Genomic DNA, 72089 nt, shown 5'->3' with positions numbered 1-72089 from the left:
TTAACTTTCCCTTTTTTTAATTATACTTTAAGTTCTAGGGTACATGTGCATAAATTGCAGGTTTGTTACATATGTATACTTGTGCCATGTTGGTGTGCTGCACCCATCAACTCGTCAGCACCCATCAATTCGTCATTTATATCAGGTGTAACTCCCAATGCAATCCCTCCCCCCTCCCCCTCCCCATGATAGGCCCCGATGTGTGATGTTCCCCTTCCCGAGTCCAAGTGATGTCATTGTTCAGTTCCCACCTATGAGTGAGAACATGCGGTGTTTGGTTTTCTGTTCTTGTGATAGTTTGCTAAGAATAATGGTTTCCAGCTGCATCCATGTCCCTACAAAGGGAGCAAACTCATCCTTTTTTAAACTTTCCCTTTAAGGAGAATAAATATCAGTGATTTGAAGCTGGCCAATAGATGATGGAGGTAGAACTGACAGATAATGATGACAACGTAATACAAATTACTGAACTTTTTAACCTTCATTCTTTGGTCTTTTGTCAGTCCCAGAAAATTGAGGCAACTTAGCAGGACCAATAAGAACAGTAAGGTTTCGTTCTCATTGTTGAATTCAGATTTTGGGTTTGGTATTTGCAAGGTCTTAAAGCATACAGAAGCAAGGTGAAACATCACCAGTCATCTAGTGGTTTACATTTAGTATACAGCTGACCCTTGAACAACGTGGGTGTGAACTATACGGGTCTACTAACATGCAGATTTTTTTCAACCAAAGGTGGATCAAAAATACAGTATTTAGGCCGGGTGCGGTGGCTCACGCCTGTAATCCGAGCACTTTGGGAGGCCGAGGGGGGTAGATCAAGAAGTCAGGAGATTGAGACCATCCTGGCTAACTTGGTGAAACCCCGTCTCTACTAAAAATACAAACAAATTAGCTGGTGTGGCAGCGTGCACCTGTAGTCCCAGCTACTTGGGAGGCTCAGGCAGGAGAATGGCGTGAACCCAGGATGCGGAGCTTGCAGTGAGCCGAGATCATGCCACTGCACTCCAGCCTGGGTGACAGAGCGAGACTCCATCTCAAAAAAAAAAAAAAAAATATATATATATATATATATATATATATATATATACACACATACATATATATATATATACGTATATATATATATGTATATATATGTACATATATATATGTGTATATTATATATGTATGTGTGTATATATATATATATGTATATATATATATAGTATTCATAGGATGTGTAACCTGAGGATATGGAGGCTGGATTTCTTGTTTATATGTGTGATCTGCAGGGCTGATTGTGGGACTTGAGTGTGCTTGGATTTCGGTATATGTGGGGTCCTGGAACCAATCCCACTCATGCACCAAGGGACAACTGTATACAGCCCACATATTCAGATCATTTCAGTTTTGGCTTTCTGATTTGGTGCTTGGGCATGGTAATGAGGGGAGTGGTTTAGAGGAAATACTATGGCATATGAATGAACCATATCTCCTAAAATGAGTTTTCCCCCATATTAGGGATAAGCAGCTGTCTGGAAGGAAATCTGTAGGAGAGAAATAGGAACCAATATTCTCTATTTTCTTTTTCACATAATTCTGTTTAAGACACAAATCCTTGATTTAGGCCAAAGCAGTTCAACTAAAATAGAATTGATCTTGCTTAGTGTTAAGTGTTTATTGCATATATGTCCTTCAAGTGATACTGTAGTTTGAATAAACCCACTAAGAGTTTGCCCTCTTAGTCTTTTGGAAAGAAAAGAGACTATCAGTAGAAGATAAGTTAAAAGCATCCAGAAATGAAAATGTTATGTTTTCTCAAAAGTAAATGCTTTTTCAGGGCAAGGCCCCTGATGCAGGTTCATCTTCCTTAAGCATAGTTCTAGTTACTTTCCTGATTTCAAGCCTCCAGTGACCCCACTGAGTTATTCAAATTGTATTATTATTTTTTAGAATGAAGACTCCTTTGTTTAAACAACAATTATTGTAGAATCTGATAAATGCAGAGTGTACAGGGAAAAACCTGTAACTATTGTAGCAAAATGTTGACTCCAAGTGTCCCCACATTTTAAGAATTGTGTCAGAATTCATCCTAGGAGCAGGAATGTGCTTCTGTTTGGGAAAACAATAGGTTATGCAAAGACATGAAGGGAAGGCATGAGGACAAAGAGGATCATAATAAAGTAAAAGGATGCTTTCCTGCCTTGGTTTGATGGGTTCCCAAGGTGTTAGTTAATTGATGCTTCAGCTTGGACTGGTGGCAGATGTGATGTGGGGCAGGCCGAGGCCTGGGGATGGGCTTGAATCTGGAATCTGGAATCTGGCGCATTAGTATTGATTTTGAGTTTTGTTTTCCTCTTCTGCATTATCATTCCCTTAGGACAGCCTCAGATTTCAGTAAAGCTGATTAGCTTAACAGTCTAAAGCCTGTTTAGTGTATCAGCCACCTTGGGGAATGCAGGAGCAGACAGCTCATGGAGGAGCAGAGATTTATCCAGGGGTGATCAGAGTGAAACGGGGGCAACCCTTTGGATTTAGAGGAGAGAAGAATCAACTCAGACATGTTAGTCCTCCCAGAGAATCCCCAGAAATATTTGGCAAGTAACTAGATTTTCTGCTCCTAAGATAGAAGTTTGGCCTATTTTATTTGGATATTAGGGAAAGGGCAAGCTTTAGGCTAGAAGATTTGGAAGCACTCAGATTCTAAATTAAATGGATAAAGGTAAAGATGCTCTAGGATTCTTAATTTTCCTGAAGAGGTTCTCAGAGCCCACAGAATATTAAGTATTGTCCTTGATACATGGCAGATAATCAATAAAGAATGGCTGAATGAATGATTAAATAAACGAATGGTCAATAACCAATAACACAGGGTCTCTAGCTTAAAAGATGGCCACGGAAAGAGGTTTTGTCAGAGTTAAAGTACCTGCAAAAATGAAAAATATCCACCACTGTGCCATAGATAAATTGTTTGGGTAGAAACGAAAATTATGATTTTTTTCTAGATAATAGCAAAATAATCATCTTATTTCATGGTTTATGAAAAAAAATCAAGCTGGTGACATTTACTAGAAAAGGATCAATTGAAAATCTGGATAGCTTTCTTTATCCAGTGTAACCAGAATTTTAACAAATTTATATTACCATCCAGTTTTGAATTAGCGAAGAAATGAGTTGTCTACATCAGTCTGTGTAGCTGAATAAATAAAATTTGCCAATTTTACAAGAACATAGTCCTTTTGTACACATCATCTATTAAATCCTCATGGTTTAAAAAAAGTATGTATGTATGTATGCGGTGTGTGTTTATTATAGGAGCAGAAGAGAGGGAGAGACATATACAGCGTTGAAGACAGAATTGTAAGGGCGAATTAGAGCTCCTCTTTTCCATTTTGGGACAAGTGAAAGAAAGTCTTTTTAGAACTAAAATTCATAAACTTTGATTGTTTTTGAAAGGAAAATAATAAATAAACAGTGAGTCCTGAAGGATGTAAGATAGGCAGTGCCAGCTCGGATGCCTCCCGTGTGACACTGCTCAGCATAGAGGCCATAATAACCGAGTTGGGTTGACCAAGGGATTTGGGCAATGTCCATTTTCTCCATGATATGAACTCAAGAAAGAAGAAGAAAAGAACTGGTTCTCCAATTGTGTCTTTATCAGGACTCTAAATACAGATTGAGCTTCCCAAATCTGAAAATCCAAAATTGGAAATGCCCTAAAATCTGATGCTTTTTGAACGCTGACATGGTGCTCAAAGGAAATGCTCACTGGAGCATTTTGGATTTCAGATTTTCAGATTTGGATGTTTCGTTGGTAAGTATAATGCACATATCCCAAAGTCTGAAAAAATCTGGCATCCAAAACATGTCTGGTTCCAAGCATTTTGCATAAGGGATACTCGACTTGTGTCCTTTTCTCCAGATCTAAGGTTTAAAAAATCATTTAATTCATGATTTGTGGGCAACCTACTAATATGCCAAACATTGTGCTGGGAGTGTGGATAAGATATAACAGTAAACAGAGAGTAGTCCCTGCCTTTATGGAGTATACACTAGAGGCACACAGTAGGCCAATATGAAACTGTAAGCCATGCTATGTGCTATGAAAGAAAGGAGGTGATGCTCCAGGTGTGCTGTGGGCAGAAGTTGGCTGGGATGAGGTGTGGACAAAGACTGATAGTCAGGAAAGTCTTTTCCAAAGATTTGACAGCTGACCTGAGATCTTAAGGATGACTGCCTTTACTTTAAGGAATTTATTACCTCTTAATAGCTTCCCAGCAATCTTCATGGTTAAATGCCCCTTTATGGATGGAAACATGGAGTACATATAAGGTAAGTGATTGAATTAAGATCAAGCAAGTAAATGGTTTCTTTGTTATGAAAACCTGTCTCTTGGTTTGGTCTGGTTAATCTCACTAGAGAAAGCAGTCTTCTTCAATAAGTAAAAACAGCCTGGTTTCATTACAACTCCAGGTGGACGTCTCCAGGGATGTTGTACTTGTAAGCCTACATCAGAATGCTGCCCAGGAAGACAGAAGTCAATTTTCATATAAACAGCATTGAATTTATAAGATGAGGATGAATTTCTTTTTAAAGATGATTTTCTGGTAGAGCATATAGTCAAGATGGTACAAGGTTATTTTCACATATCATTTGAGTAGCTCCGACTGTTTTTAAACGCCACGCTGACTTTTTTTTCTTTTTCCAGAGCCCCTCTATGATTGAGTAAAGCCAGACTGACAGCAGCTATAATGACTCTGAAATCTTTATTATTCCTTTCCACTGTTTTCATTCTCCTCGTGTGTGTCACTCTCATTTCGCACTGAGATATTTTAATGAGTTTCTGGAATGATTGTTTTCTACTCCTCTTAATATCCCTGCTCAGGTCACTAAATTAGAGGAAAGCATTTTAGCAAATGGGAACAAAAACAAAAAGTATCATTAGCAGGAGGCCTGCTGAAGTCACAGCTATTAGGAATGTGAAATGTCTCTTGACTCGACGTATGGAAAAGATGCTGGCAGATGGAAGGGTTGATTACTAGACACTGGCTTCAAAGGAGACAGGGCAGCTTATAAGATCCATTTTTCAGTGGTGGTAAAACATATTTTTTTTTCTCCTATTGCATTCTGCAATGACTAAATTCCATCTCTTGGAATTTGTTAGGTGGGATAAACAGTTGCACGGATCTTAATTTTCTAACCTTTTTGTGGGATTTCATCATCAGTAGACTAGCAATCTGGCTACTAGAAACAAAATGTCAGAGTTTTCACTTTTAAAACACAGGACAAACAAACTGCAAGTACTCAAGACTTGCTATGTTTTTAAATGTTTTCCCATTTCTCTTTACCTGTGGCCACTCATATGGCATCTGAATTTCTTCCCATCCAAGGAGTTAATTTAGATGAAAACTCTAATCTTTTTTTAAGCGCAATACATCAATCTGAAAAAGTATGTATTATTACAAAAAGATACGGAATTCTAGTTTTTAGGTACCTTTTCCATCCATCTCTATGATAGGAAGTTGGTTCTGGAGCAGAAAGATTGTTCTCATTGTGCAAATCACTGATGGGAATTAGAGAAGTAGCTCTTGTTCTTAAATTCATTCTCTGTGGGACTAGTAAGCATATTGGCACACCAAATGAATTTCCTTGGTGGCTCATAGCTAACCACTATATCTTATGCATGGTAGGTATTCAATAGATATTTTTAAAAATCAAATTAAATTGTTTGGGCCAGTCTACTAAACAAAACTGTGGATCAAGCGTGTTTGAAAGTAGAAGAGTTCCTCTATTTGCATATCTCTGACAGTGGAACCAAATGACTTCTTTCCCCACTTAAGAAATGTCACAATTGATTGATGATAGAAAAGGCAGAGCCTCAATGATACCTGCAAATTTACAAGTAGATAACTACCCACTCACTGCATAAAATGAACTCTGTTTAAGTTATATGGATAGCTTCGGTTTATGTCCACATGTCTGTATGGAAAGGCCTGTTCTGAATGCCTGATAATTGTATGTGTAAGAACTGGTTGTTTTGTTTATATGAATGTGGTTTTTGCCAAAAATGTCATAACAAGCATTGACAAGTGAAGATGCTTAGAAAGAAGTAATTACAAATGGTAAACATTAGGTCAATATTTTAAAGAAATATCATTGGATGTCAATACAGAAGAATTAAGGCATTTGAGAAAAATCTTATGTTAATTCTGAAGATCTATGTGTCCACACACAGCAACAGACCAATGAGTTAGTTACCAGGACTTCTGGTTCTGGACTAAGTTATTCCTTGGTCCCTTCTATTTGATAGCATTTTTTTTTTTTTTAATTTAGAACAAATATTATCAACAAGAATGCAGTCTTCAAAGTCTAGGGGATCTTTTCATAATTCTGGCTAGGAAATATTTTTATAATGTGACTTCATTGTAGTAACACATTTATCTTCCCCCTCTGACTAAATCCTTGAGGGCAGGAACTCTGTCTATTCCCTTGGTTTCTGTATCCTCAGAGTCTAGCACAGTATATTTGGTGACATTAAAAATAATTGTGCATACCTCTTAATGCTATTGTATCATTAATTCTAGATTGCTCTGTACCAAATAGAATGTTTGCCTTTAAATGAAATTGTTTGCTACATTTTATGATGTGATTTTATTATATTCATGTCCAACTCTTAAATATATAGTATTTTAGCTTTTAAAGTAGAAGTCAAAGGGAAATAAGGTAAAAACCCTTGCTGAAACGCTGGTTCTGTGCCTGAAATATATCAAGGTTGAGTTAAGTGATGGGGCTTCTATAAGGGAGGTACATTTTCATTTGAATCATTGGCAATACGGCTTGTCTTCAGGTCAGCAGCTTGAAGACCTATCTCTTAAATGGTGATGCATTCTTAAAAATATTATTTTCTCAAGTATATTCAAGTGGGAATCTAATAACTTTAGTTCTTATGTCATCATGTTAATACTGAGTGACCCAGGATAAGAATGTCATGGTGTTTTAGTTTCCCTGTCTTTTAAAGAACATTAGTAGTGTCTGTACTTATGATTTAGAACACAGGTGCCAACAGTTGTGCCTAGGTTGATAAGCCTGAATCACATGCACCAATAATCGAAAGGTCAGCTTCGTTGAATGTTTCATTCAACGAAGCTGCGGAAAATTAATTCATCCTTCAAATATTTCTGAAGCAGCAGTTAGGAACCAAGTAAACTCTATGAAATGAAGGAGGGGAATAGACAGATGGCAGCTCTGTGCTCCTGGACCAGGGCTCTTATGTAAGACCCAGTGAAGTGGGATTCGGTCCCGGGATGGCCAGACCGTGCTCTGAGGAAGCAGGAAATTGGAAGCATCTGGTTGAGGTGATGAATATGTGGGGAGGAGAAAATAGAAGCTTCTGGATGGCAGATTTTGAAGCACAGGTGCTACCAAATACATTATCACCCAAACCTGAAAATTCAAAGCTAAGTATGTATAGAGCTTTGGTACTTGACATATGGTGTTTCAAATATAAAAATTATAGACCATCTGTCAAGTCTAGTGGAGCTTATCTCTGAAAGGATCACTGAAGACTGGAGAGTCTGCTACATTTTCACACCTAGAAGTGACTAGACAATCAATACATATTAATTGAGTAGTCATTATGGATACAGGTCTAGTTGCTGTAGAGAGTTATAGAAATGTAGAAAATATGGTCTTGTCCTTCAAAACCTGAGGTAAGACAAAAGCAGAGGGGCAGATGATGACCTACATGCATGGCTTTGGCTTACTCTAAGTCTTAAGCTTCAATTTTAGGTCCATCATTATAATTACTCTTGTGCATTCACCACAAATCCCTTGCTTTTCTCTGGCTTCTTTTTACTTGGTGTTGGCAAAGCCACAACCCTGGATAAATAGAATCTATTTGCCTTTCCAAGCCTGCACTCATGCAACTGAATAGCTCTAGATAAAACACACACTCATGCTGTCTTATCTCACCTTAAACTCATGGCCATAAACCTCAAGTGGATTCTTGATGTGGCTAGTTCACTGTGCTATTCATCTTGTCTCCCTCCTCTGCTCACCTAGAAGACTCTTTCCCATCTTCTCCACTTTGCTTCCGTGTTCTCGTTCTCATATGATAAACTTCTATTTCACTGAGCAGACTGAAGCAATCAGACAAGAATTTATACAAGCTCACATCCCATTTACCTCCCTACACCTGCATCCACACCCTGTGCATTCTTGCCTGTTCCCGTATAAAGCAACTTTGCTTCTGTGTAAAGTTAGGTGTTCCACTTGTTCACAAGATCTCATTTCTTTTTGCCTACTCAAGAATATTGCTCTAGCAATTCTTCATTCTCTTCTTTAGGCATCACTCTCTCCTCTCTTTACTAGACTATTTCCACCAGCATTTAAACATGCTGTTATTTTAAAATCATAAAATATTCTCTTGACTCCACTTCCTCCATCAGTTGGTGTATTTGTTTGCTCTCTTTTGTAGCAAAATTTATGGCTTCCAATCTTTTTCTTTCCATTAATTCTTAAACGACGCTAACCAGGCTTCCATTTCCATAAACTCCATCAAAACTGCCCTCAGTAAGGCCAATGACCTATATTTTGCCAATTTTACTTGTCAGTCTTCTGGCTTCTTCCCATTAGCAGCATTTTGTCCCTCTCTCTTCCTTGATACATCTCAAGTTACTCTTGGCAAGTCCTGGCTTGACTCTTAGCCCCCCTGGCTGCTCCTTCTCAGTCTCCTCTGTTGCTATCTTCTCTTCTCTCCAGCCTCTTGATGTTGGAGAGTCCTAGAGCTCAGACCTTGGTCCTCTTCTTTGCTTACACACTCGCTTGGTGATTTCATTCAGATCCTTAGCTTTAAATAAGGTCTATATGCTGATGACACTTAAATTTGCACCCCTATCTCAGAACTCTTTCTTAAATTCTATACTTACCTAACTACCTACTCAGTGTTTCTACTTTGAGGTCTAATAAACATCTCAAAACTCAGTTTGTGTGAAATCAGACTCTTGAGTTTTATGCGATGATTCCTTCTACTTACTACACCTGTAGCCTTCCCAATCTTAGTTGATGGCAAGTTGATTCTTCTAGTCAGTGTTGCAGTCATCTTGGATTTTCTCTCTCTCACATCCTACATTCAATCCATCAGAAAATCTTCAAATTATATCCAGAATCCAAGTTTTTTTTTTTTTTTTTTTTTTTTTTTTTTTTTAACCAATCCACTGTAATCACTGTCATTTGAGCCTTCATCATCTCTCACCTGGGTTACTGTAATGGCTTCCTAAATAATCTCTCTTCTACTTTTTCCTGTTCTCCTACAAACTGTTTTTAACCCAGCAGCAGAGTGATCTTATTAAATGCACGTCAGTTCATGACAACTCCTCTCTTTAAAACTCCACCTCATTCAGAGCAAAAGCCAAAGTCATAACATCCAACAGGATCTGGCCCCTGTCATCTCTTAGCCTTCTTTCTTACTAGTCTTCCACTGTATTGCTCTCCTGAGACACACTGGCAACCTGCTGTCCTTCAAACTTGCCCTTTTCTCTCCCGTTAACAGGTTCTGCCTGGAATACTCTTCTGCCAGACATCTACTTGATTCAGCCGCACACCTCTTCCAAGTCTTGGCTCGTATCTAACTTTCTCAACAATTCTAGCCTGACCACTCTCCTTAATACTACAAACTGCACTGACTCCTGTACTCCAGATGCCACTCACTCTATTGGATTCTTCCTTTTTTTTTTTTTTTTTTTGAGAAGAGTTTTGCTCTTGTCACCGAGACTGGAGTATAGTGGCCCGATCTCGGCTCACTGCAACCACTGCCTTCCAGTTTCAATTGATTCTTCTGCTTCAGCCTCCTGAGTAGTGGGGATTACAACCCCCCACCACCATGACCAGCTAATTTTTGTATTTTTAGTAGTGACAGGATTTCAACATGTTGGCCAGGCTGGAGTTGAACTCTTGACCTCTGGTGATCTGCCTGCCTCGGCCTCCCAAAGTACTGAGATTACAGGCATGAGCCACTGCTCCCGGCCGATTCTTCCTTTTTTGATAATACATATCAACTTCTTGCAAATGATATATTTAACTCATTTATCAGGTTTATTGTTTATTGTGTGTCCTCTCCCTCATCTCCAATGAAATTCCATAAGGGAAGAGATTTTTGATGTATCCCAAGCTCCTAGAAATCTGCCTGGATGCATCGTAATAGTGTGAGTTCAATAAATGCTGAACAAACAAATGAAGAGTGGTAGCTCTGAGGTCATCATATACGTTAAAGTGTATCCAAGTGCTTCTTTGCTTCTTTTCTGCCTTTTATGCACCTTTCAAAATGACACAGCCATAAATTCCAGATGGTTGTTGAGGTAGAAAATTATAGGCCTCCCATTTCAGATGTAAAAATGTAAATAGTGTCTATTTTTAAAAATAAAGTATTCAATCTCCTTGGCCTTTACACGTTTTGTTTTGAGTCTAGCAAATTATCTTGCCTGAAACCTTTGGAACTATAGAACTTCACCACGCACAGTTCCAGTCAAGACAGGGACTGTGCAAATGCAAGTGCAAAGGGTCATTTGTAAGAAACATTTTGGGTAAAGTTGGAGATTGAAAACATTTACAGGAATAAAATTCTATTGTGGATTTGGTAATTCTGAACATACACTTGAAGGCTTTCTGTAAAAAAAATCCTTTGAGACAGCTGGACATTAAATTTTAGTGTATTACCTACAGAATGTAGACTTCAGTTCCTGAAAGCTCTTCGTACTAATTGGTGATCATGGATGAGAGTATCCATCCAAATTATTCATTGTAACTTTGGAAAATATATTATTGCACATTTCTTTAGAAGATACAGGGACTTACTGCTTTCTCCTTTGTGCATAAAAGTAAACAAAGTGATGACTCTTATGTAGTAGAAATTTGTTTTTGACAAGTATAGGAATGTAGAAAATAAACTACAAACTCATTTTCTGTCTTTAGGTAAGATTAGTCCTTGATAGAGGAATTCTGTTAAAACGACAACAACAAAAAAACTCAGGATAGTGGGTACTGGGAGACCCAGGTTCTACTCCTAACCCAGCTTTTATTTTGAGTTGTACTCTTTAGTGTAATAAGTCAGTTTAGCCCTTTGGGTCTGAGACAGTTTCTTTTTCTTTAATATTCTTTGAATTTATAATTTATGTCTCAGCTGTGTTTATGTTGTTTTGAAAAAAAGAAATCCAATTCTGATTAATTAACCTGTACAGCCAAGGGGATATTTCTTTTGACTGAATGTCAGTTATTATATTCAAGAAACTTTTCTTTATTGAGTGAAAAACAATGTCAGGTTCTATCTTAAAACTTCCTTTGTTTATCTTTCAGGAAACTTTTGTGGGTGCATTTTGTCTGATTAAAGATGTGAATCGCATGGCTGTTATTCTTATCCTCAGCAACCTGAAGACAACTGATTTGTGTTGTTGACTTTGGAATCAACCACATGAATAATGTGGGTCCTCTGTTCCTTAGACATCAGTCACGTCTCTATCAATAAACTGGAGACACTGGCTTAAAAATTGAATATCTGAAATCCTTTTGTGAAGAAGCCTCATATTTCCTTTTGTATATCAAACTGTTAACTCTTGTCTGTTATCTCTGTGGGAGCAAAGACCCCATTTTCACCAATGTGTGCTCCAAAACCGGCACCATACTGAGTATTCAAAGCATATTTATTGACTGAATAATCACATGAATAACAATGAAAGAATGAGTTATTTGTTTCATAGCATGGAGAGTGATTTAAGCCATGGGCAGTTGTGGAACTGGAAACATAAAACACTCTAAGGAAAAAACATACCAATATGACAAGTGTTCAATTTATTTCAAAGACAGGGTCTCAGCTGTAAGCAAAGGAAAAAGACAATCAACTTACTGGACAGGGACAGAGCAAGAGCAGTTCCAGGCAACCTTGGCTGAGTCATTGTCCTAGACATCCATAATTTTACCTTGATTTGGGCAGAATACTTGAGATTCATTTCATAACAGAAATCTCTCTCTCTACCTCTCTCTCTCTTTTTCTCTGGTCATTTTTCTCTTTTGTGGTTGAAATTTTCATTTGTATTTTCATATACTCTGGCATATTCATACTTGCAGATTTATATTTGTATTTTGTTCTTCAATTTTCATTTTCTTACAGATGATTTTCATAAACTTCAGTTTTTTTCATTACATCTAAACAAATTACATCTGAACTAGTTTTTCCAGCCTAACTCATCTCTTGGAGAATTACCAAAAACATCTTTGAAGGCTTTATGTGTCTTTGGTATTTCTTCCGTGTTTTGCTAGTGGATGGAACATAGAAAGGAGTCAATGACCCCTTGTAGAATTAGTACATTTCAGCATTTTGGGTTGGTCCTAGCTTCAAAAGAACTTTCAATGATAACATGTGTATTTCAGAGCCATTCATTTAAAGTGTTCTTTGAAAAATGTTTTGTAAATAGTTTTTGTAGAAAATTAGAAAAAGGAATATGTAATATTCTGTTCAGTTTTTTAAACAACTCTAATTGATGGTGCTGCTAAGCTTCAGAAACCTAAAAGATTTCTTTTAGCTATATTAGTTTTATTATAATTCAGGTGATTTTATTGCTATTTATATTACTTTTCTTATTATATTTGTGTAAGAAAGTAGAGAAAATTACTTTTATTTCATGGTTATGAGTACGAAATATTTTCCATAATACTTTTCCAAGCTTTTACTTTTGAATGTTAAATCTAACATTCCCTATCTGAACATATTTTCATAAGTATTATTTCTGATTGTAGTATATTTTTATGGCTATTTAAAAGCATAGTTTATTAAACCTGTGTGTTTTTAATGAAATTTTGCAACAAATGAAATACTTCATTTGTTTTCCAATGTTTTTATTCTGAAAAACTTTAAATATATCCAAAGGAAGAAGGATAATAATCAATATAAATTCATCATCCAGACTGAGAAATTGTGTGGACAGGGTTTTCTACTTTTAAAATTTTATCCCTTTATTTACTTGCCTAAGTTTCTTTTCTTTTCTTTTTTCTTTTTTTTTCTGATAGAGAGTCTCACTCTGTTGCCCAGGCTGGAGTGCAGTGGTGTGATCTCGGCTCACTGCAACCTCCGCCTCTTGGGTTCAAGCTATTCTCCTGCCTCAGCCTTCTGGGTAGCTGGGACTACTAGTGCACGCCACCAGGCCCAGCTAATTTTTGTGTTTTTGGTAGAGATGGAGTTTCACCATTTTGACTAGAATGGTCTTGATCTCCTGACCTCATGATCCACCCGCCTTGGCCTCCCAAAGTGCTGGGATTATAGGCATGAGCCACCGCGCCTGGCCTACTTTGCCTAAATATTTTAAAGCTTATTCTAGAAATTGTGTCATTTACTTCTACATACAGCTTTAAAGAATATAGGTATACTATTACATAACCCCAATGTCATTATCAGACCCAATAGATTAACAGTAATTATTTGATACCATCTAATACCATGCCTTCAATCAAAGCTTTCTGGATTCCTCCAAAAATGTCTCTTTATAGTTCATTGGTGTCAGAGTGCCTACCAGGAAACTTGTTATGATAGCAGAACTGAAGGAAGGTTAGCACTATCTGAGCACCGAGAACAAAGAGGAGAGTAGTAAGACTGGAAAAGAAGGCAAGAGTCAAGCCATGTATGGACTTGAAGTTCACAGTAAGGACATTTATCCTAAGAACCAAGGGAAGCTATGATTTTCAGAGATTATACTGGTTTTGTTTAAAGAATGAATTGAAAAGGTGAGGGTTAGTCGAAATTAATTAGTTCCCAATAGTTAAAAGTGAGAGTTGCCTACGTAGAATTTTTTTTTCTTTTTTCTTTTTTTTTTTTTTAAACGGGGTCTCGGTCTGTCACCCAGGCTATAATGCTGTCACGCGATCTCGGCTCACTGCAACCTCCACCTTCCCCTCACCTTCAAGGGATTCTCCTGCCTCAGCCTCCAGAGTAGCTGGGATTACAAGTGCGTGCCACCACACCCAGGTAATCTGTGTATTTTTAGTAGAGATAGGGTTTCATCATGTTGAGTAGGCTGGTCTCAAACTCCTGGCCTCAAGTGATCTGCCTGCACTTGGACATTTTCATTGCTTATAGAACTCTCTGTTTACATTTAAAAAAAAGCACTTTAGAGATGTCATTCCATTGTCTTCTGATGTGCATGCCTTTTTATGAGTTATCTATTGTCATTTTTATCTTTATTCTACATTTTTTTCCTCTGTATGCTTTAAACAGTTTTTATTTAGCACTAGTTTTAAGTAATTTATGAAGAGCCTTTGTGTTGCTTGCTTTACTCCTTTTCCTTTAGATTTATCAGGCTTCTTAGATCTGTGAATTACAGTTTTCATAAAATTTGGAAATAAAATGTAGTTACTCTTTATTCATATATATTTTTTTCTGCTCCTCACCCCTTTTCTGGAACTCTAATCACATGCTAGACTGTTTAGTCTCACAGCTCACGAAACATTTTATTTTTTAGCTTTTCTCTCTCCGTGTTTCATTTTGGGTTTGTTTTTGGCCTTACCTTGAAGTTCACTGATTTTTCTTTTGCAGTGTTTAATCTGCAGTTAATTCCATCTGATATATTTTTTATTTAAGTTATTGTGTTTTTCATCTCTAGAGGTTTCATCTGGGCCTTTTGGTACCTTCCATTTATCTGTTTGTCATTTTTTTTTACATTGTTGACGTCTTTTTAAGATTTATAATAGCTATTTTAAAGTCCTTACTAATTCCACCCTCTGTTTTATTTCTGGACCTATTTCTAAAAATTGATTTCTACCTGTGGTTTGGGTTATATTTTCCTGCTCCCTTACATGCCTGGAAATTTTGATCAGATGCTAGAGATTGTGAATTTTACGTTTTTGGGTTGTAGGTTTTGTCATTTTTTTTTTTTTAAGAGTGATGGATTTCTTTCTGGTGTCCAGTGAAGTCACTCACAGATAAGTTTGATCCTTTAAAGGCTTGCTTTTAAGCTTTGTTAAAGCAGCTCCAGAGCAATCTCTATTCTGGGATTAATTTAGCCCAACAACTAAGGCATAATCCTTCCTAGACCTCTATCCAGTGCCCCATGTGTTACACTTTGGTTGGTAGGACCACAGAGCATTCTTATCCTGTGTGAATTCTACAGTTGTCCTATCAACTGCTTTCTGGTGCCTCTTCTGCAACCTCAGTAGTTTTCTTCCCATGTGCTCACTGATCTATACTCAACCAGAGACTCGAAGGAACTCCTCTTCAGATATCCAGAGTTCTCTCTCTTTCAGTTCTTCCTCCTCTGCCACTCTGTGTTCTGAAAATTCCTGCCACTGTGGTCTGCCTATATTCTGATCTCTGTGTTCTTAAATGAATGAGATGGCAGGTCTCTGTTTGGGTTCCTCTCCCTGAGCTGTGGCCTCAGCCTCCAGACAATTCCCTAGCCTTGGGCATTGTGGGGTTTACTTCTTTCAGTAATCAGGGTCCTGGTCTTCCTGTTGTCCAATGTCCAGAACATTGTTTTACGTATTTTTTTCTGATTTGTTTATGGCTGGAGGGCAATTGCTGTCACAATTTATCTTTCAAGGTAGGAGCAGAACATACTGTACGCATATGTCTATGAATAAGGCAGACTCTTTTTCCTTGAGGAATTAAAAGCTGGGAGACAAGTTTCTATTATGGAAAAGAAAGTCATATTTGTTGTAATCAGTGCTTTGTGGAAAGTAACTTTGGATAAATTCCATTTGTATTTTACTTGTGATTGTTTGTATACAATTGATTGATTATGTGGAGAATCCTAGATTTAGGTGCCACTACAATGGTGGAACGAGGTTGCCCTGGTGTTGAAAGTAATACGGCGGTTGATGGGGGACAGTATTGTATTAAGGCTGCTGGGTGATGTACAGGGAAGGTAGAGCTTGGTTCTGCATGCATGGACCACAGGACTCAGTCTGCCTAATTATTGATTCAGACCCTCCACCTCTTTTGTTTGTTTGTTTTTACTTTAGGCTCTGTTTTTCTCTTTTTCCCTACTCCCTGCTTGCCTCCCTCATCTTGTGGTTTATGCAGAAGTAAGTCATGCTTGTTGTCTGTTCCTTTTATTGCTTGATAAAGGATGTTTGGGTCTTCAGATTTTAGGTGATAAGCTTATAATTATTAGTATGAAAATGTAATTGAGGCAATGAAGTGGATTGAAAGAGCATTGAGATTAACCACAAAATCAGGATTCATTCACTGAAGAAATAATTATGGAGTAGCCTTGCTGTATCTGGCCATATTCTAGGTGCTGAGATACAACAGAGAACCAGACAGACAAAATGCCTACTACTAAGGATCCTACCTTCTAGCATAGGGTGAAAGACTCTAAAGAAGTAAGCAAATAGGCCAGGCATGGTGGCTCATGCCTATAATCTGAGCACTTTGGGAGACCAAGACAGGCGGATCACGAGGTCAAGAGATTGAGACCATCCTTGCCAACACGGCGAAACCCCTATTCTACTAAAAAACAGTACAAAAATTAGCTGGGCTTGGTGGCATGTGCCTGTAGTCCCAGCTACTCGAGTGGCTGAGGCAGGAGAATTGCTTGAACCTGGGAGGTGGAGGTTGTAGTGAGCCAAGATTGCACCACTGCACTCCAGCCTGGTGACAGAGTGAGACTCCATCTCAAAAAAAAAAAAAAAAAAAAAAGGTCAACAAATAAATACATAATATTATCTTGGATCAGTACTATAAAGGAAATAACAATAGGATAGACAGTGACTACAGTGACTATCATCACAGTGACCAATTCAGATTGGGTGGTCTGGGAATTAAAAAAAATAGCATAAGATATATTTTGAATAAGCATCATTCGTGAAGTAATTACAATTAAGATTTTTGTCAGCTGCTATATTTAAAAAATTGTATTTTGTGATTGTAATCCTTCCTTGATTCTGGATAGGATCTTGGGAAGATTGAATTACTTTTCTGCTCTCTATTAGGTAATATCACATAGTCTCAATTCTGTAACTAGAATATTTACTCCTAGCTATTAAACTGGCCTTAAGTAGTTATTCAAACCCATCCTCAAATATTTAGTTTTCTCTTTCTGCATGGCAGGCCTTTGGAGAAGTGACATAGTGGTGGTGGTGTTTAGTTTTCGCTCTCTTTCTAAAGAGAAAGATGAATAAAGATTTATCTCCTTCAGCATACATAGTTACTGTTTTGCTCTTAGCCTGGGTCAAAAAAGGTGAGAGTGGAGTAATAAGAATGGATAAAGATATGGGGCTGGTTGGGCACGGTGGCTCACGCCTGTAATCCCAGCACCTTGGGAGGCTGAGGCGGGTGGATCACCTGAGGTCAGGAGTTCAAGACCAGCCTGACCAACATGGTGAAACCCCATCTCTACTAAAAATACAAAAATTGGCTAGGCATGGTGGTGGGACCTATAATCCCAGGTACTCAGGGGTGCTGAGGCAGGAGAATCACTTGAGCCTGGGAGGCAGAGGTTGCAGTGAGCTGAGATTGTGCCATTGCACTCCAGCCTGGGAAAAAAGAATGAAACTCAAAAAAAAAAAAAAAAAAAAAAAAAAAAAAAAAAAAAAAAAGATATAGGGCAGGTCCTTCTGGGCTGCCTGGCTTTTTGTTTGTTGGTGCTGATAGATCCTTAAAGCTCATGTACAGTGAAATAAAATTCAGCCTTAAATAAAGAAGAAAATCCTGCCATATACGATAACATGGATGAACCCGGAAGACGTTAGGCTAAGCAAAATAAGAAAGTCATAGAAAGACAAATACTGCATGATTACATTTATATGTGGGATCAAAAATTGTAAAATTTACAGAATCAAAGAGGAGAATGGTGGTTTCCAGGATCAGTGGATATAGAGTTTCAGTTAGGCAAGATAAATAAGCTATTAGAGATCAACTATACAACGTTGTACTTATAGTCAACAATAATATGTTGTACACTTAAAAATTTATTTAGAGGGTAGATGTCATGGTAAGTGTCCTTACTGCAATAAACATAGAAGAAAACAAAAGCTGGCCATCTTCTGTGTGCTGTTACGGCCCTTCACAGCCTCCTTGCTGAGCTCTTCTGACCCCAGCTCTGAGTGATGCACATTTACCTTTGGCTGAAGCTCTCTGCCCCTCATGTGCTGACTCTCTCTGCTGCATGGTCCGTTTTAGTCCATGGGTATCTTTTACCCAGTGTACTCTGAGAAAGTGAGGTAAAGCTAACTCAATAGCTCAGTTCTGGCTTTGCTATCAAACGACTTAGTATAGTTTTAGATTTCCCAAATAGGAATCAGCCCCGTCCTCTATGCACCTACCTAAGGACTATATATGAAAATCTCCCAGTAGACCTGAGACCAATGGTAAAGGGGTACTTCTGCATTTCCCAATAGGGATGAATGAGATTCACAGCACAACTTTCACCAAAGAGAATCTCCTGGCAAACTTTTTTTTCAAAATCTTCTTTTGATTATTGTTTTTAAAGCGGGTAGGATATTAAAGAGTTGTGCAAGTTTTTCTCAAGGCTTCTTAAAATACTGGTATTTTCATCTGACATCTTACTTGGAATTTCATATTTTCATCTTGTTATCTCAGTCAAAACCCTAATCATCATCTTATTATAATAGTTAATGGTCATTGAATGCTCACAATGACTCAGTGTTCTATGTGCTTTACATACATGAACTCATATAAGTCGAAGAATTTTTAATGCCATTAATTACTCTTAGTACTCTGATTTCACAGACGAGGGAAGTGAGGCACAAGATTAAATGACTTGTCCAAGAATGCTCAGCTGGGAAATGGCAAGGCTAGCATTCAAACCCAGGGAGACTGGCTGCACCGTTCATGGTATACATGATCTCTCAAGCTGGGAATTCCTATTCACCACACTCCTATTGAGCTGCGACCAGAATGGCCAGTAAAATGCCAGCAATGCAACCATCAGGGGACAGAATGTTCTAGGTAGCAAGCTCGTATTGCTTTTCCTCCTACAGTTCTGTAGCCTATTCCCTTTTTGTTTCTACCATTATTGGTGCTTAATCCTCTCACCTGATATTTCTGGTCTTCCTGTAGTAGCCATTCAACTACTGTCATCCGTCACTTAGGACAAGAATCTGTGTAAAAAGCCCGAGACAACTTCTGGGTGATAAAATCAATCTCCAGATAACTGATTACAGCTTTCTCCTAAAGGAAGGAAAGGAAGTCAACACATTTAGATTTGTTGAACTTTGGCAATTCATTATAGAGAAAGTATAAATGTATATTTCAAGTTGGTTTTGCTTTTCATACTTGATCTAGCTTCTGATTGTATTTTGAAATAAATTTATTTTTATTTAAAAAGGAAGCAAAAACCCCAATATCTGGGTCTATGATACCTAAATAAGCCAAATTATTCACCAGTGGTTGTCAACTGGGGTTCGTAGGGGACATCCAGATATGTCTGAGGGCTTTTAGATGTCACTATATCTGAAAGAAATACTAGCATTTAGTTAGTGGGGCCAGGGATGCTTAATGTCCTGAAATGTGCCGTCCCACACAGTAAAAAATTATTCTACCTCATTGGTCTCTTGGAGAATATCACTATAGAGGCAGCTGAGGACAAAGGCCAAGGTGGGCTCTCTCACCTGTGCAGAACTAATCCTTTATTTCCTTGCCTTATCAGTAATAAAACACCAATCATCCATCTATTTGGAAACAATTGATATCTTGACAGCTGGAATAAATAAATGACTTGCTTTAAAAAAATAGCCAATTCTTCCTTTCCACGTCAATTGGAAGTGAATCGTTCACGTTCACATACAGTCATGGTTTTGTCAAAGGAGATCTCAGGAGTGGAGGTGAAGGGTGCTCTTCCTAATACTGTGGGTCTGGGACAGGGAGCATGAAGTTATGCCGTAAACGATGTGACTCTGCTTCTGCAGTCCCCCCTGGTGTTTGCAGCAGGATGAAGAGCTAAACACAAGTGGTTTTTAGGAGCATTTTGGACCAGAACCCTCCCATTTGCCTTCGGGGACACCACATTTTTGGTAAACAAGGAAGAACTAGCTTTTTATTTTAAATGTGGGCTGTCTCGAGTGAAAAGATAATTTTATTGATGTGGGTTTGCAAGGATAAAAAGCTTATTTTTTTCTGCCTGTCTCTGATATTGAATGTTGTTCTAGAAAAAAATAACATTAGCTTATGATTTAAGGTTTGTTTATCACACAATCTTGTATATATTGGCAGCAACTTAATAACTTTATATTTAATCTTACTAATATTCTTCCCTTCTGTCTTCTAAAATGGCACTGCAACTTCATATAATAGATAATGGCTTGTCACCTTTGATTTCCACTTAATCTGAGGAAAAGGTTTTCTGATAATGTTTGAAAGGCCAGTAAATATAACTTTAGTCAACACATTATCACTAAAGCTCACTACAAGCTAATGTTTACCCATTTTTATAAACTTTTGAAGAACAGCTTCTCGTCACCCCCATAGTGCCAAATATTATCTGTCTACATTCTGTTCATCTTAGAACAGTTTTTTCTCTGTGTCGATTTCTTGTCATGCTAAGTAATTATTGTGTAGACCTCTTATTTTCACATGTAAATCATCTTCCTTTAGCTCTGATGAATTTTAATTATCTCCTAAAACTTCCCCTTGGCTTCAGTTTCTCAAAGAGATCAATAGAAGATAATTTGAATTCTTTACATAATTGACAATGCCTCATTTCTCTTAGAGATGAGCTGACTTGACATTAGACCTAAGTCCTATCTATTTGACATGCACAAGATGAATGAAAATCATTTAGTCTGTATTATTCTCAAAGCCACCTCATTGTTTCTATGTTAAAAAATAGGATGAAGGATCTGTGATGAAAAATAAAGATGAAATATTTTGGCTCTTACAGATATGACTCTGCCCATGCAGCTCTTGAGGTGGTATCATAAGGGGAGTGAGTATTGGCTTGAGCTATGTAGGAACTTTAATAGAGGGTGTTAGTGAGGAAATTAGGATGGCCCTGAAAAGGAAGCCAATCTGCATACTACTGTGGTCAGAAGGATAGAGGTGCTCAGGCTGGTTGAGCAATAATTGCTTGTAAGAGGACTGACCCTGTAAGGCAGGACGCAGTTGGGAGACGATACAAAAAAATGGTCAGTGTCAGGAGATCATCTACTTGCTCCCATCTATGGAGGTGGTAGAGTGAGAGGTATGGAGAGCAGGATTATTTTTTTAAGGGGAAAATGGCCAAGAGGAGCTGAGCAGGGCAGAGGAGCTTTCAGTTACTTGTGGTTTAGGTCCTGGGACAGAGAAATCAGTACTGGAGTGTTAGGGTAGGGAGTTAATGTGGGAGCCTTGCTTTTAGATTCAAATCAACAGAGTATAGGGGAAAAATTTTTGTGCCCTACTCAGGGCAACATAGGTACGAGTATGTTCCATGTGTGGTAGTTAAAGAAGCATCAGGGCTCCAAGCCCCACCTACTAAATCTCAAAGCTTATGAAAAGTTTGCATTAATTTTTTCTTTCTGATGAAAAACACACACATAGCTTTTTAAGGCAACTTAGAAAAGATAACAAAGAATAATGAGAAAACAAAATTGCCCATAACCTTACACCAAAGAATAGCTTCTTTTAACAACGTGTTATACTACCTGCCCATTTGTTTGTCGATTAGTCCCTTAATTTATCTTTAGCACTTGGGATTAGACAGGACCTCTTAAGCTATTTCAAGTTGATAATTTCCCTATGTCATTATATGTTCTCAAAAAGCAGGTTTAAAGTGTTTGTTAATACTTCACGATAGAGCCACAAATCGATTTATCTCTTCAATGTTAAACACTATTCATTCATTCAATTAATGTTTGTTGGATGTCTACTTTGCATCAGTCACTGTTTTGGATGCTGAAGATACTTCAGTGACCAAGGAAAATTCTCAGCCTTCACAGAGCTCACAGCCTAGTTACTTTACATTCCAATTGCTTCTATTTGTATATATTTTTTTGCCATTATAAATAATGCTGGACACACATAATCCTTGTACAGCAATCTTTGACTCTATGTCTGATTATTTCTTTAGGCTATAATTATTTCAATAATATTTTTAACTTTTATCCAACTTTTACTATAAATACTTCAAAATACAAAAATGTTAAATGAATAACATTAAATACATATATACTTATATACAAACACATACATGTATAGGTGTAAATTCACACACATTTGAAAATAAATTGCCAACTTGTGCACTTCATCTCAAAATACTTCTGCATGTTATCTTCTAAAAACGCAAAGTTTTTCTTATATAACCACAATATCATTATCCGCTAAAATAATTAATCATTATGAAATATGAATTAACATCCTGTCCATATTCATTTTTTCCCAATTTCTCCAAAGTTTCTTTTATAACTTAAAACCAATAGAATCCAAACAAGGTGATGTGTTGCAATTTGTTGTTATATCTATTTCAGTTTTTTATCTCTGTCTTTCCCCCTTTCTTAACCTCATCTCCCTGCCCACCCCTCATAGAAATAGTTGTAGATTTACATGCACTTGGGTGATATAATAAAGAAAGATCTGTATACACTTTGCCCAGTTTCCCTCAATTGGAATGTTTTGCAAAACCATAGTGTAATATCACAACTGGGTTGTTCACATTGATATAATCAGCTTGTAAAAGAAATACTTATTCAGATTTGCTCAGGTTGGTATATGTGTGCGAATTAACTTCTGTATACTTTTTATTATTTGTGTAGGTTCGTATTTCCACCACTACAGTCAACATACTGAATAGTCCAACACCATACGATCTCTCTATTTTTTTTTTTTTTTTGAGACGGAGTCTCGCTGTGTCGCCCAGGCTGGAGTGCAGTGGCACGATCTCAGCTCACTGCAAGCTCCGCCTCCCGGGTTCACGCCATTCTCCCGCCTCAGCCTCCGAGTAGCTGGGACTACAGGTGCATGCCACCACACCTGGCTAGTTTTTTTTGTATTTTTAGTAGAGACGGGGTTTCACCATGTTAGCCAGGATGGTCTCCATATCCTGACCTCCTGTTCCACCCGCCTCGGCCTCCCAAAGTGCTGGGATTGATAACCACAACCGCATCCCTATTGTTTCCTATCCCTACCCCATGCCTGATCCCTGGCAACCACTAATCTGTCCATGATTTATGAAATTTTGTCATCTCAACAATGGAATATAATGTAACCATACAGAGTGTTCTGAAATTTTGTCATTGTCATCTCAAAAATGGTATACAGGGTAGCCATACAGAATGTCATCTTTTGGGATTGTTTTTGTTTTTAACTCAGCATAATTTTCTGCAGAGCCTTCCAAGTGGTTACATTAATTGATAATTTGTTCCTTTTTATGGCTGAATTGCATTCCATGGTATGTATGCACTAGAATTTGTTTAACCATTCACTTGGTGAACAGACATCTGGACTAATTACAGTTTTTGGTTTTACAAACAAAGCTACTATGAACATTTGTGTGCAAGCTTTTGTGTGAACATACGTTTTCATTTCTCTGGGATAAATGCCCAAGGGTGTAATTGTTAGGTTCTATGATAGGTGCATGTTTAGTTTCTTTCAGAAATTGCTAAACTGTTTTCCAAAGTGGCTGTATTCCTGCCAGCAATGTGTGAGTGATCCAGTTTCTCTGCATACTCCCCAACATTTGGTATTGTTAACTATTTTTCATTTTAGCCATTTTGATAGGTGTGCTGTTGATATGGCTTGGATTTGTGTCTCCACCCAAATCTCATGTCAAATTGTAATCCCCAGTGTTGGAGGAGGGGCCTGGTGGGAAGCGATTGGATCATGGGGAAAGATTTTCCCCTTGCTATTCTTGTGATGGTGGGTTCTCATGAGGTCTGGTTGTTTAAAAGTGTGTAACACCTTCCTCTGCTCTCTCTTCCTCCTGCTCTTGCCATGTAAGACAGCCCGCTTCCCATTCACCTTCTGCCATGACTATGAGTTTCCTGAGGCCTCCCCAGCCTTGTGTCCTGTACAGCCTCTGGAACAATGAGACAATTAAATCTCTTTCTTTGTAAATTACCCAGTCTTAAGTATTTCTTTATAACAGTATGAGGATGGACTAATATAGTAGTAATAGTTGATTGTGCTTTTAATTTGCGTTTTCCTGATGGCTCATGATGTTAAGGATCATTTTGTTTGCTTGCCATCTGTATATTCTTTTCAATAAAATGTCTGTTCGTGTCTTTTGCCTATTTTCTAATAGATTGTTTTTTACTGTTACATTTTGAGCTTCTTTGTATATTCTAGATACTAGTCCTTTGTCACATACATGTTTTTCAAATATATTCTACCACCCTGTAGCTTTTTTTTTTTTTTTTTTTTAATCTTCTTCACCTGGGATTTCACAAATAAATTTTTTATATTTTAATGCAGTCCAACTTGTTAAGTTTCCATGTTATGCTTTTGGTGTTGAGTCTAATAACACTTTGCTTTGTCTTACATCTGGAATATATTCTGCTTTTTTTCCCCAAAAGTTTTATAGATTTTACATTTGAGTTAATGACCTATTCTAAATTACTTTTTGCATAAGGTTTGAAGTTTAGGTCAAGGTTAATCTTTTTTTTTGGCCTATGTTCAATTGCTCAAGCCGCATTTGTTGAAAAGGCTATCCTTCTTTCATTGAATTGCTTTTGCACTTTTATTAAAAATCTGTTAGGCATATTTGTGTGAGTCTTTTCTACCTTTTTCTCTTCTGATCCATTGGTCTATGTGTCTATCCCTCCACCAATACCACATAGTTTTCATTACTGTAGCTATGTATTATGTCTTGAAATTAAGTAGAGTGATGCCCCCCGTTTTATTCTTTTTTTGTTAAATTCATTTTTAGCTATTCTGGGACCTGTACCTTTCCACATGAATTTTAGAATAAGCTTTATGCCTTTCCATATGAATTTTAAAATAAGCTTATCTATGTCTACAAGATACCTTGCTGGAATTTTGATAGAAATTGCATTAAAGCAATTTTGGAGGAGCTGGCATTATTACTGTGTTGAGTGTTCCAATCCATGAACATTATATGTCTCTCCATTTATTCAGATTTTCTTCAATTTCTTTCATTAGTATTTTGTAACTTTCAGCATTCAGATCATTTTTTTTTGTTAGGTATATGCTTAAGTATTTTCTTTGGAATAATGGTGAATGATATTACGCTCCAAATTTCAGTTTCTGCATATTCATTGTCAGTATATAGAAATGTGATTGACTTTTGTGTGTTGATTTTGTATCCTATGGTCTTCCTGAACTCACTTATTCTAAGATTTTTTAAATAGATTCCTTAGAATAATATTTAATCACATTATTTGCAAATAGAGATAAATTTTATTTCTTCCTTTGCAATCTGTATAGTTTCTGCAGCATCTTTTAATCTAGTCTAGTTTACTACTTTTTCTCCTAAAAAGGGGAATATTTTTGAGGATATCAGTACAATCGTCTTGTAGGACATGCCAACTGGGTTTGTTTATTGTTTCCCTGCAGTGTCATTTAGCTCGGTCCTTCAATTCTGTTTTTCTTGTAAACTGGACCATTACATCTAGAGGCTTGAGTAGATTTAGGTTAAATATTTTTGGGAAAATATTTCTTAAGTTACTCTGTGTACCTCATGCTGTATGACAATAGGAGACTTTATAACATCAAGTTGTCTCATTATTGTGAAGCTAAGTCTGATTGTTTGGATAAAGTGTAGACTGATAAATCTTTCCTGTGTCAAGATACATGATTATTTTACTTAGCAATTTCTGGCGTAGTTCTTTGGCACTGTGAGGATAGCCTATTCCCCAGTGATCCTTTCTGTTATGGTTTAGAATGCATTGATAATCTTTGCCTGAATCAACCATTTTATTAAGCTTTGTAAAATGGTGAGTTTTAGTTCTTTTATTCCTTCTTAATTTATGAACTGACATTCTTTTGTGGTGGTCTATCTTATCAACTAGAATGGAACTATATTTTTCCCTCTAAAGTCAGGGTTAATGCTTAGTTCTTTTTTATTATAAATTTTCAGGACCGTGGTATAATCATCACCTCCATAGTTCAAACTATTCATTTCTTCTTTCCTTTCTTCTTCCTTCATTCCCTTTCTTCCTTTCTTGCAGTTTTCCTCCCTTCCTTCTTCCCTCCCTCTCTCTTTTTCTTGCTTTCATTACTGATGTCACAGAAGACCTTACATTTTTCAATGCTTTTCAATCAATTATTGCCATTATTCTTTCTGATACTCAAATCTCTCAAACCTGGCCAATGGAAGCTCCTTTAAACTGTCTCTCATGTCCTTTTAACATCAATTTATTATTCTTTGTGCACTTGCTTGCTTTCCGGAACAAGATCTTCTAGGCTGTCCTATATTTTTTGTGCCTCGAATCTAAAATCAAGGACCTCTGGCTCCTTGGCTGAGGAATGGTATTTTTACTCCTTCTGATTCCCTTTGCCCTTTGATTTGGATGTTACAGCCTCTAAAAGGAAGCAACCTCCAGGACACTATGCAATGTTTCCAGGGGCCCTATTATTTTTTCTTTTCCTTAAATAGCAAACATGATTAATGCCAAGGTTAGTGTTTCTAATCTTTGGTCCCAGAGTGAGGCCTAACAATGTATCTTGTAAAAGCTCAGACATATTCAGGAATGTCTATAGCTTTGACAGAGCCAGGCTGCTGGGATGCCACTTGCTTAAAAAATTTAGAAATATTATAGAAATTAAACATGACCAGGCAATTGAGATTGACCATGGCCCTTGATTCAGATTTTACAATTATATGGTGATATCTTAAACCTGTAGGCCGATTTAAGCTGTAGCTTACTTGAATGAGAAGGCCAAGATATACAAGCTTAGTGTGGGTAGGCTGCTGGGGGATGGAGAAACGAGAATATTGTATTCACCTGACAATAGACTGTCTTTGGTCCATTTCCCAGTAACTTTTTTTGAGCCCATAAATATTCATTGTGGGGCAAATATGTACTTCTAGATAGGTTCTCATTGTGTCAAAGCAAAAGCATATTGTCTATGTTCATTATGTCCATGGTCCACGGGAGAGACAGACAGGTAACCTCTGGGTGACCACAGGTGCTGATAGCAGGCTGTGGGAGCACAGAAGAGGGACATCTGGTTCAGACTGTGTGTGGTGTGGGTGTGAATATGTGCACATGCATGTCAGAAAAGATTTTTAGAGGAACTGGGCCCTGTCCACTGAGGTTTTAGGATTTTAGAGAGTTAGTGTATGGCAGAGAGTCCTTTGTTTATTTCTGTGAGTCTTTAGGATGCATGATGGAAGGCAGGGTCACATGCACTGGACTGGTCTTTCCATGTCCTCACAGAGTTGTTTTCCTTCTCTGCATTAGAGATTGGGTCCTAATATTTCATTTTTGTTTGTGTGCTGTTAAGGCAGATAGCATCAGCAGCATCCTTGAACATCAGCATCATCCCTGCAGAGATCTGCCAACTTAGTTTATGATTCCTTCAAAAGCACCTCTACCTATAGCCTAGCCTACTGGCAGCTATGACTCTGGCTGCCAGGGCTACTTGCTTTTCACAATGGGTTTTCTCATACTTATTAGTTCCTCACAGCCTGCCCCATTTTGCTCCATTTCAGGTCATCATGCACAGGCTGGTGATAAATCCCATTGTCACCCAACATCATATCTCCTGATACATAGTTATTGCTGCAAGCTCTTTAAGATCATCCATCAGTGAATGAGTGAATGTCCAACCCTTTCTGTTTTCTTTCTTTTAGTGTACCCAGACACAGCATGCTGCCTTCAGTAATGTCTCTCACGCAGAGATTCTCATAAGGGGTAAGGGAGGAAGCATGGAATGGGAGGAGGGGTATGTGAACCTTGGAAGTTGTCTACAGGAAATGGATAACCTCCCTTCTGGCTTCCTACCCTGGTCTACACACACACACTTAGGAACCCATGTACTAAATCACCCCGATTCCTTCACATAAAAGCTCCAGCTGGACTAGGATAAATTTTTTTTTTTTTACACTTAAAAACAAAAATATTCGTTTCAATTAAATTCAACCAACATTTCTTGAATGCTTACTACAAAAAGGACACTTCCAGGTATGGATGGCTAAAAAGATTTGGCTTCTTCCCAAGAAAGCTCCTCACTCAGAGGGAAACAGATAAATACATGATTATACTGCCTAGCAAAATCTTGAATCATTTCAGTTGACTTTAGGAGTAGGGAACTATGCGATTTCTAGGCAAGTCCTTAGAGCAGAGAAGTGACATTAACCATCCAGGAGGGAGGGTGGGTACCCATGTTGTTCTGGGCTCCTGTGGGTGGTGTACCATAGAGCCTTAGACCAGCAAGAATAAGATGTCACTGCAGGGCCCCTAAGGTCATGGGGGCCAGAACCAGGTGAGCAAGTAGGATTTTATGACATGAAAGACAAGGATGAATGTAAGACAATGTTCCGTGGACGGTTGTTAGAGGTCATTGGTAAACAGAAGGTCAGGGATCTGACAGAGAATAACACACAGACCTCCAGGAGAGACTATATGATAAAATGGGCAAGAAACCTCATCATACAGCCAATGTTTTGATACAGTCAGGAGCTCCTGACTTGCTTCAACTTTCCCACAATTCCAGGGAATGGACAGCTTAGTGTTACAGGCAATAATAGTGGCATTACTACATCTGACCAAGGAGAGTGAATAAGGCAGCAGGAGCTGACAGTAGGGTCTCATTTCTGTGCTCTGCTGAATAGCACAGAGAGCAAGCAACTCACCCATAAGTGCTTAGCTCAGTAGAAGCCCAAGAAAAATGGCCTCTTGGCGCCATATTATTCTATCAGGAGAGGAAACAAATCTACTACCTGTCATGGCCTACTGTTACGAATCCGTGTAAAAGTCTCGGAGGCGAGTCTCAGTGTCATCAAACCTCAATACCATTACTCTAAAGTATTGGCTAGTTTTACCACAAATTACATCTTCCTTAGATTTATAGGCTTTTGAGAACGGAGATAACGGTTATTGAACATTAGAAAAGAACCTTGTCTTGATGAAGATGTGCTGATGCAAGACGTTTTTTCCCCAAAGCTTAACAGAGTCTTTGTCTTCCTGTGAATCATAGAGGTGTTAATAATTCATTTGTTTTGTCTCTCATTTCCTACTTCTATGAAACTTGCATAGTCCTGGTGAGGGACGTGCACACCCCAGCCTCTTTGGCTTAGTGGTAAAGGAGATCCCCACAATCTGGCAGGCATCAGGGAGATTAGAACACCCCAATGGGAAGTGAGCTCTCCCTTTCACTGATCCTAGGCAAATCGATGTCCAAGAAGAGGGGAACAAAAGGTCTAGCTAAAGCTACTAATGTATTAGTAATGGCCAGGCTCATTTTCTTAGGAGAACAAGGTACCAATTGTACCTTGGAGAAGCATTTGTTTTTCTTATTCAGGACAGAATCCAGTGTCAGAAAATACAGCAAGAATTCAGGAAGAGCCCTTTGGTTCCTTAACCAAACATTTTCAATATATATTTATGTGTAAAAGACTTCTCAAAATATAAATGCCTAGAAGAAGTCACCCCATAAAATTGGTTGAATGATTAAAAGTTTAAAATGTTTGATGTCAATTCTTTCTGAATTGATTGTAAAGAAGATAGGCAAAGTCTTCATTGGATACCCCAAAGAGCTCAAGAAGAAGGAAAGGGAAGGAATCCCAAAGCAAAAAGACTGAAACCTGATGGCCTCACTCTTGGCCCAGCGTGCTTCTGTCATTGTTTGAAGGGCTATGGTAGGTGTCCTTGGGTGCAGCTTAGAAAGGCATGCTCCTCAGAAAGCCTCTGCTTCAAGCTTTTTGTTTTTCTTAGTGAAAAATCAAACAATAAGCAATCCACTTTTTCCAAAGTACCATTTCTCTTGTAGCAAGTTTGGCTTCCAGTCAGGACAGCTATAGCCTGGTGGCCACAGTTGACTCAGCAGACTGCCTTGCTTTTCCAAAGCTCTGAGCTCTTGGGAGAGTTCTTTGCATGACACAGCCATAGATCACCCAATTACCAAATTCTGCAGTTTTAGAACCTGGTTCCACTAATAATTCCTAGCTTTTTTTTTTTTTTTTTTTTTTTGAGAAGGAATTTTGCTCTTGTTGCCCAGGCTGGAGTACAATGACGTGATCTCGGCTCACCACAACCTCAGCCTCCCTGGTTCAAGCGATTCTTCTGCCTCAGCCTCCCTAGTAGCTGGAATTACAGGTATGTGCCACCACGCCAGGCTAATTTTGTATTTTTAGTAGAGACAGGGTTTCTCTATGTTGGTCAGGCTGGTCTTGAACTTCCGACCTCAGGTGATCCGCCCGCCTCGGCCTCCCAAAGTGCTGGGATTTACAGGTGTGAGCAGCTACGCCAGGCTGTTTTTCTTTAAAAGGGCCGAGTTCCTATTTTATTTAAATTCAAAACTATTTGAACATTGCAAAGAATCTTTAAAATGTTATGTGGTAATTTTTTTTTTTTTTTTCCCCACTAGGGACAGTTCTATCATCCTTAGATAAGGGAAATCTGTCATCTCTAAGATAATTCTGACATCCCTTAACTGCATTACGGAGATTGATGAAAGTATGATTTACTATATCACAGCAGGGTATATTGGACACAATGCCATTCAATTATAAGGAGAAAACATAGATTAAGCCTTATGCAAAAGCCATCAGTCAAAGGAAGAGGTTTTTGGGAAGAAAAGAGATTTAATGAGAACTTGTGTGTGAGAAGCAGAGAAAGGAGAATATAAGAAAACACCTTTTCTTTTTTCTTTTAGCCTTAGGTAGAAATTGAGAAAGAAAACAGATTTTATATTTTATGAAAACTTGACTCTTCATTTTTTCACCACTCTCCCTGCCAAAAAATAAATAAATAAAATCAGATCAGTTTGTTTTTTTTTTGAGATGGAGTCTTGCTCTGTTGCCCAGACTGGAGTGCAGTGGCGCGATCTCGGCTCACTGCAAGCTCTGCCTCCCAGGTTCATGCCATTCTCTTGCCTCAGCCTCCTGAGTAGCTGGGACCACAGGCACCCACCACCACGCCCGGCTAATTTTTTGTATTTTTAGTAGAGACAGGGTTTCACCGTGTTAGCCAGGATGGTCTCACTCTCCTGACCTCGTGATCTGCCCATCTTGGCCTCCCAAAGTGCTGGGATTACAGGCGTGAGCCACCGTGCCCGGCTGGTCAGATCAGTTTTTAAGAGAAACTTTAATTAAGCTTGTTCCAAGTTTCTTCATTCCATTTTTTTTTGGTGTGATTTTGGGGAGCACAGTTAGTGAGCATTACATATTCTTTTTGTTGTCTCACTGTGCCTGAAAGAGTTCATCTATCTATCCAGGGCCCTCTTTTAGCTGAAGGCTGGTTGCCTTTCTGCGGGGATCTGGACCCGTGTGCTACGGTGACAATGCTAAGTAACCTCTGCCCACACCCTTAGCCTGACTGTCACTTCCAGTGGTAGTTAACTGTCAATCGGGAGTTCAATAATTTTTGCTTTAGTTTTTAAAATTCTGTTTTCAATTCAATGTTTATTTCTTCAGAAAACGTAAAAAATGTGGGATTATTATGAAGATTTCCAGATCTAAAACTAGAGTTTAATTTTAGCACCTCATCTTTATGCACCTGTGATGTCTTCAGCATTATTTCAGTGTTTCAAAGTGTTGTTACTATTATTAGCATGTGAATAATCTGAGGGAGGAGTTTAAAAACATATTTTCAAACGTTTTATATATCTTTCTGCCCATGGGTCATTTAACAACCAATTACACAAAATTCAAGCTTCCCAGGGAGTAAAGCATCAGGGTTAAATAACTGTTTTGCTATGTTTGTATGGGGAAAAGGAAGAATTTAACAAGTTGAAGGATAAGAATGTTGATTTTCCAAACTACTAAAGTAATTTTCATCATTATCATCTGTTATTAAAAATGTAACAAAAGGGAAGAAGTTTTAAGAAAGAATGAAAATGGTGAATAATGAGCTGGAAAATGATACTGTGGAGAAAACAGAAATAACAGAGAATGGTTTTGCTTTTGGAAGAGGTAGTGAAGGATAACTACCATCTAGGAAGAGTTTTAGTCCCATAAAACTGAGCAAGTTTTCTATCAGCAAAGCACAGAATAAGATGAAAAAGGCTTACACTAAGGCAGGAGAGATTGCAGTTGGATCTAATGAAGATCTTCAGGACCATAAAGGGATCAAACTGAAATAGAATGTACAGAGAAATTGCATGTGTCCTTTCCTTAGTGACCTTAAAGAAGAAGAGAGACAACTATTTGTTCTGAATTGTTTGCCTACATAAGGCAGAGACAGGAACTGATTTTTTCAAGTCTCTTGAAGCTTAGCAATCTTTATTCCCTGATAGTTCATTTAATATTGTTTTCCTCTGAGACATGTTATTATTTAATGGAAATTAACGTTTCCTGTCTTGGCTAGCAGCATTACTGCCCCAAAAGTCTTCCCTTTGATAAATCTCAAAGTTAACCATTGACTTCTCCTTCTCCTTTAACACATCTGTGTCTGCTGCTTGACTGATTCACTGCAAATGGCTATAACATTTAAAATGCTGGGCAAGTGCCATGGACTATGCTAGGCATTGCTTTACACAGCTAAATTCTAATCCTCACAACAAACATTTGAGAGAGTCATTATCAATCCTTCACTAGATAGAATATAAATGAAGAAACAGGAGCTAAGAGGCTTGCTTAAGCTAAATATAGATGAAAAGCACAACTTTAAACACCAGTCTTTCTAATCCAGACTGTGCCCTCTTTGAACATGGCATGAAGTGAGAAAAAACTAGAAGCCATTTTTCTTAACTCCTAAATTGAGTAACTTTGGGAAAGTGACTTAACCTTTCTAACCTCCATGTCCCTGTTACTTTGGGACCTGGTTCTATTTTTGACTAGATTATATAGGAGACTTCTGGAGAAGTGGAATGATAGCTCAGTTTTTTAAACATACAAGATCTTGCTTGATCTCAAGTTCCTCAAGTTGACATACTTTTTCCACATGCACTTTTCCACATACACCTTCTGTTCAAATAACAAAGGAGAAAATTCAGCGTCCAAGAGGGAGGTCTCAGAGGTGGTTGGGGCTTTCCTTGTGTCCATCTTGTAGATATTTACTTTGGATTTCTGCATTCTACCTTATGGCCAGGGTGGCTGGTTGGCATTCCTTCCTATACATAGCATGAGCCAAAGAAAGGCTCTGGACAGAGAGGGGCTATGTGTTTGTGACTCCTGTTCAGCATATCACATATAAATCTTAGAGCCTGGAGAATACTTGGAGATAATCTAGCCCAGGGATGGCAAATGTAGTTTATAATCCACCTCCAGCTGCTGGATTTGATTTCTTGGGAAACAGGGAGAAGGGCTTCAAGACCATCAAGGCTCATGTATGCCATGGTCCTGAGGAAAAGGGAAAGCATTTGTGTATCAAAATTATCCTCCCTGAGGTACTGAAGTTTTCATTGTATAGACAAGACAACGACAATCTAGACAGGTTGTCGTCTTGGTCAATAAAGAGTACAGGGAGATTAAGTGCAGCAAACTCCTCCATAATGCTATAAATAATATTTGAACAGTTCAACTGCATAAAATGTAGAGCTTCATTAATGCAAGGATAATGAAAAACAACATTTTTTTTTGGTCAATCTACCAGTTGCTGTAGGAAAAAAAGAAAAAAACCCTTGTTTTAATCAACAGCTATATAGAAATAGTCTGGTGATTATAAACAAATACGTGGTGATGATTTCTTTCTTTTCTCCCCCTCCTTACTGCAGAAGATAACATCAGCTCACCTCTTTTGAGAATAGGGGTTGGGAACCAATAGCCAATCACTTTGTATTCCAGTTAGCATCATCATGGGGCACGCTATCATGGGCTTCATTGTATTTGGCATTCTGCAACGAGAATTACTCTAAGTGGTGATGAAGAGCAAGTGCACAGCTGTGGGAGCTTGGGGATACAGACCACAGTGGCCCTCTGCAAGTACATCATCTCTGAGAAGATTAGGGTTTTATCTCAAAATTTACTAAACTTTAGATTTATTTAATAACATCACCAAGTTTGTCTTAATACAATTCATTAGTATTAAATAAGACTGGCACTCTAGGAATAATAACAATATCAGCTGACATTTCTTTGTTCTGTGGCTTTATGTACACAGTGGCACATGGCTATTGTATTAGGGTTCTCTGGAAAAACAGAACCAATGGAATAACTATCTATCTATCTATCTATCTATCTATCTATCTATCTATCTATCTATCTATTATGGGAATTGGTTATTCACATGATTATAGAGTCTGAGAAGTACCACCATCTGTGGTTTTCAAGCTGGATAACCAGGAAAGCTGGTGATATAATTCAGTCTGAGTCCAAAGGCCTGAGGACCAGGATAACTGATGCTGTCACTCTCGGTTTGAGCCCAGGAGCCAGGAGCTCTGATGTTGAGGGCAGGATAAGATGGATGTCCTGGCTCAAGGAGAGAGAGAATTTACTTTTTCTCTGATTATTCTATTTGGGCCCTGAATGGATTGGATGATGCTCACCACATTGCTGAGAGCAGACCTGCTTTACTCAGTTCTACTGATTCAAATGCTAATCTCATCTGGAAACGCTGTTACAGACACACCCAGAAATAACATTTTTCTAGCTATTTGGGCATGCCTTAGCCCAGCGAAGTTGATCTATAAAACTAAGTATCATAGCTATACACCAGTTTTATATACCCTGGGTTGAGAGTAATGGAAACAAGGAATTGCATAACTCAACTAGTAAATTTTTGAAAGATTTAAGCTAATGAAGTTTTGAAAGAGATTGGCTATTGTATACTTACCCTAGTTCCCTCTATTTCTTCTTTTATCATCACTTTAATTCTCTTCATCCTAGAAAATTTTCACCTGGCCATCTATAGTCATCATCTCCTTAAAAATGGTCTTTGTCTAAAGCAGAATTCTATTTTCAAATAAAATGTTATGTGGAATTGCAGTGTAGAAAATAGATAAATGTGGGATGGGGTGAAGCAAGGAGAAGGAAGCCCTGTGTCCTAACTACCTCCCACTGTTTGTGACCGTCCCTTCTTTACTTTTTTAGAGGCCTAGCAGTCTGGTAATCACAAACAGTTTTCTTAAGGAATCTAGTTAGTTCTTAAAAACATACAACTGCTTCGTTTTATTATTATTATTATTATTATTATTATTATTATTTGTATACAGAGAAGCAAAATTCAACACTTCCAACCTTCAGAAATTGAGAAAATAGATTAGGTATTTTAAATTCTTTAAGGATTATTCTAATTGTATGTCTTTGGTTAAATAATGAGCAGAAATGTTAATTAATAGTGTGTCCTTTGGAACTAACCCAAATGTCCATCAATGATAGACTGGATAAAGAAAACGTGGCACATATACCCCATTGAATACTATGCAGCCATAAAAAAGGATGAGTTCATGTCCTTTGCAGGGACATGGATGAAGCTAGAAATCACAATCCTCAGCAAACTAACACAGGAACAGAAAACCAAACACCACATGTTCTCACTCGTAAGTGGGAGGTGAACAATGAGAACACATGGACACAGTGAAGGGAACATCACACACTAGGGCCTGTCGGGGGGTGAGGGGCAAGGGGAAGGAGAACATTAGGACAAATCCCTAATGCATGCAGGGTTTAAAACCTAGCTGGTGGGTTGATAGGTGTAACAAACCACCATGGCACATGTATACCTATGTAACAAACCTGCACATTCTGCACATGTATCCCAGAACTTAAAGTAAAATTTAAAAAACAGTGTGTCTTATTATTTTTAGGTGTATTTATTTTAAAGCGTAGTGTTGTGCTTTATTTCTAAAAACACAGTGAGTGGAGAAGTAGATTAATACCCAGCATCCATCATAGGAGGAGGTTTGGACAATGAGGTTCTCATTTAGACACTGCCATCCTCTTGGGAATAGCTCATTTTAATTTTGGTGAAAATTGTTAAGAAAATGTAATGAACTTCTTGAGAACTGGCCTCAGAACCCAAACCTATAATGCTCTTGGAAATATCACAACACAAAAGCTGCTTTTAATTTCTCTCCTTAAAACATCTTTGCTTTTTCATTTCTTCTGTTTTGCTCCTTAATTATTATTTTGATTATGCGCTTATCAGGTTAAGCACCTTACCAGTATCTGTAGTAAGAATATGTTAATTGGTTCAGGGCTTCTCTTAAAATAAGTGAAAGTGTATGCTTATTTGTTTTTCTTAGAAACTCAGCCTATGAATCAAACTGCTTCTAATGTAGAAACATGTACATATAAAATATATCTATATGTTTAGATAGAGTTATTGTCAAAATATATCAAATCCTTTTAGAAAATGCCAGAATTTAGTTCTTTTAGAATTCAGTGTCCTTGTATTGAATATTTCCTTTAATGTCTATTACAGGATTACAGAAGAAAGTTTCACTGATTAAGTTGCTTTCAGTATTTTTCTTTATTGATAACTCATATTTAAGTTGTAATATTTAGGGCTGTTATTACAAACTACATACCCTTGCTGGATTGTTTATACAATTGTATTAAGGTTAAATATTTTGACTTATGGCTCAATTTCTATTATTTTAGGGTAAAATTATAGGGTAGTCAGACCAGAAATCAGGCAGACTTCTATGTCTTCCTTGTGAGGGTATAGTTAATTACTTCTTCCTTTTTGTAAGGCAATGAGCCTGATTAGATATGAAGTTCCAGGCAAAAGTGTTTTCCAATAAAGCTTCTTTTATTCTGTACTACAATTATATCAAGTCATAGCCAGATATTACCCCCACTGGTTTCTCAGCCTTCTGCAGGTGAGATTTCTTTCAAGTTTCAGCTGGTGACAGATCCTCCTGTTGTAGCTTAAAAAAATCAAAGAGCTTTCTCATTGTCTAGCTCTTTTGCTTTTGTTTTGACCACAGCTTCCCTATGGCTGGGGCCACACTTTATGCTTTAAAACAATAGAGATGATTGTCCTTTATAATATCTAATTTCAATTTTCTCTCTCTGAAAGGCAAGGTTTATCTTCTAACAGAAACATAACAGAAGAGTAAGTATGAGTAATTGACCAGGACAAGAGCAATGTTTCAGAATATTGCAGAACTTTCATGCTTTTATTCTTTTCCCCTTTTGTAATTTGGATGCATTATGTTATCTTTTGCAATGAAATGGCCAGGGCATTGTGGTCCTGTGGATTGGATGGGATTTGACAGTTTATCAAGTCCATCCCTTCCCAGGTGCAAAAAGCTTTGTCACGTGGCTAACAATCAAAAGTCTGGCTCTGTAGGACTTTTCAGGGTTCTTTTGGTGGAGTAGTTGGTATGACAGTTACCAAATGCTTGTCAATCATATGAAGTAAATCAGAATATTGGAGAGAATAGACGCCAAATGAGAACCTCCTGACATTTTTTGTGCCAGAACAAGGCTACACAAATTGAGTAAAGGCCTTTCTTAAAACAATTTATAACAAAACAGGAAGTAGTTTCAGAGTGGCACCCAGGAGCCCATAACCTGGTATGTTGCCCCATTTAGAAATCATATTAAGACTGAAATGTGGGTATAATTATTATTGCTATTTTAAGAGAATTGCTCTTAGACATCCTTACAGAGGAACAAGAATTTTCTTTTGTGGCAATACAGAGCCTGAGAAAATGCAGTATGGTTTTATATCTACATAAACATATGTCATATATATAAACTCTATTGCTATTGCTTATCACTGATTATGCAGTTGGCTGTGGAAAGCTATGAGTCACTGAAATGAATATTTTAAACATATGCAATTGATCATTTTTACAACGGGAAGAAAAAAAACCATGCTATTTCTTGTTTGCTTTTAAAGATATTGTGGGTAACATGTGTTCCTTATCATCTGAGATTGTACACAGGAAGAAGGTACACTTATTAATTTAAAAAGTCTTGGAAAAGGAGCTTGCAGCCTGCATTATGTTAGTAATTGGTTGCTTTTTAAATACGAAAGAAAAAAGAGTAAATTATGTACTCCTGAAAATCTGATCCTTGTTCTTATGGAAAATATGGCAAAACATAGAAACTCTGTTATGGCAAAACTTGTTAGGATAAGGACTCCTCGCCTGGGGTTCAGGGAAGTGTTTGAAGATATATAAAAATATATCTTAGTGAAAAAAATAATTATCTTCTTTTTCTTAAAACTGCAAATAATCCTATAGTGCTTTGGTATTACACAATCGGTATTATTTTCATTATTCATATTAGGAGTTAAAGAAAAAGAGTCCTTTCATTTTGATTATGAATATTATTTTTTATATCAAGCCTAGTTAATGTAGATGATGTAGATAAGGAAAAATCTTGACATAGCTTAAATAATCCTTAGTTTTTCTCATCACAGCATGATAGGACATAAAAATAAAGTGTTTCTTATCTAATGTTCTTGCCAGTGGAAATACGAAGCTAGTGAACTTGAAGAAGCAGGATGTTTGGGTCCATTCTGAAATTACTGTTAGATCACAAGAATCATTTTTACTAAATTTTGTCAGACTAAGACTCGATCAACAGAGAATAAAACTTTACTAGTAGTTAGATTTGTCCCATCTGAAAGTTTTATATTCTGAAGCAAGAAAACCAGCGCACATTAGAGATATCTTGGTGATAACGTGTCCTAGAAATGATGCTTTCATTCTTTAGGTTCGAGTAGAGGAAGACAATGGAAGTGTGGCTTTTGTCAAAGGTTGGCTTCCAACGGAGAGACATCTGTCTGCTACTCACATCATCTATTGGATGCCTATTGTACTTAGAAAAAAAATCCACACTTATGATAACTTACGTGGGTATATGGTTAGATGTATATATTCTCTATTTCTGTAGTTTATGTTAGAGTTTTGGGGAAGAGGCTGGAGGCAGCTGCCCATGCTAGTTGTCAAAAAGTGGAAACTCAGCTCAAGATGTTTTTCACCTGTGTGAAGAAAACTTTCTCATACAGTATAAGGAAATGTTTGCAAGATTTTGGGTAGATGTGTTATGTGCATTTTTGTGGGGACAAGACCTATACCTTTATTAGATTTTCACAGAAGGCCGTGGCTCCAAAAGTTCCAGGTTTTTCTGGTGTTTGAAGCTGGAAGTATAAAGTAACAGCATCTTATTTCCTATACAAGGATTACTTGAAAACTCTATGAAAAGATCTGAATAGAATTAGAACCAGATCAAGACATTTTCTATGCAATAGGAAAGTCCTTAAGAAAAAGCTAAGTGGTTCATGTTATTATGATCAAATCTAATGTTAATCTATAAATGACTTCTTTTTAGTATTAAAATAAATCCTTTTATCCTGAAAAAGCAGAATCAGTTAAAAAAAGTAATTGCTGTTGAAGCCTTTCTGTCCCCGGAGCTAGCTCAAGTGTGAGTCAATAACAGCTACAGACAGTAGCTGAGGCCTGATGCAACCCAAGTTTATTTTACTCTACTCTACTTGCCCAGGGAAGGAAAATCTGATAATATTATTAGTAAAAACACTGTTAAAGGGGGGATTAAGATTAAGTTTGTAAACATAGCCAAGAGTACTTCCTTAGCATTTTTTCTGTTTAATTTGAAAACCTGATAAATAGAAAAATATTCTGGACTGTTGGGAATACAATAAAATAAAATCTTGGTCAGGCGCAGCAGCTTACGCCTGCAATCCCAGCACTTTGGGAGGCCGAGGCAGGCAGATCACAAGATCAAGAGATCTAGACCATCCTGGCCAACATGGTGAAACCCTGGCTCTACTAAAAATACAAAAATTAGCTGGGACTGGTGGTGCCCACCTGTAGTCCCAGCTACTCGGGAGGCTGAGGCAGGAGAATCACTTGAACTCAGGAGGTGGAAGTTGCAGTGAGCTAAGATCGCGCCACTGTACTCCAGCCTGGTGACAGAGCGAGACTCCGTCTCAAAATAAAATAAAATAAACTCTTGTTGCATCCGATCTGAGCTGCACCAGACTTTTACCGGAGACACAGTGTTCACAATATATAATTGAGTCATAGTACTTTTTGCAATTTTATTTAGAGATTTTTAACTGTTATGTCTTTTAGTTTTCAGCATTCCTCTACTGTTTTGGGAAACGTCATATTCTTATCTTGGAAGAGTAATCTCAAAATTGAAGCATCTTAGAGCCAACAAGAATTAAAAGGATGGGATGTCCTTGCATAGAGGTCCAATAGAGACAAAAGACTTTGGGTTTTGGAGTCTGAGAGATGTGAGTTTAAATGCTGAGCTTGCTACTTGGTTTTTCAACTTTCTTTTATGAATTGACTAACTCTTGGTCCAGTGTCAGTATTTAGCAGGGGATGGAATTCATGTCCTGCTTTGGTTTAATCCTAAGTACCCAATCCTGGTGAGACCGATAAGAAGAGACAGGGGCTGTTACGGTCCTTATGCCTCTGAAATGTTGTAGACTTTCCTTATGGTTCTTGTGCTATTCTTTGTGAGTTGTATGACCTTGGTTAAGCTACTTAACCTCTGAATCTCAGTTTTCTAGTTGTAAATTGAGGCTAATATCTACCTTTATAAGTCATTAGAAGAACTACATATAATATGTTGAAACCCCTAATACAGTGCTTGGCTTAAGTTGTGAACCATTTGGTTCTGACATTTGACATCTAGCTTCCTCTTGAACATCTTTAGGAACACAAAGGTCATTACTACATGAGAACACCTCTGCTGCTGTAGCTCAGTTCTCATTGATAATCAGTTATTGGTCCTGGGATTGCATTCCCAGCAAAAATAAGCTGAACTGCTCTTAGTATAATGGATTTTCCAACGTTTGAGGACAGATATCCTGTTTCCTCTTATAGATCTTATAGTCACAGTTTATCAAACTATTTATTGTAAGAGATTATCTCAAGGCCCTTTTCCCTTCTGGACATAATGTAGAATATCACTTTCTTTCAACGGCCTGGCATCTAAAACAGGGTGCAACATTCTGGAAGTGATATGAACAACATCAGGCCAGAATAGTCATTCTGTCATTGGCAAACTGGTAATTTCTAACCTTAGTTAGAAAGTTTTATAATTCAAATCTTAGGGGTCTCAGTTTTCTCATTTATAAAATGAGTTGCTCAGAGCCAGGTGCGGGGCTAGCACCTGAACTCCCAGCTTCTCAACAGGCTAAGGTGGGAAGATAAATAGAAATCAGGAATTTGAGGCTGCAGTGAGCTGTGACTGTGTCACTGTACTCCAGCCTGGGTGACAGAGCAAAACTCTGTCTCTTACAAAAACAGTTGTTTAGGCCGGGCACAGTGGCTCACGCCTGTAATCGCAGCACTTTGAGAGGCTGAGGCGGGTGGATCACGAGGTTAGGAGATCAAGACCATCCTGGCTAACATGGTGAAACCCCGTCTCTACTAAAAATACAAAATATTAGCCAGGTGTGGTGGCAGGTGCCTGTAGTCCCAGCTACTCAGGAGGCTGAGGCAGGAGAATGGCGTGAACCCAGGAGGCAGAGCTTGCAGTGAGCAGAGATCGCGCCACTGCACTCCAGCCTTGGCGACAGAGTGACTCCGTCTCAAAAACAAAAAAACAAAAACACAAAAAAACCGTTGTTTCAATCAAACAACACATAGGATTGCATCTTGCTTTGAAATACAAAACTCAGTGTTAACCATAATGTTGATGTTATATTTCTTAGATATTAGAGCTCATGTTTAATTTCACTAAATATTTCTTTTTAATTGAGTGTCTGCTTTGTGCTAAACCCAGTGAACTGTAAAGGACAGAAATATTCCTCCTTAATGTGCTTATACTGTTTTAGCAGTAAGACATAAAATAAAGAATATTACACAAAGAATATTACACAAAGAAGTGTCTTGTCCTTTAGTAATTTGGCTTGCACACAATGCATAGTTTATATCTTTAACAAAAGCTAAAGTTATTATCAACAACAGTCTATCCATTAACAGATTAAAAACTGACGTGGAAATGGAAATGTCTGATAAAACTGTATCTGAGGCTCTTAACTATAGAGAGCACAGAAGAAGCTGACCAGGGTGCCTCTCCTTAGTGTTGTATTTTAGAGCTGAGTCTGCGTTAAGAGTCACTGAGCACAGCCTTCGTGTTATTCCCTTGAGACTGAGAACTTTCTCTCCTTTCTGAAATAGTAGCAACACCAGATCATAGACACAGTGGTCCTCTGAGACCCGGTGGATGAAACACTCAGCGTTGTCTGGTAAACCACTCTCTTTTACTGTGGCTGAAGAACATGGAACATTTTTCAGCAACCTCTTACATTGTGAACTTCAGGCCCTGCTCAGATGTGGTGTTTCTTCTTCCTCATGCCTAATATTGTTAGGGACATTCATAGGCGGAGATGGTTAAGGGGAACTTGTGTCTCAACAACAAATGAGAGACTGGTAAAAATGATCTGAACAACAGTGAAGAAAAATCAATTGCCGTTATTATTTTTTTTTCTTTTCAAAAAGTGAAAGCCATGTTTGCTTTGAGATGAAACATTTGAGAAGCTTCTCTTCTTTAGGTGATTCCATCCCTCCCCAGCCTCAGCAGTTCCTGCTTGGAAGTAAAGAACCAAAGAGAAGGCAGGGAGCATGGAATTGCCTTTTCCAAGGACACCCGGGCTGCTTGGCACCTGAGCCTGCAGAGACTCTTATCCACCTGCTCTGCTGCCCCAGGCCTTGCCTAACTGGAGGGGCCAAAACTATCTGTCTGACTCAAGAGGGCATCAGGGCAGAGTCCTCACATCTTTTATGACAAAAACGTCCCTTAGCACGTCCGGAATATTTTTTCTCTAGGCTTGTTCCAACTTGAGCTCACTTTGCTCTGATTATTCTGGCCTATATGTTTCTGCATCTGTTTATTCTCATAAGAGGGATGTGTGTGTGTATGTGTGTGTGTGTGTGTGTGTGTGTGTGTGAGTGTTTTGTGTTCCTCTTTTTGTCATGGTGTAGCTGATTAAAAGCTACAGATAAACAGGCTTTTCACCACCAAGCTAGGGTAATCATAGATAACATGGGGTGACCTCAAAAGGTTTAATTCTGCCTTTTGTTTGAAAGGCAGAGAACTTGAAAGAGCAAGTGCATCTCAGCATGAAGGGAGAGGATCCCAGTTCACACTAAATAGTTCCTTCTCTGCGGGCAGATTTGTGAGCCTCACAGTGTCTGCCGTTTATTGGGACAAGCCCTTTAAAATCCCTCGTTTATCTTCTATCATGGTCTATTTAAGGCTGTTATCTTCCAAATGGCAGCCTCTCATGAGCAGTTCAACTTGCCCTACTGTGCCAGCAGATATTTTACGAGTCCATAATTAAGAAACTTGGTTTTATATGGGTCCTATAAGGTCTGTTTGTCAATTCTGCAGATAAACACTTCCACCCTGGAGATATCCCAGTGACAGCAAGCATATGTATGTCATTGCATCCAGATAAATGTCTAAAGTCACTTGGTTATTAGCCTGATTTAATACCCAGCTTTACCCTTATTATCACGCCACAATTCGTGGCATGCCAATTATGTGCCAGGCTCAAACAACATTGAAATTGTATTCAAATGATGAACTCTTAAAGTGTATCATGGAGCCTAGTAAGTTGTTGAAGCCAATGTCCAAATAATTTCATTGAAAAACTTTTATGTAAGGAAAGTAGTTTAATTTTTGTAATGTTTGATCTGAATGATACAGATTAGCTTCTGTGAAATAAATTCACTGGTTCATTGATCAATGCCTCAATTCACTTAGCACAGACAGGCCAGATATTGTCAAGGCCTTCAAGTGTTACACTGGGACATGGGGGTCCTGTGATATGTAGTAAGCCCAGCTACGAAATCCAAGACTGGAAGTCCAGGTAAGGGGGAGGTATCTGGCAGACACGTCAGGTTGTGACAAAATGTCAAGTTGAAGGAGGGAAGTTCAGGTAGGGAGCAGTGCTCAGACCCATACAGGCAGGATCCACAGTCAGGGATGTTTGGTTCTGCAGAGGAGCCAGGAGGGGTCAAGTTTGAATTGTGATCTGGGGCAGAGACAGCTTACTTCTTATTCAGTTGGCAGGAGGTGGGTAGTCCTGTGTCTACACATGTGTCAGAGTCAGAAGAAAATCAGAGGCCTGTGTATGGGCTTTGTCCCTAAACAGCAAGTGAGAGGGATATTGTACTAGTAGGATGACTTTCTAGTTGGGACACAGAGGGGAAAGACTTCAGTGACGCTGGTCACCAAGTATACTCTCCACCTGCTGGACACCCTGGTACTTCTACGGGGGAAGGAATCTCTTCAGAGCTCTGTTCTCTGCTTGTAATCTTATTGCTCCCTTCTGCAGTTTGCTTTTTTTTTTTTTCTCGAGACAGAGTCCCACTCTGTTGCCCAGGCTGGAGTGCAATGGCATAATCTCTGCTCACTGCAACCTCCACCTCCTGGGTTCAAGGGATTCTCTTGCCTCAGCCTCCTGAGCAACTGGGATTACAGGTGCCCACCAACATGCCCAGCTAATTTTTGTATTTTTAGTAGAGATGGGGTTTCACCATGTTGGCCAGCTGGTCTTGAACTCTTGACCTCAGGTGATCCACCCACCTCGGCCTCCCAAAGTGCTGGGAATATGGGCATGAACCACCACACCCAGCCCAGCTTGCTTTTTTTGATACCCACGTTCTGTCTTCTCTCTGCAATATCTGTTTCCATATAAACAACCTCAGAATTCCCCTATCTTAAATAAAAATGCCTCTTGTGTCTTACTTCATTCAGGCTGCTATAACAAACTGCCTGAGACTGGGGTGGCTTATAGACAACAGAAATGTATGTCTCAGAATTCTGGAGGCAGAGAAGTCAAAATGAAGGTGTGAAGGTGTGGGCAGATAGCACCTTCTTGCTGCAGTGTCCTCACATGGTGAAGGGGCCTACGAGCTCCTTTGACCCTCTTTGATAAGGACACTTAGTCCATTTATGAGAGCTCCAGCCTCATGATCTAATCATCTACAAAGCCTTCACCTCTTGATACTGTCACATCAGGAATTAGGTTTCAACATACAAATTTTGAGGGAACACAAACATTCAGAAGTTAGCACCTTGATTATGCTTTTATATTAAGCTATCTTGTATTTCTCTTGCTTTTGCTGTTTAGCACCAAACCTCCCCAAAGTTTGGTTTATGTTCATTGTTTCCTTTGATTACTACTCAAACACTCAGTCTTGTGCAGTCTATCTTCCTGCACCCTCTTAGCTTCTGGAATTCTTCTCTTGTGGTCACCAACCCACCCATAATCACCAAATTTAGAGTCTTTCCTTATCCCAATTCTCCTTACCCTATCTGCTGCTTTGCTTCTGAGGCTGTGGGTAATGCCTTACTAGTTTATGCTCCCTTTCTTGGCTGCTTCAAGGATTCTGAATGACGGCCTTACCTTTCGTCTCTGGCTGTGTCTTTTCTCCCTTCCCTTGCCTTCATTTACAGCTCTAACATGGGTCATTTTAAGACACAACTGGCTGGGTGCAGTGGCTCATGCCTATAATCCCAGCACTTTGGGAGGCCGAGGCAGGCAGATCACTTGTGGTCAGGAGTTTGAGACCAACCTGGCCAACTTGGTGAAACCCTGTCTCTACTAAAAATACAAAAATTAGCCAGGCATGGTGGCACATGCCTGTAGTCCCAGCTACTCGGGAGGCTGAGGCAGAATCACCTGAACCCGGGAGGTGGAGGTTGCAGTGAGATGAGATTGCACCACTGCACTCCAGTCTGGGTGACAGAGTGAGACTCTGTCTCAAAACAAAAACCGAAAACCAAAAAAAAAAAAAAAAAAAAAACATAAAACACAAGACACAACCTTTGGCATTCTCTCTACTGTTGGTGAGCCCTTTTTCCTTCAATGCCATGATTCCCTCTTCACAGTCTCTATTTCTGGTCCTTACTTTCAGTTTTAGTTCTCAAAGCTTGTTTTCTATAAACTACATTTATGTAAATGTCTACCTGTAACTCAGAGTTAGTATACTCACAACTAAAATCTCTCTTTCTTCCCTCCCTTTCATCCCATGTACTAGTCTGTTTTCACGCTGTTAATAAAGACAAACCCGAGACTGGGTAGTTTATCGAGGAAAGAGGTTGACTCACATTTCCACATGGCTAGGGAGGCCTTACAATCATGGCAGAAGGCAAAGGAGATGCAAAGTCATGTCTTACATGGCAGCAGGCAAGAGAGCGTGTGCAGGGAAACTCCTGTATAAAACCATCAGATCTTGTGAGACTTATTCATTATAACGAGAACAGTACAGGAAAGACCCACCACTGTGATTTAGTTACCTCCCACCAGGTCCCTCTCACAACATGTGGGAGTTATGGAAGCTACAATTCAAGATGAGATTTGGGTGGGGACACAGTCAAACCATATCACCCCTGTTTTCCTTTCTGATGTTTACTGTGTTCCTAGCATCAATACTTCCCTAGGTACCAAGACTCAAAGCCTTGAACTCAGCTTTTCTTTCTTTTCCTTGCTTCCCATGTCTAATTATTCACCATAGTCTATCACTTGTTTCATAGCAGATCTCATATTCTTTGCTTTACTTTTCTTCTGCTATGAAATCATCAGCAGTTAATTGTTAGTAGTGTAGTAGTTTCCTAACTGATCTGTTTCTACGCTACACACCTGTGGTAGGCTGACTGATGATCCCCAAGGATAGCCAGGTCCTAATCCCTGGAACCTGTGAATGATACCATCTAAGGTAATAGGGACTCTGAAGATGTGATGAGTTAAAGATCTTGCAAGAGGGAGATGGTTCTGGATTATCCTCATAGGCTCTAAACGTAAACACAGGATACTTACAAGAGGGAGGGAGAGGGAGATTTAACTACACACGAAAGAGAAGGCAATGTGATAGACTGAGAGAAAGAGGAAGGAAGAGCAAGAGAGAGAGGAAGAAGAGAAAGAGAAGGAGAGAAGCGAGTGTGAGAGAGAGAGTTTTGAAGATGGAGGAAGGAGGCCATGAGCCCAGTAATACTACAAATGCTGCTCTGGAAAAGGGAAGGAAACAATTCTGCCTTAGAACCTCTGGAGGGAGCCTGGCCTTGCTGACATGTTAGTTTTAGCCCAGTGTAATGGATTTGGGATTTCCAATCTCTAAAACTTTCAGAGAATTAATGTTTTTTAAAGCTATTCAGTTTGTGGGAATTCATTGCCGTGGCCCTAGCAAACTAATATAAGCCCTCTGATTCATCCTACACATTTTGGCCAGTTCAATGCTCCTAAAACATAGCTTTCTGAACACCCAATTTGTTACTCGGTTTACCACTTCAATTATGCTAAATTAACGTGATTGAATATCTCCCAAGTAACAAGTTCTGTGCTAATTCTGCAGATACAGGCATGAAGAGGACAGTTTCTGCCTGCTCCTTGCTTGTATTCTTTCAGAGAAGCTACACAAACCAGCAACATTTTGAATAAAAATCAGGGACATTTTATAAGCATGCATGGGTTCCTTTGAGAGCACAAAAGAGGGACAACTCCCTTGGGATTCTGGAATACAAGACCCATGGTTTAGATTGTATGGCTGGTCATGCAAAACTGGAAACAAAGCATCTATGCTCCTCTTTAGAAGGAAACATAAGATCAGAAATATGGCTTTGCCCTTTAAAAATGGAAATTAGCTTTGAATCAGTAAAGTGTGTGCCAACTAGATTGAGAACTTCTGTCAAGTGTTGACATGCAGGGGGAAAAGATAAGAATCGTCCTTGTGTATAAACTTTTTAGATTACATTGTTGTTACACACATTAATATGCTTTACAAGATTCCCTAGTTCCAAATGCTTGTGAAACATCGTTTGAATAAATAACAGAAGTCTTAAAACAATGGTTACTATGAAAATTAATGATTCAAAAATTGCATCAGTTGATGTAAACAGTAATTTTACTGTTTCTTAAAGAAGCATTGTATTCCAACAGTATAAAAACTTCAATTTGTGATTTTCTTATGACAAGAGCCATTCTCTTTATTTCCCCACTGCAGAATATATTTGAAAATAAAATGATTCTTGACTCTGTTGTTTTCTCTTTTTCTGGAACTCAAACATAACTAAATGCTTTTGTTTATGCTTTCTTCTCTTCCATAGGAAGTAGTGAGACCATAAAAGCTTTGTACGTCATGCTACAGGGTTTAAAACTCATGCTGTTGGTGGAAGCCTGTGGAAGAGAACTTTCTTTAAACTGTATTTTCAATTGGGGTAAAATACACGTAACATAAAATTTACCATCTTAACCATTTTTCGGGTGTATAATTCAGTAGTATGATGTAAATTTACATTGCTGTGCAGCCAATCTCTCTTTAAAATTTATTTTTAATTTTTGTTTTACTTTAAGTTCTGGAATACATGTGTGGAACGTACAGGTTCGTTACAGAGGTATACATGTGCCATGGTGGTTTGCTGCACCTATTGACCTGTCATCTAGGTTCCCTTCCCTTACCCCCAACCCCCAACAGGTGTTGTTCCTCTCCCTGTGTCCATGTGTTCTCATTGTTCAACTCCCACTTATGAGTGAGACATGTGCTGTTTGCTTTTCTGTTCCTGTGTTAGGTTGCTGAGGATGATGGCTTCCAGCTTCATCCATGTCCCTGCAAAGGGCATGATCTCATTCCTTTTTTATGGCTGCATAGTATTCCATGGTGTATATGTACTACATTTTCTTTATGCTGTCTATCATTGATGGGCATTTGGGTTAGTTCCATGTCTTTGCTATTATAAATAGTGCAGCCAATCTCTTAAACTCTTTTCTTCTTGCAAAACTGAAACTCTACCCATAAAACAACTTCTGATTCCTCTCTTCCCTCAGCACCTGGCAATCACTATTCTACTTTCTTGCCTCTGATTTTGACTATTCTAGATATGTCATATGAGTGGCATCAGACAGTATTTTTTTTTTTTTTTGTGACTGAGTTATTTCACTTAGCATAATGTCATCAAGGTTCATTTATGTGGTAGCGTTTGTCAGAATTTCCTTCCTTTTTAAGGCTGAATAATATGCCATTGCAAGTATATATATTTTGTTTATCTGTTTGTCTATGGACGGGCACTTGGGATGCTTCCACATTTTGCTACTGTGAATGTGCGACTATGAACACTAGTTTGCAAATATCTCTTCCAGACCCTGCTTTCAGTTCTTTTGGTTACAGAGATAGCTTCTCGACTTGCGATGAGGCCGTGTCCAGATTAAACCCATTGTAAATGGAAAGTGTGTTTTGATATTTTCAATTTAAGATGAGTCTATTGGGATGTAACCCCATCGTAAGTCAAGGAATATACTAAATGTGTATCACTTTCAAACTGTTGTAAAATCAAAAAATCATTAAATTGAACCATCTGAAGTCTGGGACCATCTGTATTCCCAGAAATGGAATTGCTAGATCGCATGGTAGTTCTATTTTTAAATTTTTGAGGAAATGCCGTAATGTTTTTCATACTGGCCACATCATTCTAAATGTCCTCCAACATTGCACGAGGGTTCCATTTTTCTACATCCTCCTCAACACTTCTTTGCTGTTTGTTTTTGTTTTGTGATAGTAGCTGTCCTAAAGGTTGTGACGTGGTATCTCATTGTGGTTTGAATTTGTATTTCCCCAGTGATTAGTGATGTTGAACATCTTTTCATTTGCTTATTGGCCATTTGTGTATCTTCTTTGGAGACCCATAAAAGAGAATTAAAACAAGGACATGCCGCAGTCAAATTTAGGTTTTGGAAAGGTCACAATGACATCTAAGTTGAAGGTGAATTATGGAGGGAGTGACCAACTGTAGGTCAACCAGTTAGGAGGTGATTATAGTTTCTGTGTTGATGCTTTGTTACTTTCTAAGAAAAGCCCTCATGCTGGCATTTAATTCTGTCCACATACTGGCCTCGTCGTTCTTTCCAGATTCCCCTCTGTTATGTCTTTTCATGAATTCTATGTTCTTTTCAAGCTCGGTCGTATGTCTTGTTAGCATTCTTACCTCAAAACTTTGAGACTATTTTTTGTTATAGAAAATGTACTTATGTCTGGTATTCTTACTATAGTTTTCCTTTAGGATACATCTTTGTTTCTCTCCTCCATAAATACTCTGATTTCTCCAGTTTGGTGGATTATTTCTCTCTCACTCCATCTCTCTGTCTCTCTCTCTTTCACAGATGGCTGTGGTATTCATGAACACTTACACATCACTATGATTAGTTATATGTGTGGATGGAATTATAAAGTCCTTGAGAGCATAAATGTTTTCTTGTATCTCTATATATCTACGTCATTATATCCAGAACTTATTTTTGTGTGTGTATATGTGTGTGTGCAGGGTAATGATTAGTAAATGTTTGTTACTGATAATAAAAATGAGTTTGGGAATACTTTGAATTATGTTGCATTTATACAACTGAAATTACCAGCATAATTTGGCTTTTTATGCACATAAAATTATGGTTCATTAACTTAGTCTCAAAATACAATTACTTTCTCTCAAAATATTCATATTTTGTAAGCAGTAAAATGCCAAAAAATGTTTTAGGAAGGAAAACAAACATTTTTGAACGTCTTCTATGCGCCAAACGCTATACAAGGCTCTTTATACATGCTACTTAAACCTCACAGTAATCCTTTGTAGTAGAGATTCATTTTTTAAAAGAGGTTTAGAGAAGTTTGGGGAGATTACAGTATGAAAGGAAAAGTCAGAGAAACTGAGTAGGTAGCTGTTGTGCTGGTCCTGACAGAATGTTCAAGTGATGAATTATTCCAGTTTGGTAAGAATGGGGAAGTAGAGAATGGATTCTAGTAATGTTTAGAAGGTAAAATAAACATTTTTGTATCTAGTTGGAGGAAAGAGGAGACAGGAATCTCAAGTTTCTGGCTTGAGGCACTCAGTGTAATCTGGCGCCATTCTCCAATGTAGGAAAGAAAGCAGAACCACAGAGGAACAGAGGAATGAAAATGAAAGAAGAAAAACAAGTCAAAAATTTAGGAGACAAGTCTGCTTGAAGAGACAGTCTTAGAGCCATTCAACACATATGTCTTGTCAATACCATTGCAACAGTGAGGTTTGGGACCAGCTAGCAATAAGACAGTGCATTGTCTGCATAGACTAAAATGAAATAAGAGGTGCTGTTTTTATTATCAAGTGTCACAATGCTTGTGATAAAATGTTCCTCCCTGAAAAATAGTCTGTTATTCTAAATTCTAAAGAATTGCTGCCGTTGTTACTGACTTTTAACAATACATTTGCAAGCTTCAGATTAGCACATTTTTATTCTTTATTTCTTCACAAACATCTTCTTTATTAATTTGGAGAACTCCTGTTATATATTCAGGCCGTCACTCCCCTGACATGTGTGAAGTCAACTGCATGATTTGTTTCAAGAGTAAGTTTATAATTGTTTGAACTCGCTTTGAGAGCAGTTCCCATCTCCATCCCCTGTGATACTACATGTTTCTGCATTTAAACAGTAGATTAGGAATAAACATTGTTAGCACAGCGAATTGCAAAGAAGAAGAAACAGAACTTGGGTTACACCAATTCTGTCATACCATCTGACAACCTGGAGTTTTTAATTTGTGTTTGAATTTAAAACAGTAACACAGAGCATGAAACGGGTAAGTCCTATTTTTAGTTCATATATGAAATATTTTACTGAACATGAATCATGTTTTAAAATTTAAATGTGTTCTTTATTGTACATTGCATAAACATTGAAAAGCAAATCAAGAAAATAATGACAACTACTGATGATTTCATGATTGCTAGAAACAGTTTTGTTGTGTAGAGGGAGGGGGTGGTAAATAATGATCTGCCCTGAATGTCAAATATGCCAGGTGAGCCACTACATATTACACACCTCCAGTGTCTCAAGAGCTGTTCCAGGCCCAGCAGACTTAGCAGTAAAAGGCATGAGGGTTTAAAGGTTGGTATGGAGAAGATGGCCTAGAGAAAGAACGTAGAAGGGAAGTGAAGATGACCCACTCCAGAGCTGTGGAAAACACAAGTTTCTAAGAGGTAGACTTTAGAAGAAGAGGATCCCCAAAGGCAAGCAGGAAGCAGATAGAGTGGTGGGAGGAGAGGTAAAAGAGAGTAGAGTCAGGGACATTAGGGGAGAAGCTATGGGAAAGATGGTTGGACAACAGCATTCAAGTGACTAAGAAGGCAAAAAAGAAAATGGTTGGAAAGTACCCTTTGGGTTGACCATTAGGAAGTGGGGGTGAGTTTCTTTAAAAAGTCTTTGCTCTGAATGGGAGAAGTAAGGACAGTTCAAGGCAAGACAGCACGATTGAATAGAAGGGGCATTAAATTATCTTTTCTGATTCTAAAATACATGCAAGTTCATTGTTGAAAATGTGGCTAAAGTTAAAAATTGAAGGAACTATGAACTCATGTCCCTTGGCTTAATTAGCCTTTGACTATGAAATAGTCATGTCTTCATCATAAATCCTTAAGCCTCTCCTGTGTGCTAACAAAGCCTCATGCCCACTTCAGAGTGCCCTAATTTGGTCCAGACTATGCTGTTTTACTTCTCTCTTACTTCTCCTGTCTCAGCTGCCCATGCCTATTGGCGACAGGCTACCTGGAAGGCCGTCACTCCCCGTACTTATGAGAACATTGGTATCTGTGCTGTGCAAACCATCCAGAAACGTCAGGCCTCCATCCAGAGGCAGGCCCTGCTCCAACATGCAGCCATGTATATGTGGCCAGCTGGGCCTCCAGGGAGCTCAGCCTAGTCCAGAATTGCTTTCAGTCTTGGTGAAAACCTCTGTTACTCTTTGGCCACCCCCTCTTCCTCTAACCAATGGTGCAACACAACCTGAGGAACTAATAAATTTCCCTCTTGTTTTTCTCCCTTCCCCCAAGTTTCAACCATTTTCTCTCAAAAGCAATATCCTCTCCCCAAAATGCTACCCTCTCCTCTCTTTTCCATTTAGCCTTTTGCAGATTTTCAATCTTGGATTTTCCAAACTTCGCCACTTGAGCAGTCTTCTCTTTACCCATGCATAATTTAGAAGACTTGCTATAGCCTTTCTTCTTCTTTTTTTTTCCCAAATAATGTGCCTGTCCTTAAAGGTGAATTCAAATGTGAATTCAAATTCAAATTTCCACCCCTTGTTAAACAGAAAGTACTTGAAACTGAAATTACATTTTTTTTCTGACTTCTATTTTTCCATTTCATCTTAGGATACATTTTTATTCATGACTAAAACACAAAGTACTCTACCATGTGTAGAAGCTGTTCTCCAGCAATTTCTGTAAAATGGAGAAAAAAATAATAGAAGAAAATATAAGTTGATTTTTAATCTTACCAACAGATCTTATAGATTCCCTCTTTGTAAGTCCTAGCACATATTTGATGCTAAATATGTTGGCTGAACATAAAAATATATACAGAAATGGGGATCCTACTGTAAATGTATATTTTTTCCCCATTTTCCATAAAATTAGTAAAATTTTTCTTGACCTTAACTACTATTTAATTTTTCTTTCATCATTCTATTATATGATTTTGATTATGTAGCACGAATTATTTAATCACTTCCCCACTGCTTACCATTTGGGCATTTTTGTACTGTAATAGATTCCCTAATATAAATATTTGCATGTCTACTAATTTTCTTTGGATTCTGTATTAGGGTTCTCTAAAGGGACAGAACTGATAGAATGTATGTATATATGAAGTTTATTAGGAGAATTAATTCACAGGGTCACAAGGCGAAGTTCCACAATAGGTCATCTGCAAGCTGAGGAGCCAGGAAGTCAGTCCGAGTCCCAAAACCTCAAAAGTAGGGAATCTGACAGTGCAGCCTTCAGTCTGTGACTGAAGCCCTGAGAGCCCCTGGCAAACCACTGGTGTAAGTCCAAGAGTCCAAAAGCTGAAGAATTTGGAGTCTGATGTTCAAGGACAGGAAGCATCCAGCATGGGAGAAAGATGGAGGCCAGAAGACACAGCAAGTCAAGTCCTCCCACATCCTTCTGCCTGCTTTATTCTAGCCATGCTGGCAGCTGATTAGATGGTGCCTACCCAGACTGAGGTTGGGTCTGGCCCTCCCAGGTCACTGACTCAAATGTTAATCTCCTTTGGCAACATCCTCACAGACACACCCAGGAATAATACTTTGCATCTTGTTGGGCACGGTGGCTCATGCCTGTAATCCCAGCACTTTAGAAGGCCAAGGTAGGCAGATCACCTGAGGTCGGGAGTTCGAGACCAGCCTTACCAACATGGAGAAACCCAGGCCTCTACTAAAAATACAAAATTAGCCAGGCGTGGTGGCGTACGCCCATAATCCCAGCTACTTGGAAGGCTGAGGCAGGAGAATCGCTTGAACCTGGGAGGCGGAGGTTGCGGTGAGCTGCAATCCTGCCATTGCACTCCAGCCTGAGCCTGGGAAACAAGAGTGAAACTTTGTCTCAAAAAAAAAAAAAAAAAAAAAATACTTTGCATCCTTCAATCCAATCAAGTTGACACTCAATGTTAATGATCACAGATACATTTTCAAAAGTGGAATTACTGGATTAGAAGCCTTAGGACAGTGCTTGGTGCTAAGGAAGTATTCAACAAATATTTGAACATTTGAATGCATATTTGAATATCCAATAAATCTTGTAATGATTTGAATGAAGGATTTTTGATAGTTATTTCTGAATTGTCCTTCAGGATGATTATACATCTGAACATGTCCCTTCAACACTGCCACTGCCTCCCTCCAGGCTGAATTTCTCTATATCATCTCTTGTGTTATCTTTTAGTTTTTGTTAATTTTATAATAAAAATGGTGTCCCCCCTTTTTTTTTCTTTTTTGAGACAGGGTCTGGCTCTGTCACCTAGACTGGAGAGCAGTGGTGTGATCTTGGCTCACTTCAACCTCTATCTACCTCCTAAGCTCAAGTGGTCCTCCTGCCTTAGCCTCTTGAGTAGCTAGAACTATAGGCATGCCACCATGCTCAGCTATTTTTTTTTTTTGAGACAGGGTCTCATTCTGTTGCCCAGGCTGGAGTGCAGTGACGTGATCTCGGCTCACTGCAGCCTCTGCCTCCTGGGTTCAACTGATTCTCCTGCCTCAGCCTCCCAAGTAGCTGAGATTACAGGTGCACACCATCATGCCCGACTAAGTTTCATGCTTTTAGTAGTGACAGGGTTTCATCATATTGGCCAGACTGGTCTCAAACTCCTGGCCTCGAGTGATCTGCCACCTCTGTTAGTCTTTGTTAATTTTATAGTAAAAACGGTGCCCTTTTTTTTTCTTTGTTGAGACAGGGTCTGGCTCGGTCACCTAGGCTGGAGAGCAGTGGTGTGATCTTGACTCACTGCAACCTCTGTTCACCTCCTGGGCTCAAGTGGTCCTCCTGCCCCAGCCTCCCGAGTAACAAGAACTACAGGCATGCCACCATGCCCAGCAGTTTTTTTTTTTTTTTTGAGACAGGGTCTTGTTCTGTTGCCTAGGCCTGAGTGCAGTGGTGCAATCTTGGCTCACTGCAGCCTCTGCCTCCTGGGTTCAAGCGATTCTCCTACCTCAGCCTCCGGAGTAGCTGGGATTACAGGTGTGCGTCACCACGCCTAAGTTTTGTGTTTTTAGTAGTGACGGGGTTTCATCATATTGGCCAGGCTGGTCTCGAACTCCTGGCCTCAAGTGATCTGCCATCTTGGCCTCCCAAAGTGCTGGGATTACAAGCATGAGCCACCGCACCCAGCCATTGTTTTTAAAGTTTGTGTATCTATAAATTATAATGAGGCTACCTATATTTCTGTCTCCACGTTTGGCCCAATCCTTTTATGAACTGTCTACTCCTGTGTAGAGATTTGCCAAGTGTGTTTACAGATTGGTGAGAAGGGATCACAGTACATCTTTACTCCAAGTTCCTGGTCTCTTGGTGTTTGTTGTGGGTTGAATTGTGTTCCCCTCCCCCCAAAAAGATATATTCAAGTGCTAGCCCCTGGTGCCTGTAAATACGACCTTATTTGGAATAAGGCCTTTGCAGATACAGTCAAGTTAAGATGAAGTCATACTGTATGACTGACTGAAATATGACTGCTGTCATTTTAAGAAGAGAGAAGTGTGGACACAGAGATGCACAGACACACAGAGGGGAAAATGCCACATGATGATGGAGGTAGAGGTTGGATTGATGTGTCTACAAGCCAAGGGACACCAAGGATCACCAGCAATCACCAGAAGCTAGAAGAGAGACATGGAACAGCCCCTCCCTCAGAGTCCCCAGAAGGAACCAACATTGACAACACTTTGACTTTTTGGGTTTTTGGCCCCCAGAACTGTGAGATCATACATTTCTTTTGTTGAAGTCACCAGGCATGTAGTACTTGTTATGGCAGCCCTAGGAAACTCCTTACTTGGCTAAGAATTTAGAGCTTACCATAATCTAGGTGGCTGCAGGGAGAGGAGGCCTATTAAGCATTCTTTGTTTTGTTTCTCTTGACATTTATTCTCTAAGGGGCATGTTACTGTTGGTGACACTGTCTGAGCACATTGTGGCCTAAATACTTACCTAGGGGTGGGGTGGGAATGCAGTCATTGCCCAAGTGTTCCTGAGCAATAACTCTCCCTTCACTTCCCCAGTTCTCTGGAAAGCCTGTCTCTCTAGGATGCCCTTTGCCCATTTTTTCCAACTAAGGCTTTTGACTATTTCTTATTGACTTGTAGTAAGTCTTTATATATTAAGGAAATCAACTTTTCATTTGAATTCCTTGTTGTAAATATTTTTGTTGTTTGCTTTTTCCCTTTTCATTTTGTTTATTATGTTTTAGGAAGTATACAAGCTTTTGATATTTGTCTGTTTAAATCTGTATCTATGTATCTATGTGTATCTATCTATCTATCTATCTATCTATCTATCTATCTATCTATCTATCTATCTACCTATCTATCTACCTACCTGTCTGTCTGTCTATCTGTCTCTCTACCTACCTACCTACCTACTGCTATCATTTCTATGTCTTTAACAGTTTAATTGTTTTATGCCAGGAAAGTCTTCCCTTTGTTCAGAGAGGGAAAATGTCCATTTAAAAGATCAAATTTTATCTTTTAAAAAATTAGTACATAATGTTTGTACAAATTTATGGGGTGCCTGTGATATTTTGTTCCATGCATAGGATGTCTAATGATCAAGGCAGAGTATTTAGGATAACCATCATCACCTAAAGCATTTATTATTTTTATGTATCAGGGACATTTCAAGACCTCTCTTCCAGCTATTTTGAAATACATAATACATTGCTTTTAACTATCATTAATCCACTCAACTATTGAACATCAGACCTTATTTCTTCTATATAACTGTATGTTTGGACCCATTAATCAAAACTCTCTTCATTCCCCCTCTCAACCCTTCCAAGCTTCTAATAACACTCTACTTTCTACCTCCTTGATACTAACTTTGTAAGCTCCCACATATAAGTGAGAACTTACAATATTTGTCTTTCTGTGCCTGACCTATTTCACTTAATACTATTTACCTCCAGTTTCATCCTTGTTGCTGCAAATGAAAGGGTATTGTTTTTTATGGCTGAGTAGTATTCCATTGTGTATATATACTACATTTTCTTTATCTATTCATCCATTGAGGGACTCTTGGGTTGATTTAATGTTTTTGCTATTGTGAATAGTGCTGCAATAAATGTGGGGATGCAATTATCCTTTTGATATACTGATTTTTTAAAAACAAATATCCAGTAGAGGAATTGCTGGATTGTATAGTACTTCTACTTTCAGTTTTTTGATAAATCTCCATACTGTTTTTCAAAATGACTGTACCAATTTACATTCCCACCAACAGAGCTCCCTTTCTTTGCATCCTCACTAGCATCTGCTATTTTTTGTCTTTTTGATAATAGCCATGCTAACTGGGGTAAGATGATATCTCATTGTGGTTTTGATTTGCATTTCCCTGATAATTAATGATTTTGAATATTTTTTACATAGCTGTTGGCTATTTCTATGTCTTCTTTTAAGAAATGTGTATTCAGAAACTTTGCCCACTTTTCAACAGGGTTATTTGTTTTTTGTCTGTTACTTGAGTTTCTTGTATATTCTGAATATTAGTCCCTTATCTCATGAATTGTTTGCAAATATTCTTTCCCATTGAACAGGATGTCTCTTCACTCTGTTGATTTTTTCCTTTGCTTTTCAGAAGTAAGCTTTTTAGTTTACTATAGTTCCATTTGTCTGTTTATGTTTTTGTCACCTGTGCTTTTTCAGTCTTAGCCATAAAATATTTGCTTAGGCCAATGTCCTGAAGTGTTTCTCCTGTGTTTATTCAGGTACTTTTATAGTTTTGGGTCTAAACTTGAAGTATTTAATCCATTTGGAGTTGATTTATGTTTATGGTGAGAGATAGGGGTCTAGTTTCATTCTTCTGCATATGAATATTCCATTTTCCCAGCACCATTTATTGAAGAAGATGACCTTTCCCCAGTGTATGTTCTTGACTCCTTTGTTGAAAATGAGTTGGCCATAATACATGGATTTATTTCTGGCATCTCTATTCAGTTGGGTTATGTGTGTATTTTTATACCAATACCATGCTGTTTTTGTTACGATAGTCTTGTAATATATTTGGAAGTCAGGTATTGTGATACCCCTAGCTTTATTCATTTTTTCTCAGGATTGCTTTGGCTATTCAGGCACTTTTTGGTTCCATAAAAAATTTAGGACTGTTTTTCTCTTTCTGTGAAGAGGAATGTTGCATTGAATCTATAAATTGTTTTGGGGAGTGTTGCTGTTTTAACAATATTAATTCTTTCAACCCATGAGCATGAAATATCTTTTCATTTTCTGATTGTTCTCTTCAATTTCTTTCATCACTGATTTATAATTATCTTTCTATAGACCTTTCACTTCTTTTATTACATTGATTCCTAGGTATTTAATATTTTCTGTAGCTATTGTGAGTGGGACTGCTTTCTTGATTTTTTAAATTTTTTTACTATTGGTATATGTAAATAGTACTAATTTTCATATATTGATTTGTATCCTGCAACTTTACTGAATTTATTTATCAGCTCTAAAAGTTTTTTTGATGGAGTCTTTAGGTTTATTTTTTAGGTGTAAGATCACATTATCTGCAACCAAGGCTAATTTGATATCTTCCTTTCCATTTTGGATGACCTTTATTTCTTTCTCTTGCTTAATTGCTCTGACTAGAAGTTCTAGTGCTTTGTTGACTATGAGTGGTGAAGGCATGTGTCTTTCTCTTGCTTCAGTTCTTAGAGGAAAGGCTTTTGACTTTTCCCCATTCAGCATAATGTTTGCTGGGGTTTGTCATATATAGAGTTTATTATTTTGAGGTATGTTCCTTCTATATCTACTTTGTCAAGAATTTTCAACATGAAGGGAAGTTGAATTTTGTCAAACACTTTTCTGTGTCTATTGAGATGTTCATATGATTTTTTGTCCTTTGTTCTATTGATATGATGTATCACATCTATTGATTTTGTATATGTTGAATCATTCTTGCATCCCTGGTATAAATCCTATTTGATCATGGCATATTATCTTTTTGGTATGCTGTTGGATTTAGTTTGCTACGATTTTGTTGAAGATTTTTGTATCTATGTTCATCAGGGATACTGGGCTTAGTTTGTGTTTTTTTTATTATGTCCTTGTCTGGTTTTGGTATCAGCCTGATGTTGGTCTTATAGTATGATTTAGGGAGAATTCTTCCTCTTGCAAATTTTTGGAAGTTTCAGGAGTAGTATTAGTTCTTCTTTATACATTTGGTAGAGTTTGGCTTTGAATATACCCAGTCCTGGGCTTTTCTTTTTTTTTGGGAAACTTCATTACTGATTCAGTCTCACTACTCATTATTGGTCTGTTCAAGCTTTTTATTGTTTTCTGATTCTATTATGGTAGGTTGTAGGTCTCCAGAAATGTATCTCATTTCCTCTAGCTTTTTCAGTTTGATAGCATATGGTTGTATATAATAATTTCTGATGATACTTTCACTTCCAGATATAGGAACCCCTTAAACATTTCTTGTAGATCTGGTCTAGTGGCAATGAATACCCTTATTTTTTCGTTGTCTGGAAAAGACTGTATTTCTTTTTCATTTATAAAGGACAACTTTGCAGGTTATAGTATTCTTGGTCAACATTTATTTTTCTTCCAGTGCTTCAAATATATCTTATCCTCCCATTCTCTTGGCCTGCAATGCTTTTGCCAAGAAACTCACTGTAGTCCCATGAGATTTCTCATATAGGTGACTAGATGACTCTTCTCTTCACCTTCTGAAATACCTCAAATTTGTATATTTGGCTGCTTTATGGTGTCCCATATGCAATGTTGGCTTTCTTCTTTCTCTTTGTTTTTAGAATTATCTTCTTGTCTTTAACTTTTGATAATTTGTCTATAATGTTCCCTGGAGAAACTTTATGGGTTGTATCTACTTGGGAATCTGCGTTAGGCCATTCTTGCATTGCTATAAAGAAATACCTGAGACTGGGGAATATGTAAGAAAAGAGGTTTAATTGGCTCACTGCTCTACAGGCTGTGCAGGAAGTATAGCTCCAGTATCTATTTCTGGGGAGGCCTCAGGGAGCTGTTTTACTCATGGTAAGAGGCAAAGCGGGAAAAGGCAACTCACATGGCTAAAACAGGAGAGAGTGAGAGAGAGAGAGAGAGAGAGAGAGAAAAGAAGAAGAAGAAGAAGAAGAAGGAGGAGGAGGAGGAGGAGGAGGGGGAGGGGGAGGAAGGAGGAGAAGAAGAAAGGAGAGGAAAGGAGGAGAGGAGGAGAGAAGGAGAGAAGAGAGAAAGAGAGAAAGAGGAAAGATATAGACTTTTTAACAGCCAGGTCTCATGAGAACTCACTCTCATTGTGAGGAGAACACCAAGGGGATGGTGCTAATCCATTTATGAAAAATCCACCTCCATGATTCAATCAACCCCCACCAAGCCCCACCTCTAATGCTGGGGTTTACAATTCAACATGAGATTTGGGCAGACACACATATTCAAACTATATCAGGAGTCTGGGCTTCCTGTATCTGGATGTGTAAATCTTTTGCCACACTTTAGAAGTTTAAAGCCATTATTTCAATAAACAGGTTTTTTTTTAATGCCTTTGCTCTTCTCTTCAGCTTCTGAAATACCCCAAATTTGTATATTTGGCTGCTTTATGATGTCCCATATGCAATGTTGGCTTTCTTCTTTCTTTCTTTTTTTTTTTTTTCTGATTGGGTTACTTCAGACACCTGTATTAATGTTTCTTCTGCTTGATCTATTGTTTAAGCTGTTGAATGTATTTTTAATTTCATTCATTGAATTATTCAGTTCCAGGGTTTCTTTTAGGTTCTTTTTTATGGTATCTATCTCAGATAAATTTCTCATTCATATCCTGAATTTGTTTCTAATACTTTTGTATTTTTTATCTGTGTTTTCAATATCTCACTGAGCTTCTTTAATATCATTATTTTGAATTATTTTCCAAGCATTTCATAATATTTTTCCATTGAAATTTGTTGCTAAAAAATTATTGTGTTCCTTTGGAGGTGTCATATTTTCTAGATCTTTAAATGTTTCTTCTGTCCTTACTTCAATATGTGCACATCTAGTGTAACAATCATGTCTTCCAATTTTTTGAATTGGCTTTTGTAGGGGAAGATTTTTCTTAAAGCTGTATCTATGGTGTTGGTTGTGTAGGGCACATTAGGTGTGATTCTGGATGTGTACAGTAGTGTAGTCTCTAAATGATTTATTTGGCTGTAAATAGCATCAGTGGTGTCTGTCATAACCTCAGTGGCTTAGGCTGTGGTTATTAGTGGAGGCTGAGATGAAACTTTGCTGGGGTGAGGGATGCTAAATGAGCCAGTCCTTGGGTCCTAGTTGTGGCAGCAGTGGGTGGAGCATGGCTTTCTTTGCTCCTCTGGTCAATGAATGCAGGCATGTGGTAGGCTAATTCTTGGGCCTCCAGGCAGCTTGCTTGGGTGTGGTAGTGTCAATGGTTGACTGGGTGAGTGAGAGGCTGCCTGGACCCCTGGGTAGTATGTATAGGCAATGACAGTAGAAACAGCTAGACAATACTTGGCCTCCCTGGGCAGCACATACTGGTGTTAGTAGTGGCTGCAGTGGACTGGATGGGCCAGCCTCCAAGCCTGCAGGTGTTGGGTGTGGGTGGGTGCTGATAGTGGTAATGGCAGTAGGTTGGGTGGGCCTGTCCTCAGGCCCTGGGGAAGAGTGCAGATGCCAGTGGTGGTGATCTCCAGGTTGCCAGATGACATGCTTTGGCACCAGTGGCACCAGTTCTGTGCCTGTTGTTAAGTCTGCTGGTGGTGTGCCCATGGTAATTGGTGGGGTGGGGTCGGGGAATCCCCAGGCCTCTGGGCAGTGTGCTTGGCCACTGTGGGTGACAGTGCCAGACTGGGTAGGTCTGTCCTTAGGCCCCCCCACCCCAGTGATGTGCATGGGTGCAGGCTGTGGTGGGCTGGCTTGGTGATCTCTAGGTCACCAGGAGGCATGCTTGGGAGATGATGGCAGTGGTGGTAATGAGCGGGGGTAACTTGTCCTTAGGGTGTGTGCAAATGCACTATGGTCTTGCTGCTGGTGAGGGTAGGGTTGCTATCAGTGGTAGGCGGCTCTCAGCCTCTGGGGAGTGCACACATTTTTTTCTTTTGTCCTGGGGGAAGTCTTCCAGGTGTGTTGACTGCATCTTCCCTGGACTGTAGGACACTGTATGAGCTAGAATGCTGGGCCTCCTGCCTAACTGCTGGATCTGCTGGTGTTGCACCACTGCAGCCCTCTGGGTGGATGCGAGAGGATGTCAGTAGGGCTCCAGGGATATGGAGATGCAGGGGCTGTCAGGATGCAGTCTGGTGGAGTCTGAGCTCTCAAAATGGTGCTATGCTGTACTTGCTTGGATCTTGGGGGATGTATGGGACCCAGAGTGAGCTCCTTCTCTGGAGTAATGCCATCATTTGAACTCTGGGCTGTTCACTCTTCCAGTTTCAGGGTCGAGGGGCTCTCCCATGGTTAGGATATCAAGAGCCACAGACAGTATGTGGACTACTAGGGATCTCTCACTTAAGCTTTCCCCACATTGGAAAGCCTCTCAGAACTCCCAGCTAATCCTGAGCTGGCTGCCTTGCTTTTCTCTCCTTCCGTGCCTCAGGTGTTTTCTGTCAGTTTTCTGCTGAATTCCGGTGTTCTCTCTCAGATTCTCTATTTGAAGTGTGATTATCTACTCACTATTTTGGTTCTATTTTGTGGAGGAGGTGAGTGCCAGATGCCTCTAGTCAGTCATCTTGAAGCTAATCCTCTTCTATGTATATTTTCTTATAGTTTAAAATATGTTTTAAACATTTTATTTCCTATAAGTATTTAGTCTGCTGGTGTTTTAAACTTTTTTTTTAGCTGAGTCCTTCCTTCAAACAAAACTTTACTTGGAAAGCTGAGTATGTGGAAGCGATATAAGCATAGTTACTTAAGCAAAAGTAAAGGGAGAAGCCTAGGACCTGGTATTTCTCCTGCAGTGGCTCCAAGGTAATGCTATGGAATAGATAGAACTTGACTGCAGGGTATGAAACCACTGCCTAACATAAAAAACCACAATTCTATAAAAACCACAATTCTAATCTAATTAATACTTACAGATAGAATATATGATGTGAAATAAGGATTGACTCTGCCTTTTCACTCCATGAGTGTTCAGTTAGTACAGTTTACTTCCTTCATGTGTTCCCTCATTTTTCTTTCCTTTCTTTCTTTTTTTTTTTTTTTTGTGAGATGGAGTATTGCTCTGTCGCCCAGGCTAGAGTACAATGGTGCAATCTCGGCCCACTGCAACCTCCATCTCCTGGGTTCAAGTGATTCTCCTGCCTCAGCCCTCTGAGTAGCTGCAATTACAGGCACCTGCCACCACGCCCGGCTAATTTTTGTATTTTTAGTAGAGATGAGTTTCGCCATGGTGGCCAGGGTAGTATTGAACTCCTGACCTCAAGTGATCTGTCCTCCTTGGCCTCACAAACTGCTGGGATTACAGGTGTGAACCACCGTGCCTGGCCCCCTCATTTTTCCATTTGAAGGCATTGCATTAGAGTAATGCTCCCTGCCCCTAAATCTTATTCACTTCTCCAGGGGCTGAGGAGAGGTATATATATCTGAAAGGTAGTCAAGAGAAAAGCTGAACATACTGGCTTTATCCTCTCACTCAATTCCTATCTACTGAAGATCTACATTCTGATCTATTATCTGCAAATGCCACAAGGAAGATGGTCATGCAGGAGTTCTCTGTATTTTTTCAGGTTTGTATGTAAGAAAGTTTAATTCTGGGGAGAATTTTGGGGATGCTCATTTGGACCACATATCAAAGCCACATTCTTGAATCCATCTTTTATCAGTAACAAAAGTACTCAAACGATATTTTGATAGTCATCTCTCAGCTTCTTGGGTATTCTCATCTGGCTTGCTATTCAGATGGAGAGGAGAGAGCTATTATTATTAGCCCTTAAAGTTCCAACTCATTTTAAAGAATAATTCTTTCCCCATTATGCTATAATATTACTTTTATTAAATAATAAATCCACATGGCTTCAGGATATTCTCTCTATTCCATTTATCTGCCTTCTAATTTCTTGTTATGATATTCACTAAAAAATTAATAATTAAAACATTCTTTCTAATAAACTTTAGAATAATTACATCAAATTCCAAGAAGTTATTGGGCATTTTAAGTTGAGTGATAGGCCTATTGATTCAGAAAACTAAAATGTCTCAATGTTCAGTCTTATCAATGCAGAGAGATGTTACATCTTCATTTGTTTCAATAGCTTAGTTAAATTTTTAAACTTTTATTTATTAAAATATTCTACTTTAAGTGTTATTTTCTAAAAGCTTTTAAAAATAGGAATGAGTATGGAATTTAATGAAATTTTTGAGATAGTAATTTTCTTTGAACTTTATTTTGTAATGCATAATCTTAATAGATTTCTTAATATTGAATATCAAATAATCTTTATACATGTGGATGAACCCTTTTTAATTAAGGCATATAATTCTTTTAATATTGCTGAATTATTATTTTCAGTTCATGTTGATTTAGGATTTATGATATGGGTTAATGTTAATTTAGGATTCATGTTTTGTGAGAAAAGCATATGCTTTTTGTATATCTTATTCAAGTTTAATATGTCACAAAATTATTAAGTGACTTAATATTTTTGCTCTGGAGCAGTTCACATAGTAAGGGGATTATCTATGCTTTAAAAACAGCAAGAGTATTGCCATGAAACCATTTGACCTTTTTGGGAGATAGTTCTCTGATAATTTTTCCCTGGTCCGGTTTATTTTAGTATTATTGCACAGTCGGAGAATTCTGAGTTGATTTCCTATGGTAGATGTTTTAGTACATTTTGTTAATTTAAATATTTTCAAATTTAGCATCATAAAATTGCTCAGAATATTATCTTTTTTTAGATATCTCTGCTATTATGTTGTAGCCACTTTTCAATCATTTTTTATTTTATTGTTCTCTTAATTATGTCTTGTTTATTTTTGGCAGTGTTCATCATAAATATTCATTAAATAATTACTTTCTATTTGTTCTCATTTGAAGTAATGTAGACTCTTTCTAGAAAATGTGATATACTACATTTCATTGATTGTTCTAAAAAGATACATTGTATAAATGATCTTTAGAATTTATATCGATACATACATATAGCTGTCAAGAAAAATACATCATTGGCAAAAGGGAACAGATTTGATTATTTTTATAACTTGCCTTTTGTATATAAAATAAATATTTTGAACTTTGAGTTAAATACTCTAAGTAATTTTTTAAACTCTGGATTAGCAAAAATATCTTAATTGCTTAAAAATGTCTTATTGTTAAATATTTATTTTGCTTTTAAATCTCTACTATCATAAAAATACTGCAACAAACATACTTGGTGCAAAATTCTTAATTATTTTCTTGAGAAAAATTCCTATTAGTGGGGTTGCTGGGTCAAAGGCTATGGAGCTTTAACAAACTATGTATGTGTTTGTATATTATATAAATACAAATATATGTGTTTGTATATTATATAAATACAAATACACTTGATATAATCATGCATCATTTAACAATGAAAATATATTTTGTGAAATATGTTATTAGGCAATTTTGTCATTGTGCGAGTATTATAGAATTTATGTACACAAACTTAGGTGATACAGACTACTATCTAGGCTATATGGTTTAACCCCTTGTTCCTAGGCTACAAACCATTACAGTAAATTACTGTACTGAATACTGTAGGCAGTTGTTAACATTATGGTTAAAGTATTTGTGTACCTAAACATATCTAGAGATAGAAAAGGTATAGGAAAAACATGGTATAGAAGATAAAAAAATGGTACACCTGTAAAGGGCATTTACCATGAATGGAATTTGCAGGACTTGAAAGTTACTCTGGGTGAATGTGATGGCCTAGGACAGTACTGTACACTACTATAGGCTTTATAAATACTGTAAAGTATACTTAAGCTACATTAAATTTATAAAAAAATATATTTTTTCTCTAATAATGAACTAATGTTAGCTTACTGTAACTTTTTTACATGACAAATGTTTAAAATTTTTTACATGTTTGAATATTGGTAAATAACACTTAGCTGAAAACACAAACACATTGTACAACTGTGCTAAATATTTTCTTTCTGTATGTCCTATAAGCTTTGTTCTATTTTAAAATTTCTTATTTTTTTAACTTTATAAACTTTTTTCTTAAAAACTAAGACACAAACATACACATTAGCCTAGGCCTACATGGGGTCAGGATCATTAATATTCCCACCTTCTACCTCCACATCTTGCTCTGCTACAGCGAGATCTTCAGGGGCAATTTCATGCATGGAGCTGTCATCTCTTATGATAACAATGCTTACTTCTGGAATACTTCCTAAAGGACCTGCCTGAGGCTGTTTCACAGTTAACTATTTTTATAAGTAGAAGGAATACTGATAAAATAATGATAAAAGTATTGTATATTAAATTCATAAACCAGTAACATCATCGTTTATTATCAAGTATTATGCACTGTACACAGTTGTATATGTGATACTTTTATATGACTAGCAGTACAGTAGGTTTGTTTGCACCAATGTCATTTTAATCACATGAGTATTGTACTTGTGCTATGACATCAATAGGTGATAGAATCTTTTCAGATCCATAATAATCTTATGGAATCACCACTGTATGCACAGTCCCTCATTGACTGAAACACCATTTTGCAGTGCATGACTGTATACACATATACACATAAACATACATATGTATGTATGTAGGTATATGTGATTTTGTTATACATACGTATGTATAGCAAATACATGTATATACAATTTTTTCTTCAAATTGTCTTCCATGAGGTTTCCAGTGATTTGTACTCTTAATAACAATGTGTAGAAGTACCCAGTTACCTGAATAATTTTCAAACTGGATATTACTTAAAAACAAGTTTATTTATTTCATATGAAAATATGAAATTTATCTTTTTATTACTGGGGAATTTAGATAGTCCTGTATATATTTGGCATTAATTTTTATCTTTGATTTTATTGCTATCTTAGTAAATCAACATTTTATTTATAACATCTTTACGTTTAAGTCCACCCATTATAAGTGACTTTTATTGTACAGAGGAATTGGTTTCCAGGATTGGCCTGAGTCCTTGAAAAAATATGTTTAAAACAGGATAAGAATAATCAATACATTATAATAAGTGCATGTAACAGTCCAGAGTAAGATTTGTATACTTACTTATGGTTGATTTAAAACTCTTATAAATTTAATCACCACTATAATAATTTATAAGTTATAGATTTACTCATTCCATTGTTCTTAAACTTTACTGCTAAGTCTTTTAACTTCACTTGTAACAAACTGGATATTTGTGGCTTCTTTGAAATTTGTTTTCAGCTCTATTTTTCTATATTTGCCACTCAGATCCAGGCTCTTCACTTATATTTGGTTATTCTGTTTTACATATTCTAATTCAATGGTTTATTAGTTTTCTTCTTGTGTCTTCTCATTTTTCTTCTTAGTGGTAAATTGAGATTTCATGTTTTGGGATATTTGGTTATTTGGTTATTCTGTTTTACATATTCTAATTCAATGGTTTATTAGTTTTCTTCTTGTGTTTTCTCATTTTTCTTCTTAGTGGTAAACTGAGAGTTCATGTTTTGGGAAATGTTCTTTAATTGATATTTTAATCCAGTTAAACATGCCATTTTCTTAATATTCATTAAGTATACATACAAATAAATATGTATATATGCACATACCCATACAAGGAGATACAAAGATTTGACTCTATTTTTATGCCTACAGGAAGATGTCAGTTGAGAAGTAAACTCAGAAACTCTGATGGGACAATTAATGGTTCAAAGCCTGTGAGAAGTTGGAATGGAATGTGCTTAGAGCACAAGAGGAAGTGTTTCTCTGTCTTTTTCTCTCCAGAGAGAGAGAGTTTGAGAATTGGCTCACTTGATTGTGGAGGCTGGCAAGTTGAAAATTTATAGGGCAGGTTGGCAGGCTGGAAACCTAGGGAAAAGCTGGTGTTGCAACCAGAATCTGGATACCATCTTCTGGCAGAATTCCTCTTCTTCAAAGGAGGTCATTCTCTCTTTTAAGACCTTCAGCTGAGTGGATAAGGCTCACTGATATTATGGAGGGTAATCTGCTTTACTCAAAGTCTACTGATTTTAATGATAATCTCATCTGAAAATATCTTCATGGCAACATCCAGATGTGTTTGACCAAATATCTGTGAACCATGACCTAGCCAAGTTGACATATAAAATTAATCATCACAAGAATCTAACTTTTTGTTCTTTGTAAACATTTTCTGAGAATTAGGTGGGACGTAGGGTTGAACATTTGTCATAGAAACTGTAAGGGGATGTTTAAAAGGGGCAGAGAAAAAGATTTCTGATCTATGCTGAGGTTCCAACTGAGGCTGAAGATCCTAAATTATAGCAACACAGAGTTTTATAACTGTGTTTTCAGGAATACCAAGAAATATAGAGCAGCAAATACCAGTGATTAAAAAGCTGTAGGTCTGGGGAAATTATGAATAGCTGTGGGAGAAAGACAAATGGTGACAGAGTTAGCTGTGTTAGAAGTGAAGTTACAGTTATATTATGACAAAGCCTTGACTAGATGCTTACCAATCTCCTTTTCTCTTCTTAGACACAAAGGAAATCTACAATTGTCAGCCATTCTTGGAATTAGCTAATGGTCGTATGACTAGGTTCTAGCCAATGAAACATAGGTCCAAGTGACATTATCCACTCTTGGCCTGGCTCTTAAAAATGTCTTCAGCAAAACTTTGACTTTCCATTTTCTTTTCTGCAAAGTACCAGAGGTTGTGTATTTAGAATGGAAGGCTTCTGGATTCTAGAATGACTGCCAAAGAGAGCTGATCAACCTACATTTGACTTTGAGTGAGCAAGAAAAAGCCTTTTATTGTATCAAGCCGCCAAGATCTTGCAATTGTTTAATATAGTAGCTATCATGAATTAACCTTCCTAGCATATATACCACAGGATCCAAAGATGAATGTGAAATCAATAAGGGACAAATAATTGAGAGGAAAGAATAAATCCAGGCATGTGAGGTTTAAATGAGGCAGAAGAATAGGCTTTGAGGGAATAGGAGGTCTGGAGCATAGGTGTTTAATGTCAGAAAGCAGTATATTGAAATGCCACGAGTTGGCATTAGAGTGATTTCAAGGTCTGGCCCTAGAACTGAATATTGGAGGGAAAATGTAGTGAAGGTTATTAGCATCAAGAAGGCCCTTGAAAAATAAATCATCCAGATCAACAATGCAGGAGAATACTATTTCTAAACCAATCTTTTTATATGCCTTAAATTCAATATGGAGGCATTTGCTTTTCGTGTGTGTGTGTGTGTGTGTGTTTCTGTACTCTAGTCCCAAAGATACCAGTTACAAATAACGTTGTTTCCATTGAAAGAGCTTTTCAGAAAAACAACAACAAAATGTAAGTGATAATGTTTGTATGGTGATGGAGTACCCTATTATTATTGTTAAGGATTTTAATATCAACTAAAACTTACATTACTGTTCTCAAATCTACAGATTGTACTGGTAGATAATTATTTATTTAATGCACATCCAACTTCTATCTGATGTTTGATATGGCCAAATCTCATCCTGAATTGTAGTTTCCATAATTCCCATGTTTTGTAGGGACCCGGTGAGAGGTAATTAAATCATGGAGGCAGGTCTTCCCTGTGCTATTCTTGGGATAGTGAATAAGTCTCATGAGATCTGATGGTTTTATAAAGGAGAGTTCCCCTGCACATGCCTTCTTTGCCTGCTGCCATGTAAGACGTCCCTTTGCTCTTCCTTCATGTTCCACCATGTTTGTGAGGCCTCCCCAGCCATGTGGAACTGTGAGTCCACTAAACTTCTTTCCTTTACAAATTATTCAGTCTTGGGTATGTCTTTATTAGCAGCATGAAAACAGACTAATACAAAGTTGAACCATGGATGGAATGTGGCTGCATGAAAGATTCTTTTACTTCCACACAACCAATTCTTAGAAGGATTTTCTATGTGGGCCACTGCTATATCAGCTCATAATCTGAGTTAGGAAACTTAGTCTTATTATTACTAAATAATAATTACTAGAACTGCTGCTCACATTATTAATGAATATTTTTCTGATAATAGAAGTGATACATGTTTATTGTAGAAAAAGTAGACTATACAGAGAAGTATAAAAAGGAAAATAATTCAAATTTTACAACATTAGCAAATGGTATTATTTTTGTATGTTTCCCAGCAGATAATTTTTCTGTACAGGAATATACTTTAAAAATATTTTTGGGATTGCATTACATTAACATATTTGTTATAGCCCTTTTTTCTCAGTACCATATGGTGAACAGTCATGCCACTAAATTCTTCAAATACATAATTTATTAACAGCTGTATAATACTATATCATATGGCTATTTCATAGTTTATTTAATGATTTCTTATCGTTAGACATTTAGTGTTTTCTTTCCTTCTCACTACTGCAATTAATGTTGTGATATACATTTTGTACTTAGTCTATTGCACTTCAGATTATTTTCATTAAGATAGTTTTCTATAAATGAAAACCATGGGAAAAAAGGCTTTTGAATTTTGTTAGTGAATTCTTGAGTTGATGTTTTAGAAATGCACGTATTCAGATAGAACATGGCGAACATGCCCATTCCCCCTATATAGATCTACAGGTTTAAAATTCCTGTTAAAATCTTAGTAAACTTTCCTGTTGAGATAGAGAAGATAATTCTAAAGTGTATATTGTACTTTCAGAAGGTTTCTGATAGATATTTCCAAATGGGATCACTATAGCAATTAAACTCTTACTAACAGGGACCAAGACCTTGCCTCACTTCATCTTTGTCACTCAGCCCTCAGTATTTCTCTTTAAAATATTTTTCAATTTGGCAGGTATAAACAATTAATTCTTTCTTTTTTTCTTTATTCTTTTCTTTGTTTTTTCCTAGAGTCTTGCTCTTGTTGCCCAGGCTGGAGTGCAATGGCACTATCTTGGCTCACTGCAACCTCTGCCTCCTGGGCTTAAGTGATTTTCCTGCTTCAGCCTGCTGAGTAGCTGAGATTACAGGTGCCCACCACCACGCTAGGCTGATTTTTTGTATTTTCAGTAGAGACGGGGTTTCACCACACTGACTAGGCTGGTCACGAACTCCTGACCTCAGGTTATCACTTGCCTTGGCCTCCCAAAGTGCTGGGATTACAGGCGTAAACCACCACGCCCAGCCACAATTCTTCCGTTTTAGTTACAATTTGCATTTCTTTGGTTATGAAGTTGGGCTTTTAAAATTATTTCTTCTGTAGATTGTTCTATTTAGGTTTTTAGAACATTGGGAATAATAGTGTTTATTAGTATGAGTGTTTTTTCTATTAAGAATATTAATTTCTCTTTCTCGTTTTTGTTGGTTATATCATGTGCGTTTGAATTTTGTGAACACATTCCTGAGTTGACTTTTTTTTTTTTTTTTTTTTTTTTTTTGAGATGGAGTCTCTCGCTCAGTCGCCCAGGCTGGAGTGCAGTGGCGCGATGGCTCACTGCAAGCTTCGCCTCCCGGGTTCACGCCATTCTCCTGCCTCAGCCTCTAGAGTAGCTGGGACTACGGGTGCCTGCCACCACGCCCGGCTAATTTTTTGTA

This window comes from Rhinopithecus roxellana, chromosome 6, assembly GCF_007565055.1.
Source record: "Rhinopithecus roxellana isolate Shanxi Qingling chromosome 6, ASM756505v1, whole genome shotgun sequence".
Taxonomy (NCBI): domain Eukaryota; kingdom Metazoa; phylum Chordata; class Mammalia; order Primates; family Cercopithecidae; genus Rhinopithecus; species Rhinopithecus roxellana.
Note: the sequence above shows the minus strand (reverse complement) of the source record.